The sequence below is a fragment of the Lytechinus variegatus genome, chromosome 6 (assembly GCF_018143015.1).
Source record: "Lytechinus variegatus isolate NC3 chromosome 6, Lvar_3.0, whole genome shotgun sequence".
Lineage (NCBI taxonomy): Eukaryota > Metazoa > Echinodermata > Echinoidea > Temnopleuroida > Toxopneustidae > Lytechinus > Lytechinus variegatus.
Genome location: NC_054745.1, coordinates 25,218,057 through 25,275,361, shown reverse-complemented (window position 1 = coordinate 25,275,361; position 57,305 = coordinate 25,218,057). Strand labels below are relative to the sequence as shown.

At 35.9% G+C, this 57,305-nt stretch overlaps 2 protein-coding genes and 1 long non-coding RNA gene across 3 annotated transcripts; all 3 read left to right on the top strand.

The window, feature by feature from the left end:
- The first annotated feature begins 12,608 nt into the window (after window positions 1-12,608).
- On the top strand, window positions 12,609-31,229 carry LOC121417257. Its single transcript, XM_041610894.1, has 4 exons — window positions 12,609-12,929; window positions 16,784-16,858; window positions 29,284-29,420; window positions 29,860-31,229. The coding sequence occupies exons 2-4, from the start codon at window positions 16,792-16,794 to the stop codon at window positions 30,064-30,066; spliced, it is 411 nt and encodes a 136-aa protein (XP_041466828.1). The 5' UTR covers window positions 12,609-12,929; window positions 16,784-16,791; the 3' UTR covers window positions 30,067-31,229.
- Window positions 31,230-38,053: 6,824 nt separating this feature from the next.
- LOC121417256 lies at window positions 38,054-47,877 on the top strand. The gene is made up of 4 exons (XR_005970334.1): window positions 38,054-38,336; window positions 42,661-42,727; window positions 43,268-43,383; window positions 45,806-47,877. It is a non-coding gene; the product is annotated as an uncharacterized LOC121417256 (long non-coding RNA).
- Window positions 47,878-50,212: 2,335 nt separating this feature from the next.
- On the top strand, window positions 50,213-56,998 carry LOC121416575. Its single transcript, XM_041610067.1, has 4 exons — window positions 50,213-50,334; window positions 51,321-51,407; window positions 53,507-53,637; window positions 56,542-56,998. The coding sequence occupies exons 2-4, from the start codon at window positions 51,365-51,367 to the stop codon at window positions 56,746-56,748; spliced, it is 381 nt and encodes a 126-aa protein (XP_041466001.1). The 5' UTR covers window positions 50,213-50,334; window positions 51,321-51,364; the 3' UTR covers window positions 56,749-56,998.
- Window positions 56,999-57,305: the final 307 nt, after the last annotated feature.

Sequence of the window (57,305 nt, the reverse complement as noted above, 5' to 3'; positions counted from 1 at the left end):
GTTTACATTTCCCTCGGAGATATCTTTAAGCGAGTGACAGTAGAGAAAGCCCGCACGATCGTTGAAATCAACTGTTGCTTCTGCTCCGCGTGGGTTGTGCGACAAGTCTGCCCTGCGGCCAAAATCAATGGGCTTTACACTTGGAATGTATAGTTATGGATTGGCACGCCCTGTTATAGGGCTCGGCGGAACGGGGGCCTTTGTGGATGTTGGATATTTATTGATTGTGAGATGTTGTTTTTAAACTGAAGTTAGTTAGCCTCACATTCTTGGTCACACTGAAATTTGCCGCGACGTACAACGGATCCAATCTGTAATGTTTCTCACGCGTGACAGATAAAACTGAACAGTTTAGAAATCACACACATTTCTACAATTCTGTGATATTATCCCTGCAAGACAACATTTTTGGGAAAGAAAATCACTGTCCAAACATTTTCAATACCACTACACAGTTTCTGGTGATTTGGGGCAAATACAATTCAAATTATCCCATATCAAATGAAACAGTCAAGGGCGGCTCAAGGCAACTCTCCAGTTGCTGCTGTGGGGAAAAGTGTGTCACGCAGATTCAAATTTTTTATCTCATACACATACATACTAGTTCTAGTAGGATCCATGATATGATTGAGACTTTGTATTAAAGGGGAAATTCACCCTGAAGAATTGTAAAAATAGCAGAAAAAATAATTCAAAAAACATCGGTGAAGGTTGCAGGAAAATCCATCCATTCGAGATTAAGAAAGTTAAAATTTCAAGGTTTGGATTTGTGACATCACAAGCAGCTGCTCCATCTGGAGTCATATTAAATGCATGAATTTTGATTTTGTTAAAGGTTCGTGATGACTTGAATGTACTTTTTTTCTTTTAAAGAACAGATGTGAAATGATTTGTCTATTGTTGTACTGAAGATTTGCACAATAAAAACCAATACTCAATTTTCTGAGAAAATTACATTTCATTGATTTTTTTAACATACAATACATTGTATGTAACAAAGCTGCTCGAATATGATGTCACAAATCAAATCATTAAAATTCTAATAACTTGTTTATTCTTTGATGGATTTTCTCAAACATTCACCAATATTTTTTGTCTGCTTTTTCTACAATAAACATTTTGTCAGGGTGAACTTAGCCTTTAAGAATTTAGGAGAGGATGATCTTGCTTGACAGCAATAGTATTTTCAGTCATTAGAGTAAGGTGTTTGGCTATTTTATGTAGCCATACTGTATGTAAAAATCTGCTACAGAAAACATTCTTTATAATTATACATTGCAATTTTTTTTATTTTTGAGGATATTGCGATGTGATGTTCTGTACATTCTGGGCAGGTCTACATATGTAGCAATGAAGTGTTCATGTACAGTGTATTCGCAACAAAAAAAAAGACTACGGATTTACAATTCATAATAGACCATAAATATATATGTGTATCTGACCATGACCAGAAACACAATCGCTCTCAACTATTAAAACTGTGAGCAACAAAATTACAAAAACCACACAATGCAGAACTGAAACTAGATTCAGAAAAAAATTACTGAATGCAATAATATGATTTACCTGTATATGCGGTTGGAATAAGGCTTCATTTTCATCAATCAAATATCATATAATTTTTTCCTTGTAAAACTAAATCCTTTCAAGGTATCTCTGGTTTCTCTTTTGAAAAAAAAAAACACTTTTAGGATTTCAATCCATCAGTATTGCATTGTATGTATCTATTTTTAGGGTTTGGAGAGAAAAAGAAGATCAGAAAAGTGGCTTTCTGAGGAGAGCATGCCGAATTGTCTTGATCCGTAAAGTACACAGATTTGGGGCCAGTTATTTCTACATGGGCAGTTATGTAAAGATACTTTGTGATTTAAAGCAATGTGCTAGATCTACATGTACCTAGAAGTAGAACTAAACTTTCAACACTGCAAAGAATGCAAAACATTTCAGCATCCACTTCACCGATTTTTGCAAGCTTCATGAAAAAAAAAATCATCAACAAAATGATGATTTACCGGTTAATTTAACTGAATACAGAAAAAAACATAAAAATTTGAGAATTGGTTGGGGTTTTTTCTGGAGCTCCTTTTCATTACCTACAGCATTAAATCTGCAATATTGTATAGAAGTGAAGGGGGATTTTTTTTCTATCTTCTTTTTTGTGGGGGCGGTTCTTTCTAATTTTCCATGGCTTTTGAAGAAATTTCCAGGTGAAAACATCGTAGCCCCATGCACATGTGTAATGCTTTCCCTGAGCATTACATGTAAAGCACGTTCTTATCATGCGCGTATCATTTCAGTTTAAACTACATGTAATACCCTTTTCATAAACCTATCCTCCAATTAGCCGCCTAAGAGTAATGCGGATAATTCAATAAAAATTGCGTTCATAAACTCCGAAAATAAGCCTTTTTTTTTTTACGAGCGCCCGTCCTGAAAAAGGCGGATAATCGCCATGACAACAGGACACGCCCCCTCCGATGCGGCTGTGTTGGAAAAGGGTGACCTTGTGACCGCACCATGGCAATTATCCGCATTATTTGGAAATGCATTCATAAACTCAAAATCTTATCCCGATGCCGCTATTATGCGGATAATAGCAGCATCAGAGTAATGCGGATAACTCTTGTCCTCCTCCAATTTTACGACCAAATTATGCTGCTATTAGCCGCCTAATTCATAGTAATTGGGTTTATGAAAGGGGTATAAGTCTACGTACATGTACAGGCAAAACTTCATCAAAATCGGATGGAAAATTCAGATGAGAACGCTAGCAAAGCAATTTTCGAAACTGGTTTCTTGAGCCGGTTTTCACAAAACTAGTTTTAGAAAGTATGCTGAGAACAGGCTAATGGTTCATGTGCAAATGAGAGGGCCAATTAAGGCCTGTAATTCACATTGCTGTGTTAGTTTAATAGTTTTTGTATCCAGATGTCCTTGAAGAATTGAAGAAGAAAATATATGCAATGAGGAACTTGGCTTTTAAACGATGGGCCTGTATATTTTTTTCAGTATACTATAAGCTGCAAAAGAAAGAAGGAACAAATGCAAAAAATTCTAAATAAAGTCTGATTCCCAAGACTATATACCTGAGCAAATCTACATAAGATCTCAAAGTCCTCTTGAAATTTAGAGCTTTTTATTCACAATCCTAGACCCTCTATTTACATGTATCTCCTTTTTGGTTCAGATCATTTCCTCTGAAGAATAAAGGGGCCCTCAATGGGAAACAGGCCTACGTTTATGCCGTGGCTTGTAGTTGTATCCTGAAATTTGGGACAACTTAAGTGTTCATCATCACAATAATTGTAATATTTAAAGGACAAGTCCACCCCCCAAAAAAAGTTGATTTGAAAAAGGAAAAAATCCAACACGCAAAGCACTGAAAATTTCATCAAAATCGGATGTAAAATAACAGAGTTATGAAATTTTAAAATCTCACTTAATTTCACAAGACAGTTATATGCACATCCTGGCTGATATGCAAATGAGGAGACTAAGATGTCATCCACTCACTATTTATTACATGTATATGAAATACAATATAAATTTAATATAATTTTTTATATAAATTTTCAGCCCTGTCCATGCATTGGAATATTATAAATCTAACAGAAAGAGCCTGCAGATATTTTATTTTGATTGGCCACTCGATCAAAATAAATTTTCAAGTAAAATCGCAAAATTTACCCTGTAAAACACACTTAAAAAAAGGCCTACCACATTTGTTTTAGGGCATACACATTCATAATGTAGGCCTGTATTCTGAAGTCAGGTTTAACTTAGACTGGTCTAACTCTGTACTAAAATTATGGGAAGCCAAAAGTGTCAAAATTACCATTAAGTTGTATTTTTCTTATGTTTACTGTGCTTTTTTCTGATTCATCAATAGTGAAGACAATCATCTTTTTATACTTCCTAGACTAATGGTTTAAGATCAAAATGAGCTGAAATATAATATCTCTACTGTTAGTGATTATGTAACAATTGGCTGTCCATACTTAAACCACAACTTTAAACCTGAGTTTAAGTTAAACCCGACTTCAGAATACGGGCTATATGGTTTATTTCCGATTGGTCTAATGTCAATATGTCAGATTCCCAACTCATCTACTATCATTTGGTCTACCATCAGTTTGTCCACTATCCACATGGTCTTATTGCCTTTCGGTCCAACACACCTTTTTGTCTAATTACCAGCTGGCCAATTGCCATTTATTTAATATACCATTTGGTCTATTTTGGATTTAAGGCAATAATTGGGCGAAATGAATAAAAAGAAAATGGGCCTTTTAGATCAACTGGTTCTGGAACGAAACGGCCATAGACGAACTAGGGATAAGACAAAGTGAATATTGGACCAAATGGTTGTTGGAGGAAATGTTGATGAACAGAATGGCATTAGACTTACAATGAGGTAGACCTTTAATATTGATTGGACGAGTTGGCAATAGAGGAATCAGCAGTTATTATACCAGTAATGGATTTAAAAGTGATACTGATAGCCACAGTTTGGGATATTACCCAAACTAAAAACAGGTCTTTAATAACCCTTTTGAACCCGATAGGCCGGAATACTGGCCTACCAGTAAACACACAGTATACCCGTTCGGCCTACAGCCATGTGACTTCAAAAACATGGATTCTAAATGTCAGGTGATCTTTTGAAATGACGTCATCTTTCTAGTACGTGTAAGAATATTTAGTTGATAATTTCAGTCAAGATTTGCAATGATTTCTGAAGGATTTAGCATAAAAAAATGGCCAAAATATGCCACTTTTCTGCGGTTGTTCGTGTTGTATGTGCGGTAATACACGGTGTAATATGCGGCGAGTCACATGCTTTGGTGAAAACAGTGATTTTGAGCCCAAAACAGACACTAAAGTTGATATTTCTGTTTCTACAAGAAGGTAAACAACTTCAGCTGGCTCGGTCCGGGTACTAGCGGGGGAAGATGCCCTATAGGCTTGGGTCTTGAATTATGGGATTTTGTCAATGTGGTCGATACGTTCAACTTATTCAGGGTTTGGATCACCGCCGCCTCTAATAATTCACGATTCAAAGGGTTAATATCAGCTCATAAATATCAAGCAATTTTATAGCGAGCATGTTGCATGTACCTACACTGCAGTACTGTTTGCTAGCATCAGGGATACTGCTCATTTTAAGAGCTACATTGTAGTTGCTAGTTACAGAGTAGTTACTTGCTTGCACCACTTTCTGCGTTGGTTCAAGGAGCTTCCAGCTCCTTGGTTGGTTTCATTGTCCAGAGTGACCTTATGTCTTGACCATTGCAGCGATGTATCACATTCGTATTGCAATTTCAATAGAGATGAGCTTCAATATATGGTACTGGTATGATCAATTTACCCAGGTCTCTTGGTCTCTTTAAATTCTCTCTTTTCCCCTCAAATACACCATTTTTTCAATCTTCATCAACTTAACAAAAGGATGAGAGGATTAATGGACAGCATGCCCTTGTTCATCCCATTGGTCAAAAGAGGGGATTCAAAGGGGATTTTCAGGGGTGCAGTAGAGGGGTACTGAAGGGGATTTGATGGGGTTGTAAAGGGAATAATCATGAAACTTAAAAAGCACCAGTCTTTATACTGAATAGCCATGCAGCAGCCTCTCTCTCTCTCTTTGCTGCATGCCAGTAGTCTTCAAGCTCAGACTCTTATTTGACACTTTTCCCAATTACAATATTTCTAGAGTAAAGACTAAATGCCAAACTCACTGTCTGTGTCAAATACAATAATGGTTGGGCTAGCCACAGTTCATAGCGAATCTAGTCTCGCTACTTCAGACTCTGCATTATGCATTGTGCGAATAGCGAAAACCACAAGGGTCTGTGCCTGCAGACTAGGATGCCAGTGATCACAGTTTAACAGACAGATCTGAATAGGAGTGATCAGATTGGATTGAGGATAATGGTGAGGTATTTTGTCTTTTTATCATTGCTTTTTTTACAGGGGGTGTGGAGAAAGGGAAGTGGGCTGCAGTCAACACATTGATTTGCTAGCACTCTGGAGAAAAGAAAAGACAACTTTAATTGTGTGCGGAGACCGACTTTGAGCTTATACATGGTGGTTTATTGTGTGAAAAAAGATAATAAGCTTGTGTCTAAAGCCTAGACATATGTCAGTCCATGGTCAGAAGGACCCAAGTAATCTATTACATACATGTATCATCTGAAAATCATATTTCCTGAATACCATTATGACTACCTATCTGTAGATTTTGGAGTAAAATATAATCATCTATTTAAAAAAAATAGGATCTGTGGGTAGCCTACATGTATTTGAATAGGATCATCATTTCAAATGCAGAATTTTGAACTGTTTGATTTCATTTGATATGATTTGATATGATCATTTGATTTGTACTTGAATCAGCAAAATCTGAGCCAGTTTGGGTATTTCTGTCCAGATGCAGGAATCCATTCAATCTTTTACAAAATACAGCTTCAGAGCAGAACATATACTGTACAATTACATAGCGCGATATATGACATTGCCCAGATAAATGGGCTTTCTTTATAGAACTAGTAGTGAGAAGTAGGGTTTTTAGAGCTATCTCCTATTATTTGTTTTTATTGTTAATGTACAGCTAATTGCAGACTAATGACTGCCGAGGCATGGGAAAGCAATGCAAAATTCAAATCAGCCCATTCATGTGATGGGTGAATCATTTATATGTGTGTATTCATTACATACCAGTTTGATTTATCACAGCATAAAAAGTATTTTTCATCATCACCGGCCAGCATCACCAGGTGCGGCACCAGAATATTTTGAGAGTGGGGTAGGGGCTAAAAAAAAATTTCATAAAATAAAAGTGAGATAGTAAACATACATACATCTCTTCTTATAATCTAGGCCTACTTCCCCCTTTTATTACTCATTTTCTTCATTTTCTCCTCTTCTTCTCCTCTTTTTTTCACAAACTGAAAATTCATGGGAGTTTGCCTCATCTCCACCCCTCCCCCTTTCTTCCTTATCCTGTGGTACTGCCCCTGATTATCACCAACTTCATAGTCACCGTAACTAGCCACAACACTGTAAAAACTGTGGTGTTAAAACTGACACCAATTGGTGTTAATAAATAGAGGACCACACCCTGAGGTGTTAAAATTACACCCTGAAGATTGAACATAACACCAAAGAGTGTAAATGTAACAACCAAAGGTGTTGTAATAACACCTATAGGTGTAAAACTAACACGACAAGTTTAACACTCACTGTTGTGGTCCTCTATGTATACACCAGTTATAGTATATAGTTTTTGCTGTGCACCACAAACACCACACACAAAAAATCATTTCATCGTAATTATCATAAGCACCATCATCAGCAACACTGCACAACAGCATCATCAGGTTCGTTGTCATCATCATTGTCATCATCAACATCAACACCATCATCATCACAATGGCAATCACCACCACCATCATCAACTGTCATTAACATCATCATCATCGATCACCACCACCACATCATGATCACAATTGCAATCACCATCATCATCACCATTACCACCATCATAATCACCATTAACATCACTCCCATCATCATGATCACGACTGCAATCATCAACATCATCATCGCCAAATAACCATCATCATCATCATCGCCATCACAACCCCCATCATTACCTCTTCTAATCTTGTTATTGAGGATTTTATCAACATCATGATCATACATATAAAAAATAAAAAAAAATGTATCTATAGCTATAGCTATCAACATTTCATTTCAATTTATGTTGCATTAAAAAAAAAGGGTGGCTGATTTGAATTATGTTTCCTCATCCCAGTTTTCGGTATTTCATTTTGGCAAGGTAAACAGAGATATATTCTGACTTGACACTCATTTCACGGATATATTCCGTTAGACAAGGGCCAGGCGGTCGCTCCTAAGCTTCTCCCGCAGCAGTACCCGCGCAACAGCACGTACACATGCCGTTCGCCACAACAGAGCACAAGTTACAGCGCAGTCATAGACAATAACAAATTGTAGCGAGAATAAACGTAAATTTTATCATTTTATAAAGATGGTCAACTTACCAGTATACAAGTAATAGAAATCCCTAATATCTTCGATTCACACCTTCCGTTTGTTTGCTCAAGACAATCCACAGAATCTTCAAAATTCCTCAAAACATCAACTATATCATCACAGACTTCGCACGGAAATATTGGCGTCGTTCTATTGACTACGATGCATGGGGCGTGTATGTAGAAGTCAATTGTTGACAATTGGTCCGCTGTTGAATGCAGTAAACTTACTCCCCATCAAAATGCTTTCGAATAATTGTGAACACCGTCACCAAAATATTAACTAAAACATTTTAAATACCTCATATAAATACCTTAATCATTCTGGATTGAAATACATGTGTGACAGTCCTATTCATTTTAAATATACTCCACTTCAAGTGAGTTAACATTACTTTTATGTGGAATTCAATATTGTGTAGAAGCCATATTCCCAGGGGGTGGTCGTTAGAAAAAATAACTTTATGTTCTTTTACAGGTGTGTAAAAATATTGGTTTTATTTGTCATAAAAATCTACCATTTTAAATTCTTGCGGAGTGCAGAAAAACTGGTGATTTTGAAAAATAAAGCAAGAATTAAATCGAATCCGATCAACATCACTTTCATCATCGCCAGTATTTTGGACTTCAACCTAAAGAGTTTTTAACCACCCAATTTGGAATTTGGATTAAAGGAATGATAATTATATGATTACACTCTGAACTTATTGAAGTTATTGCACCAATTTTAAGACCAAGGGTGTATAAACAGAGTATGATATGAATGATATAACTTCTTAAAAGATGGAGAAATTATATTAAAACATATTTCATTCAATGTAAGTCTTAGCCCCCCCCCCCCCCCCCCCGACCCCTCTTTATGTAATAGGATCGATAGTCAAGGGCTTTGTTTGAAACAAACAAACGTTAAAGGTCGGAATTGTTTGAAACTGGGGGTGGGAGGGGGGGGGGGCTTACCATGCACAAAATGACAATCAGATGCTTTTGTACACGGGTTTGGAAAAAGTGGAGAGTTAACCACCCCCCCCCCCCATGCGCAGCCCTTGATACTAAGAGAAAGACATGCACACTACTAGAAAAAAAATATATAGGCCTATATATTTTGATGATTCAAAATGCAACTGGGCGTTGTGGCGTGCGCCTGTAATCCAAGCTGTGGGGAAGTTACAAATTGATGCAGAGGCTCGAGGTTCGAGTCCTGGTCACGTCTTTCGGATGGTGACGTTAAAGGTCGGTCCCAGACGTAAATAATCATATCTGATTGATACACGTCTGACAAAACTCAAATACACACACGCAAATGAAAAAAACACCGTGAACACTCTTTCTTCTTTGCCATGGAAACCTTCCGAAATAACCCCCCCAAAAAAAATCCTAAAAAAAAACAGAAAAATTAATTCAAATTGTTATTTATTCCGTTGACCTTATATTGTAACACCCTTCATAAATTTCCCCTTTGTCTCTTGTGGGGAGGGGCCCGCTAGTCATTAAATAAAAAGAGAAAAAGCTAACAATCATACGACTAAAAATTTCTAACAATCGGATATAAAATAAGCAAGTTATTTTCAGGTTAAGCTTACTTTCAAAAAACAATTATATGCACATCCTGGTCGGTATGTAAATGAGGTGACTAATGACGTCACCCACTCATTTTTTTCTGTTATATTTTATTTCGTGATATAGGCCCTATGAAATCTTCTGATTTGCTCCTCCTTGTCAAGTGAAACAAAGTTTTATCGTCACTGAACATGTGGAATGACCATATGTCTCAACATTATACTGCTCAGTCAAGTTGGTCCAAATTGTCAAAACTTTAAAAAAATGAAATATTGTATAATTCAAACAATAAAAAGCAAAAAAAATAATGAGTGAGGGACATCATCAACTCTCTCACATGCATATCAGTGAGTTGTGCATATATAATTGTTTTTGTTTGTTTTTTGTTTGTTTTTTTTTTTAAATAGGCGAAACTTATAAATGTTATGACTTCCTTATTTTACATCCGATTTCAGAATAATGCTTGCTTGTTTTTCTCTATTTATTCAAATCAACATTTTCTGTGATGGACTTTATCTTTAAAAATCGGGGAAAAACTACTTAAAAATATTGATGATTTGATGATTTGAGACATGTATTTAGGTTTGATTAACCATTTTTTCATATCAATTTGCTAGTAAGCAAAATGAGCAATTACCAATACTTTTTATCAAATGAGATATTCATATAGACTCCAACAATCATGCCTTACACTCTAAAAAAATATTGCGTAATTTTTTTACCAACACGAGGGTAATTATGTGTCTAACCAATTTGGGGCAGTATTTTACCCAATGCGGTTAGCATATTGTCCAGTAAGGTTAAAGAATAAGCAGGAATTACTCTAGAATGTGCAAATTTTCATCACACTGGACAAAATCATCAAAATGCCCAATGTTGGTTGGAGACATAATTACCCTCATGGAGCACTTTTACCCATTTGTTTGTTTCTTATTGTAATGAGGTAAGTTTAGAAGACACTAAAAATATCTTCAATTTTTCCATTGCGAGGCGGCGTGGCGAGCGAGCCATTAAAAGTTGATTTCACTTGTTAGAAAAAGGTGAGAGGAAAATAACGGTTATTTATCAATACCAAAAAATACAATTGAAAATGAGGAGAATAATGGTCATTTATCAATATTAAATGACAATCTCCGTAACCTTCTTCGGTCGTTATGTTATATAGGAAATACAACTTTTTCCTTATTTCTCTTCTGATTTGCAGATTTTGTATGTACTCTTTGTATTGTATCTTTTTTGTGGGTTAATTTCTACACTAAGTTGCACAAATAAAACAAACTCTATGAATGAATGAAAGAATGATGAATGAATGAATAAATGAATGAATGATGTACCATTAATCTATATGCAGTATTATGCTTTTCTTTGGGGCCCTTCAGATTTATTCCTGGCCCCATAACACAAAAGCTAGCGATTAATCGCTAATTTGAAAGAGCGATTCCAATTGGTTCCTAGTCAGTATATACAGCATGGCTAAAGACATGTACAATATCATTTGATGATAATAATATTAATGATAGACTAATTTTTTTATCCTAAAAAAAAATTAAGCGGCGTTTTTACATGCCTCCCCTCAGAGAAAGGAAAATATATACCCCCCGCCCCTCGATATTTTCGCCAGCAATTATTAAAGTGATCCTTTGGTAGTGCCTTGCCAATTTGAGACCCCATTGATGTACAGTATATGTATGTCTCGGTTTACTGCGAACGAAAGAGGGCGACATTGCGTATTCGACAAAATGCGAAGTTGCGATTCCTTGCGACAAAAGCTGTTGAGTTTTTCGGCACATTATATACGGCATTGTGGACTTTGATGTCAAATGTTTGATTCCATTGATCCAATGAGAATGAGGGAGATAGGAGGGCGGTGGCAGTTGTTTAAAATAAGGTTGTTTATGCAGAAAAGATTTTAGGAAACCTTTAACCCCCTCTAGCAATTATAGGGTACCTTTAAGAAATGACACTGATAACGAAAATTTTCTGGATGTTATATGAAATACACTGCAATAGGGCCTATTGATAGTTTTATGGGGTTTTTTCTTCATGATACTGGGTCCCGTTGCATAAGAATATCTATTATGGTAACTTTGCTATCCAATGCTATCTTGCATAGAATCCTTGATTTTGATTGGCTGCTGACCAGCGTTACCATCGCAGTTACAATTGGATGGCAAAAATACCATTACTAGTAACTTTTCTGCAGCGGGGCCCAGGTCTGACTGGCACTTGTGGCATTTTTCTGGTCCCATTTATTAATACATAGTTTCATATGTAAATCCTTCCTGCGTTTTGACTACGTAAAACCTTCAAACATTTTGTACAACTTATTGGTAATGATTGAATGAAATTCCAAACTACTCACTTCCAATAAACCTTTGAAAGATAAGTCATTTAAATTTACCAATAACCCATGCATTAATATTGTGAGTAAAAGGTGCGTGAGAGAGAGGGGAGAGGAAGAGAGAGAGGGGGGGTGTGCGTGTGTGTGTATGTGTGTGTGTGAGAGAGAGAGAGAGCCCCCGACGGGTCTACTGAGCTTTTTTCAAAAGAAAGGGTTTCGCCAATAAATTTGACTAGCCCCTCTCCAAAAAAAAGAGAGGATCACTATAAATTAAGGTAATTTGGGGTTAGGCCAACAATGAAGGTCATTCCTTTTTTTCTTTATTGGCAGCGCAGGGGAGGGGGGGGGGCGCTTTTTATACCCCCTTACACCCCCATAGATCCGTCACGAGGGGCGAGGGCTGTTGGCCTACATTCTTCCCGCGCCACACCCCAACATCATATTTACTTTCCAAACCGTTCCCTCTCCAACTCTCTCTCTCTATCTCTCTCTCGAGCAAATTACTTTTATTTCTCGCGAAGGCGCCTTGGGCCTATACCAATACACACCACTCCTCAGAAGGTGTAACTTTACACTCCTTCTTTGTGATCAGATCTCTCTTAAAATAACTCCAAGCGAATGGCAAAATATTCAATGAAAAGCTCAAATAGTTACACTTGCACAGTCAAGGTTTAGTACACCCCGTTATTGTACAGCGTAGAAAGAGAAATCAACCATTTTGTTACTCCATTCTTTCTCCAAAACGATCTCCAAATGATGATTACATTCAGAATTCCGCAGCTTTGACTTGTCATTTAGATTGAGCATTCAAGCGTGCGTTATGCATACATAAATTGCACCCGACCATATTTTCACGAGCTGGAGTTTATGCATCTACTTCACGCTGAGCGCGGTAGAGTGATCATTCATGGGCTACATTTGAACTTTGTAAGATAGCTACTTCAACAGGCCGAAACATATTTATATATACACAAACGGTAAGTAGATCAAAATATTTCAATATTGAACTACACTTATTTCTTCTGCTTAAAATTACATCTTATTTATTGAGTATTGAAAGTTACACACACATGGTTTGTGCAATTTATGAGATTATTTGTTTGATTGTAAGTATCCAACATTTCCGTTTCATGAGCAAGTTCAAAGTTTAACGCACCGTATTATACATGAATGTACAAATGAAATGCATTGTACCTTTTCATTAATGATTTATTCGTTTTGTGAGTGGTTATGGCCGCACCCGTATTCAAATAAAATTGATAAGCATACAATTGTCTATTATCAGGATTGCTTAACAGGTTGAATGTAAATATATTTCCAGCAAACAGTTATTTCATGAGAAAGTCTTTAAATCGAGGTTTAAATGCCACCATAATTATCATGCATAGTTATGCTACATCAAAATAAACTTATCTTTGTGAAATCATGAAATTTTCAGCTGAAAACCGATAATTCTGGTGATTAATAACACAAAAAGGCATAAGTAATATGCAGAACACTGGGTTTATTAATATAGTTTGGAAAAATATCCGAAATTTAATGGCTTATTTCGCTCATTTCTCACCAATTACACATTTTTCTGTGTCAATTGGCACATATTTTATTTTTTACATACAAACACCTGGGTGGTCAATATTGGCTTCTGGTTGATCTTATTTTGAGATCGTTACCACAACTGGGGCCCGTTGCAGAAAGAGTTGCAATCGATCGCAACTCTAAAAATCATGCGCAACTTGATTTTCAACCAATCAACAGCGCGCATTTGGGACTTGCGTTTGATTTTTTGACTTGCGTTTAAACGCAACTCTTTCTGCAACAGGCCCCTGGTGTTTTTCTTTTAAGGCTGTTGTACAAAATTGAAAGGAACCTGGTCGCCTTTGAAAGTGAAACTGCACGTACTCCAATAAAAAGAAAAGGAAAATCGATACTAAATCAAATACAATTGTCACTTATATTGCAATTTATTTAACTGGTGAGGCATCTTAATTAGATACGTCACTTTACTGTTATATTATCATGATTTATGTTTTCTATCAAGGAGTTCGGAAGTATATTGCTATTGCATGCTAGAAAGTATGCTCAACTTTAAAACTGCATTGCAAAAACTCCGGTGTTGATTTAACACCAGCCCGGAATTTGTATATGTCCACACCAGAGAAGTATTGAAACAACACCAGGTTGGAATCAAACCGATGTTGTTTTAATACTAATTGGTGTTGTATAAACACCTATCTGGTGTTAGACCAAAACGAAACTGGTGTTGTTTAACACTTCTCTGGTGTGGACATATATAGATTCCGGATTGGTGTTAAATCAACACCAGAGTTTTTGCAGTGTGAGAGATAGTACGTTATAATTTTCAGCAGTGTACATGTCCTGTTCACATTGACTCCGTTGTCATTACCTTCCCAAAACTGGTTTAGGGGAAGCTAGTTTGAGGTTTAACGAGAACGGTCGAAGCGGTCTTGGAAGCGATCGATCTTTCCAACCAATTATGTGTGTACAAAAATGTAAGAGAAAAGAATGTATATCAGATATTTTCATAACAACTTGAATTGATTTAGAACTTATTTATGACATTGTTTAACTTCATTTTTGTTAAGAATTGTCAAATGTAATCACAACATTTGTATGTTCAAATCAGGGGCGGAAATCTCTCCCAAAAGTTAGGGGGGGACAAGGATCTGGAAAATTTGACAAGCAAAAAAAAAGGGCTATTACCTAAAATTTAAGGTCATTTCGACAAAAATATATTTGACAAGCAAAAAAAAAATAGTAGGGGGGACATTTGATATTGTGTCCCCCTACTATTTTGAGTAGAGGGGACACGTCCCCCTGCCCACCCCCTGGGATTTCTGCCCATGGTTCAAATCAAACTTTGTAATTATGGTTAATTTGATTTGATATCGCTTCTGATTTATTATCATGAATGTTATATTTTCCTATGTTCAATTTTGTTTTATGAGAGAAGAGAATAAAAGATTACTAATATATATATATATACATATATATATATATATCAGGCACGGAGGAAAACAAATCGGGAAACAATCTCGCTATGTAGTTTATGTTTGCTCTTAAAGGTCTAGTCTACCCCAGGAAAATGCTGACTTGAATTAAAGGAGAAAAATCAAACTAGCATAGTGCTGAAAATTTCATCAAATTCGGGTGTAAAATAAGAAAGTTATGAGATTTTAAAGTTTCGCTTGTTTAAAAAAAAACAGTGATATGCACAACTTGGTGAGTCAGTCGATGGTGTCAATCACTCACTATTTCTGTTGTTTTCTATTGTTTGAATTATGTATACAATATTTCAATTTTACAGATTTGACAATAAGGACCAACTTGACTGAAACATAATATTGAACAATGCTATTCCATATTTTACAGGGAGGAATCAATCGTTTTTTTCACTTGACAATGAGGATAAAATTAGAATATTTCATATAGTAAAAAAAAAAAAATAGTGAGTGGATACGTCATAGTCTCTTCATTGCATGCCAGCCAGGATGTGCATATAACTGTTTTGTGAAATCAAGCGAAAATTTAAAATGTCATAACTTTCTTATTTTACATCCGATTTTGATCAATTTTTCAGTGTAATGCTTGTTGGATTTTTCTCTTTTTATCCAAATCAACTTTTTGTTGGGGTTGACTTGTCCTTTAAAAGAATGGTCCAGGATGGAGATATTCATATCTCAATTAATAGAGTATAATTTGCAGAGCAAAATGCGGAAAATTTGATAGCAATCGGATAACAATTAGCGAAGGTATTAAATTTTAACAAATTGCATTATGGGGAATCAATTATAGGCATGTTTTCATGAATTTTCATTGGGTGGGCTAATGATGCCATATCCCATTTGTTCTTTTGTATTTTATTATATGAAATTAGATTTATTCACATTTTATACCAAGAACTAAAACAATGGGATTGACAACTGATTGAGTGCATTAGTTATTTATTGCCACAACTTATTTAATCATAATGGAGACACATCATTTACACATGTATGTAAAAATGAATCAATTATGATTTCATGTAATAACATAAGAAAAAGTGGGATATGACATCATCATTTTGGTGAAAATTTCAGCATTTTGCTCTGTGAATTTTACTCTGTTTATTTCGATATAATATTTTCAGCCCGGATCGTCCCTTTAAGTGAAGACACAATAGTTATTCGGGATGCGATCTTAGAACGCCTGTGCTGTGGTTTTCCTTTCGCGCAAAACTGAGAGCGCACCCTTGATGCCCAAAGCAACAGGAACACTTTCCGCGAAGCGGCCGTTAACTGGTTTTGAAAACCACTTTCGGGTTATCAACGCTAGCAAAGCGATCATCCGAACTGTTTTTGTTTTTGTTTATTTTTGTTCTCATTACAAACCTAAAAACTAGTTTACTGACCTAAACATTTGTTGAACATCATAACATATCCGGAAATTAATATTCTTTTTAATGATTTTTGGCCCATTACGCCTGTGAGTGTAGTATAATTTATGCCTCTCATATGAGGAATAGGGTGGAATGAGTTTGTAATTTGATGAAGGAAATATAAAAGTCCACCCGCCAACAGAAACGGATGTCCGGGGGTTTTATGAAATTTTGGGGATGATGTTTCAGAAATGTAATCTGAATAGCTTGGCGGGGTCATTTTTTATTCGTGGTATATATCCGGCTAACCAAAATAATAATAAACATTCGCACTAGCTGTCCTTTACACAAGTTTGGAAAAAAACCCAATATGAGCCAAGCTTCTAATCTTGACTTCTCACCTCTCCCGAAATCTCTTCAAGACTTTTCTTCAACAATTTCTTCATATTCATACAGACTTCAACATGGAATGTTCCTGGTTGAAATGGATACTGATCTTTGAGCTCATGCTGGCATTCACATCGAAATCAGGTAGGTGATTTAGTCCAAACAGTATATACCCACACCCTCTAATACCCTTTTTACACAGGATTTTCTTACCCCCGGACTATCGCTAACCCCGTACTATCCTTAACCCCGTACTATTTTTTGCCTTTTCACACATGCCAAATTGTTATTGCTACCCCCGGATAAGAAATGCTTGCTTTTCACACACGAAACTCGCTAACCCTGGACTAGTGGTAGCTCATGCTTTAAATACATTTGTCGATCATTCGTAGTACACTCGTACACTTTTTTACACACGCTAAAATTTCCTTAACCCCGTACTATAGGTGGGGCTAAATTGCAATTTAGCCCCACCTATACGGGGTTAAGGTTAGCCCACTTCCGTTTTACAATAGCGATCTTAACCCCGTACTATCGCTCTTAGCACCGCAATTGCTGGGATAACCCTGCTTTTTTTGCAGGGCCAAATAATCCCGTACTAAAGGTGGGGTTAGCCCACTTTGCAAAAATGCTGTGTACAAAGAAAGTGGGCTAAGCTTAACCCGACACTGTGGGAATTGTTTCACAAAGAACTAGTTATTGTCACATAAGAACTAATTAATATCACAAGAGAATTGATTAATGCCATGAAGGAGATAATTGATATCGTAAAAGAAGTAATTGATATCATAAAAGAAGTAATTAATATCATAAAAGCACTAATATGCATGTTCCATGGTAACAGGCATGTGCGGATCTAAATGGGGGGGGGGGGGCACATTTTCCAGATGACAATTTGACAACCAAAAAAAAATAAAGAAAGAATGAAAGAAAGAAAGACAGAAAGAAAGAAAGACAAAAAGAAAGAAAGTAAGAAAGAAAGAAAGAAAAGGTCCTCGTTTTCAATTTCAAAAGGGGCACACTTGAGTAAAAATGGTATATTTACATTACAGAGTTGGATTATGGCTCTGAAGGGGGGGGGGGGACACGAGCCGGCTGTGCCCCGCCCCCCTATCCGCCACTGGTAACAGGGATTAGCAGCTAAATGAGTCATGGATTCCATATCACGTCAAGTTCTATTATCATTATCATACATTACATCTTACACCTATCCAATGAATCCAGTCATTGACTTCTTTATTTTTATTTTTTATTTTTTTTTGTATTTATGATTTTATTGAAAATCAATTCAAATTACAATATTTACAGTTATTCATTGAGATTGAAGAACTCACAAATAATCATATTTACAAGGTATAAAAAAGAGAAAGGACAGAAAATAAGTTTACAACAAATAATCTGTTATAAGAAGTACCTATGTAGTTTGGAATATTCGACAAAATATGGTTAATTATAATTATCTTTCACTGTCAACCTTTCAAAAAAAATCTATTTAGAAAGTATTTTGGTGAATCCTGTTTCTTTTGAACAAATTATTATGAAACCTTGTGAATATCATATACTCTTTTAACAGAGCTCAGTAAACATAATACCATGGTAGTTACTTTTTTTTCTTAGAGTTATACAAATCGGTAAGTGTCTGTTTGCAATATTCGCTGTAATCCCATCAAGTTAATGCGACATAACCATGAATATAGCACATTTTATTGCGGTAACTACATAATAGAACCCACTTCTCAAAGTCCATATTCATCTTATCTACAGGTATGATACTGAGTAAATGACTGATATTTAAACGGGGGAAATCCCCCCTCCCCCAAAAAAGAGAAAAAATGTCATTATAATGTTGTAATCTTTATAATAGTCCCGTCTTTAACTTAGCATGCAATCCCATGGAATTTTTTACGATATAGAGGATACATGTTAGTAGTTAGGTTAGTAGCACTAAGATCGTGGTAGAAGAAGTGGTAGCAGTTAGTAGTAGTATTAGTAGTAGTCCTATAGTAGTAGTATTAGTGGTAAAATTAGTAGTAGTAGTAGTCCTAGTAGTAGTATTAGTGGTAAAATCAGTAGTAGTAGTAGTAGGAGTAGAGGGGGGGGGGGGGGGGGCGGGGGGGGGGGCCTAGTAGAAAATAGTAGTAGTAGTAGCAGTAGTAGTGATAGTAGTAGTAATAGAAGTATAGCAGCAGCAGCAGTAGTAGTAGTAGTATAGTAGTAGTATTAATAGTAGTGGTGATAGAAGTAGTGTAGTGGTTACTAGTAGTAGTAGTGGTTAGTAGTAGTTAGTACTAGTATAGGTAGTAGTAGTAGATGTAGTAGTAGTAGTAGTAGTAATAGTAGTAGTAGTAGTAGTAGTGGTGGTAGTAGGTAGTTGTTGTAGTAGTAGATGTAGTAGTAGTAGTAGTAGCAGCAGCAGCAGTATAGCAGCAGTATAGTAGGGGTATAGTAGTAGCTGCGTAAAAGTGACGTCACATTTTTATTCAATTGGAACTTAGGGGTAAACGTCTCCTTTTTATTTTCTTCTTCGTCCTGCCCCCCCCCCACATTTGTATTATCATTGTCCCTTCTTCATTTGATCACTACTCGGAAGTTATAGCGGCGGCAGCCTCACCTTCTCTCCCACTTGTGGCAAGTACGCCCCTGCCCTCAGACTATATAGGTGAGCGGCCAGAAGCCAAAAAGTGCCTTATTTCTTGACTTTAATCCCCCGGCTGGATCAAAGCAAAATCATACATTAAATTAAAGGAAATTTCCTGAATTTTCCGGAATTGGGCATTAAAAATGCCGTAATGTGTAGCATCACTATGGAAACCAGCCTTGAACAAGCCACGCCCTTTTTAGATACTTATTGAAGATTTATCACGAATATTGAATTTTTACTTATTAATTTAAATTATCAGATATTTTTTTCTTATTTTCAAAGGATAGATCTACTATATATTGTAAGAAGAATTACTGAAAAACAACTTAGCATGAATTTTATGAACATTTTCTCAGAAATTGTTGCCTAGCAACATAACTTTTCTTAGCAACCATTTAGCTCCTTAAGTTAACCACTTATTTTTCCATTTCAAACCAAACTTTTAACTTTTTAACTAGGTTGAATTAAACCAAGTAAGTTACACCAATGAAATTACATAAATTATTATTCAAAAATAATATAAAGAACTGAAAACCCCCATTTAAGCTATTGAGAACCTCAAATTAATTTGCTATGCTCAACCGGACACACCCCTTCACATCGTACAAATCGCCATTTTATTGTTCATTTTGACTACATTGTTACATATACATGTACGTACAAGTCACATACTTTATACTATTTTGTGGTGAAAAAGTTGATTGAGTGAATAATTCCTGATCAATTATCTTGTCTTCAATAGCACAGCAACAAAATGACCATTTCACATTATCCATGGATACCAATTTGTTGCCTAGCAACGACTATTTTCCATAGCAACGACTATATTAACACTCTTTTCCCTGGACAAATCTGTGGAAAATAGTCCATTATGAGCAATAATACTGAAACAATTATCAATTTAGATGTCTACAAACTCGTTTTCAGTAATCATTCAACAAACTGTCTATTTTATAGCTTCCATGGAGTCAAATGTGTTGCCCAGAAACAATATTCCCTAGCAACGGCTATGTTACCACTCTTCATCTCGGCTAAATGTGTTGATGAAGTTGTGCCTTAGAGTAAAAATATTGAGAGAATTAACATGTCATAGTTTGTTATCGATAGGCAAACAATATTCCGGATTTTACCATTATGTACTGACACAATTTCATTGCTTAGCAACACTATTTACCTTAGCAACGATATGTTTCCCCCTAACGAATTTGGGGGAAAATAATCCACTTTTAAGTGTACAGTACCATTTGTACAATAATATACCTACATGCATACTGGCAATGGTAAATTGAAGGACACCCCTTCATTTCTTTATCGTTTAAAAAAGAGCAGCTTCAAAGAGAAATTTAAATGTTTTTGCAGATAAAAATAGAATAATATGGTTTGGATGATTCATAAACTGAAACTGAAATAGCTGCTGGGTACATAGCATTTTTCTTTCTTTTTTAGTTTGCTACAGTAGGTATAGCATTGATGATATGATAAAATGGACAACACTACTATAATTTAGGCACAGTCCCTGATTAAAACTTTGATCATACAGTGGGCCTTCACCTAAGGCTTGTACAGATATTTTTTTTTCAATTTCAGGGCCCTCCTATACTAGTACTCAATTAGGTCATTGGCAATGGCTTTTGGCTGCATATTTACATGTAGATTACTTTCTTCGAGTGAATATGGAATGGTTAACAAATGGATCTCTCTTGTCAAATAGTACCTAATCACCCATGCATATCCATCTTCCAAAGTTGTGTCTGTGTTGAGGTTGTAGCCCAAAGATGCCAAAGCTGTGAGTTCGACAAGTTTCAGATGAAACTTTATTACTATTAATAGGTGTCAGAAGTTTAATCACAGGGAATTTATAATGTCACTTTCAATCTGATAACTGTCAAGAAATCAGAAGGATGAAAGTATGAAAACTTGGGATCTTAAGCCTTAATATGGTGTTTTTTACCCGATTGCTAAGAAAGCATGAATGCTTTTAAGCAAACAACCAGAGGACCGACGGCTTAATGTCCTCTCCAAGACCTGGTAATGAGGGTGTAATGAGGATGTGCCTTAAAAAAGAGCACTAATACACCAAGTGAGAATCAAATCATGGTCACCGGAATCCGAAACCCCCACTCTATCATGTCTATTGACTGAGCTATCCTTCCGATCAGGCCAAGAAAAGGACAATAAAACCATTAAGGATAGAAAGGCTTACTAAAGTGGGAGATGTTTTCTATGTCTAAGTGTCATGTAATATGTCATGAGGTTTGCACACATCTGCTGAATAGAGACAACCAGGGTGGGGCATGCAACGAAAGTCCCAGAATATAGAGAGGAGGCATATCAGCTTATGTAATCTTTGATGTTGTCTTTCGGGTATTTTCTGCTACAGCGATAGTGTCAGTGACTGCGATGGTCAAAAACTGATGCCTTGAATAAAAAAAAGATGTCTGAAAGAATAGACAAGGATTCCTCTCAACATGCATACATATGTAAAGGACGTTGACATGGGTAAAGCTTCACAAAACAGGTGCAGATGCATCTATTGTCATGATTGTTGGGCTTAAACTAACGCTACTGTTCGTTCCATGGAGATTTAGATCAATGTAAATCTCAAACACATCCATGGTATAAGAAATATTTCTGAGAAAATATCTGAAACTGAAAATTGGGATGATACCCCTACAGTATTGGTAAAACATGCTGATACTAATAATACAAATACAAATGCATCTGCATTTGTAATGATGATTTGTTCAAATGATAAGGCTGGAACATTTAAATTACAGCCATAATTTTGTATCACTACTTGAATGGAGTAGAAATACATTGAATTGAACAATAATCTCTAAAGTAATAATCACTCCTCAGTGTGCCAAAACGGACTCAGTGATGATCTGGCAAGTTTAACTCCTTACTGTGCTATAAATCATCTCTGTTCCGATCCAGAAAGACTCAAACTTAGTGTATTCCACCTTAAGAACAGAGAGCAGATCAAAAACTGAGGGTCAGGTGGTAACAAGCCAACCTACCTTGGCGTCATTGTAGACCGTTCTTTTTTCATACAAAGAACATGCTGCCAAAACAAATGCAAAATTTGGAGCAAAGGAATATCATTCTGAAGAAGCTGGGAAACATATGGGGAATTGATAGATGCCAAATCTCTCTGTACCACAGCTCTGACTTTATGCTTCTGCACTGCTGAGTACGCAGCCCTTGGTGGTAAATATTGACCCCAAATCTTGAATGGAGCTTGCAGAGCCATCACTGACTGCCTGTGACTAAAAGAAGTGGGTAATCTTTACCTACTATGTATTATTGCCCCCACCGTACGTCAGATGAGAAGTCATCAGCACAGATGAAAGAAAAAAACAATCAAGAACATAGTTTTCCACTCGTCATTCATGAGCCTGCAACGAGACTCAAATCTAGACACAGTTTTCTCTGCTCAATAGAATCCCTTGATGACTCTGCTCGCATAAAAGCGTCACCCACTGGTCTAACAATCTCCAGTCTGTGATGCACAATCTCACTTATGGACTTAGTACGTTACTCTCCAGGTCCAAGTGAAGAATGGCCTACCTGATCTTGTTGAACCGCCTATGGGGCTACAATAGGATTGAAGAAACTTCCTGCAACTGTAAGGATGATCACAGGATACAACACTTTTTTGGCATACCCCTCCTACCAGAGCTTTGAACTGCCACTGCCTTTGCCACTGCACTCGATTCTTTCCACAGAAAAACTACATGTAGATCTTGTACCATTATCAGGACATGACATCTTTAATGAGCTAAGAAGTATGTCATTAATTATCTGATTGGTAAAATACACCTATTTATGGTAATCTGACATTTGGGGAAAAAATATTATTTGGTCATGGGTTGTTGGATGGGGGAGGGGACAGGGACTTAATTGGTTCCTGATGGGGTTGTCGGTTAGGCCATGGACCTAGGTCCATGGTGAGGCTAAAACTTTGCTGAAAACGGTGCCTATATTCTGAATGTTAGTGTTTTAAGGGGAAATTTACAATTTGTCAGTGAAAGAGCAAAGATATTCGATGCTAACAATCTTACCCAATATCTACATACCCCTTAAAAAGCAACCTATTGGAGAGACAAACTCCTGCACACCTTTGCTTTCATTTGGTCATAGTGTACTGAATGATTTTAAAGGGCAATATTTGCGCTGTGCCCATCTTCTCGGGTAACGACACAAGTCCTTTGTAGTAGAGGGTTCAAGCAAGATCTGGCTTTTGGGTTGAGTGACTCCAGATCTTTGGCAGCGCACGGCTCTGGTAGGAGGGGGGGGGGGGCAGACCAAAAGGTGATGCACTGTCTGATCCTCTCCTCAGTCGTAGATAGTGTCTGCATCCCTGCTGTAGCCCCGAACTGCATATTAAGGACTTTGCACCTTTTTGTTCCAGACCATATGTAAGACATAGCCATGTAAGGCATAGCCAGGATGGCCAATTGTCATTTGAACCTGGGGCGTGATTCGTAGGTCACATGGAAAGCTTTTGCGTCACAGACTGGAGGTGGTTTGTCCCTAGGGCGATCCTTTGACTGTGTGCATAGCTATCAAGGGATTCAGTCAAGTGAAGGAAATTGTCTTGATTCCAGTCTCTTTGTGTCAGGTTCATAGTTAGAGTGGAAGAAGGACATCTTTTTTGCTCTTTTTTCCACCCGTGCTGATACCTCTATATCTGGGGGACTGTGCCACACAATAGGTAAAGATCATCTACTCTTTATGGTAGCATACAGACGGATTACTTGGTCGTCTGTGTAGATGTTAAAGAGGAGTTGGGCAAGGACACTTCTTTGTGGGAGACCTTTTTTCTGCCTCCACCATTTGCTGCTGGAACCACTGAGATTCACAACCGGTTTCATCATTTTTTGAATTAGCCTTGTCAACTTGACTTCCTTTGTCACCACAATGACTTTCCTCGTAAGAAGGCCTATCCCACGATTAACTGTTTCATAAGCTGCAGTTAAGTTAACAAAGGCAGCTCTAGTTTTCAGACCTTCCTCAAACCATCTGATGTACCGAGTCAGATTCAGTACTTGATAAGTGAAGGACTTTACTGGCCTGAATCTACTGGAATGAAGAACTCAGTCACAAAGGGAACAATGCGGTTAAGCAGGAGCTTTTCAAAGGGCTTGTATGTGTGACAGAGTAGAGAGATTTTTCTGTAACTCTGATTGGGTCTTTGCCTGGCTCGACTTTGGCAACTACCCTAAATTTCCTTATTTTTCTTCATGCAAATAGTGGTTTAACATGTCAGCAGCCATTGGTCCAAGAAGGGTGATCTGCTCACAGAGGACATCATCTAATCCAGGTACCTTGTTGCTCTTAATTATTCCCTTTGATAGCCTAGCACAAACAGACAAGACGTTCAGGCTGAATGGTCTTGTGAATTTAAATGACTCTTAGTTGGGAGACTGTCACTGCACTTTTATTTAAGGGAGGTTGGCCCTTCGTGGGCAATAAATAGGGTTACCTTGACTGTACACAAGAAGGTAGTGGGCCACTTGAACGGTGGTCACTATGGGTATATATTGAATCGTTTTTCAAGGATCCGAATCGTTTTCCCCGGCTTTTCTGCTGTTGTGAGTCATGTCCATTGATTTATTAAATTACTGTCACTTTCTATTTTATTATCCATAATGGCAGTTGTCAATTTCCACCACATTCAAGTGTATCGGCACCAAAGGGGCCATTCTCAAAGCTCCTGAAATATTTACTGTACAGCAGCTTCATCATTCGTCAAGCCCGGAGAATAGTTTGTACAGCATCCTCGTGGGATATTCTTCTCTGATGATTTCTTCAATAGCTTTCCAAATGTGTCGTAATGAGTAGGGAGTGCTGGAAGATCCTGTGGATAGTTATCCGGATCTATGACAAACTGCTCCCAGATTGCTTTCTTCAGGGTGAAACATCTGTGAAAGGGAAGTGTGCGTAGAGTGATGGCTTCATTCACCTTCAGCCCAATAGGTTGATGTTGAGTGTGCGGGAGAGGGTCAAGCACAACTTTGTCACATTTTGTTGGGTGATGCAATCTGATTTGCATCTGACCAGTTCTCAACAAGTTCTCCATCTCGTTGGTTCCTCCATACCCCCAGATAATGCTGTGACTGTTGAAATCCCCAATAATTACATTTTCTCGATCGGAGGTGGCTTCTCGAGAAATGGAGAGAGATTGGTTTGGAGTTATAGAAATAACTTAAATGGGAATACTCATAAGTTCTATGGTTAGGACTTTGGCATTAATCTTGATAAGACAATAACAGGGCTTACACCTAATTAATTCTACTTAAACAGATATGTGACCTGCTAATGGACTGCTGGAATCAGTAATGAAATGCCCACTATAATGTACAGAGACTAATCGGTTCTAGTGAGCAACAGGCACAGATTAGAGTAATTTTTGTTGTCTAGTTGGTACATTCGACATACTGAGGATCTCTTGATCTGTGTTTAAATCATGGCAGGTGATCATTGAAAAGGTTTTTTTCATAAAGTTGTGCAGATAAACCAGCAATCATGTTTGAAGGTCTGCAAGTATACTACTGTGTTAAACTGCCCTATTGCCCATCCATTGGTATGATAACAAAAACAACTTCCAACAACACAGGAAAATTGCCAGAATTGCAGATAGAAACTTTGATAGTTCATTGTGATTTACATATTTTAGTAGGAACCTCATAAAGTAATTAGTTTTTTAGTTCACAATGTACAGAGTTGCCAGAATTGCAGATAGAAACTTTGATAGTTCATTGTGATTTACATATTTTAATAGGAACCTCATTAAGTAATTAGTTTTTTTAGGTCACAATGTACAGAGTTGCCAGAATTGCAGATAGAAACTTTGATAGTTCATTGTGATTTACATATTTTAGTAGGAACCTCATTAAGTAATTAGTTTTTTAGTTCACAATGTACAGAGTTGCCAGAATTGCAGATAGAAACTTTGATAGATCATTGTGATTTACATATTTTAGTAGAAACCTCATAAAGTACAAGTTTAGCTTTCGAGTTCACAATCACTATATTTCCACAAGATAAATAATTCCGTTTTCCCATGGCAGGCACTCTAAGACTTATTGGCTGGTCTTGGATACACTTTAAGACTTATTGGTTGGTCTTGGATATATATATATTACTTTTCCTAAAATGTATAATAAAATGTTCCAAATAACAAACTAAATGATACTGTTAATAATACTCATTTCCTCTACCATGGCCGTACGCAGCGAAAAGATGCATTTTTAAACTGAAAATTTTCACAAAATTCACCAAAAGTGTGCATTATATCCTTCCATTTACCATGTTTACTATGAATAAGCGTCCATTGCCAAACTCGGTCGCTGTGCTTCCTCGCTTTGTTAATCAGAGACTTTTAGTCGGCTTGCCACTCCAAAGAAAAGTTTTCTGTATACACCCATGCCCTCTCTTAATATACCGACTGCCTGGCTAGATGGCTGAAATTAATTGTCATCACCACAATCAATGCTAAGAATAGTATAAGATGCATTTTGAGGACCAAGAAAGGGAATTTGGGGAGGTTGCAGGCTTGAAATATCGCCAAAAAGTGATGGTTGCTAGGTAAGATGCTGTTGCAAGGCAACGTAATGGTTTCCATAGGTAACAGAAAATTTATATGAATACTGAATTATTTAGATTATAAAAGATAACTTGACACAGGGCATCTAACTGAAAATTTTCACAAAATTCACCAAAAGTGTGCATGATATTCTTCAATTTACTATGAAAAAGCATCCCTTGCCAAACTCAGTCGCTTTGCTTCCTCGCTTTGTTTCTTGGAGACTTTCTTGTCACCCCAAAGGAAAAGTTTTCTGTATACAGCCATGCCCTCTCTCAATATGCTGACTGCCTGGCCAGATGACTGAAATTAATTGTCATCACCACAATAAATGCTTAGAATAGTACAAGATGCATTTTGAGGACCAAAAACAGGAATTTTGTGGAGGTTACAGGCTTGAAATATCGCGAAAAAGTGATGGTTGCTAGTTAAAATGCTGTTGCTAGACAACGTAATGGTTTCCATAGGTAACAGAAAATTCTATGAATACTGAATTATTTAGATTGTACAAATAACTTGACACAGGGTATCTAACTGAAAATTTTCACAAATTTCACTAGGTGTGCATGATATCCTTCCATTTACTATGAAAAAGCATCCCTTGCCAAACTCAGTCGCTTTGCTTCCTCGCTTTGTTTCTTGGAGACTTTCTTGCCACCCCCAAGGAAAAGTTTTCTGTATACAGCCATGCCCTCTCTCAATATGCTGACTTCCTGGCCAGATGGCTGAAATTAATTGTCATCACCACAATAAATGCTTAGAATAGTATAAGATGCATTTTGAGGCCCAAAACCAGGAATTTTGTGGAGGTTACAGGCTTGAAATATCGCCAAAAAGTGATGGTTGCTAGGGAAAATACTGTTGCTAGGCAACATAAAATGGTTTCCATAGGTAACAGAAAAATCTGTGAATACTCAAATATTTAGATTAGAACAGATAACATGACACACTAGGGTATCTATTTGATTTATAACAATATTACAATATCCATTAAATGATTCATATAGTCGTAAATACACACAAACATATCTATTTAGTGATATCCGTCACATGCAGGGGTTAATCAAACACGGCAATAAGGTAACTTTTCATGATCATATATGCATTATACATCCTAGTCTTCCTCTTTTATCACTTTTTCATCAAAATTTACCTTTTTCATTAGTTTTTACAAATCAAAAACTTTAAAAAATTATAAAATGAATTAATCTGGTAAAAAAATTAAAGAATATTGAAAAGTGAATATGGTTGCTAGGGAAAATAATGTTGCTAGGCAACGATTTTGAAATCAAATATGTATGAAATATATATTTGGTTGCTAGGCATTATCATATTATTCAATCTGTAGTGATTTTATCCTTGAAAATTCTATACTTATATATAAATTAGTATAATTAATTAACAAATCTAAATAATAAGTTGCTGCTTTGCATTTATCGCAAAAATGGGCGTGGCCTATTCAAGGCTGGTTTCCATGGTGAAGCTACACTCTGCGACACTTTTAACTCTCAGTTCTGAAAAATTCAGAAAATTTCCTTCAAAATGATGTATGTTTTTGCTTTGATCCAGTCGGGGGGATTAAAGTCCCAAATTTTGGCCTCTCGCCGCTCGCCTAATAGGCCTTATGTTTGAATGATGTCATTAACTAATATCGCCCCCTTCTCTCTCAAGAAATAAATACGCATAATTATGGGTCGTGTACGCGGTCCAGTGCTAAGGACATTGGGCTCGCGATTCTAAGCCGGTGAGTTCGAATCCCCTCTCGACCCGGGAGTAATTTCCGTCGTCTATAGGGTCAGATACTATGACAGATCAATAATTAGATGTAAATTATTTCCTATGTAATTGGTTGTAAACCAGCTTGGCGTTGATGCTACTAGGAAAGCTGTTTTGTCGAGTTCCTACGGGAATAACAGAAACGGAGTCGCGCAGAGAGGCGCCAGCTGCAAATCACAGACGGATGCATGCAAGGCATGGCGGTGCACTGATTACAAGAGTACGGAAGTTTGTCGTCAGTTGCCATGGAGACATGGCGGGCTGGTTCTAAACAGAGTCGCAGCTGACGATCGTCTGTACATAGTTGTATGACTTTAGCTTGTCTGAAAAAAATAGGTTGCAAGCAAATAAAATTCCGATAGCAGCCATTTTCTCCTCCGAGAAACACATGCTTTCATTCGACGGGTGCACTCGTTTAGAACCATGTCGCCATGACAACATGTAACTGACGCCATTATGCAACTTCAACTCTATAGATAAGATCTATAATCCATATACATGTATCTATGAATTTTAAACATACTTTAACGTCAGTGATTTTTTTTCCTTTTCTTTATTCAGCGATAGCAGCTGAAGATTCCTATTCTGGTGTTTTCGAATGTTACGCATGCTCTTCGATGGATACGGTTGAGTGCGGCGCTGAGTTCAACGGCAACGCAGAGGGCGTTTTTAAAATAGAATGCAGAGGACTTTGCTACGTAAGTAATGACAGAGGGGGACGTAATGAATGAATTAATGAATTAAACATTTCAAATTTTATACACATTTATCTAAAGTTATAAAGCAATATATCTCGTTTGTTATCATTGCTTTGGTCTTTGAAACTGGGAATCGTGTATTTGAAAATATTATTTTTTTCAAAAAGTAGGAGTTAACACTAATGAAGTAAATTTGATACATGTAATAGAGAAACACAAGCATGAAGAAAAAGAGAGAGAGAAAAAAAACCTTGGCCCCTAAATAACTAGGGAACTGAGTAAATTCTCAGCGCAAATTGAAAAATTGCCCTCAAAGCGAAGCCCCTATCTAATTGGGCCTACTTATCAAAATAATTGAATACTAAACTGACGAAACTATGCATCAATGATATAACTTCAACAAAATCTGATTTCGATTTTCTTTTCCACCTCTATATAGAAAACAACCTACGGCTACTTGGGCGAGAGAGTTATAGACCGCGGATGTGAGCCCTCTACCGACTGTCCTTCGTCATGCTTCAATAAAGACTGTCGATTCTGTTGCCAGGATTCACTCTGCAACAAAGCTAGAATTGTGACGTCATTTCCGATTCTCACGGTCGTATTGGTCGGCTTAGCAACGCTAACGAATATTTTGAGAGACTGATATTGGAAGAGGACGCTCACTTGCGGCCTACTTTGAACTCCCTCACACCTCAACCATTGAAATCCAGAACACATACATTTTCAAGCGAAACGTACTTCAAATCCACACAAGGCAAAGCAAAGACTAAACAAGCATCTTTTCTCCCCGCGCCATCAATCTGCCCTGCGCACTTCCTGCCCGGTGGGCTCCCTCTGGCTGTGGGGCGCTGGGCAGTATATATACACGTACACCCAAAGAAGATAGTCCTCCCCTCTCTGGACTGGGCATGCGCACCGAGGAGATGTGATATGAGACTTTCCAGCGTACTTTGTATACGGCCCTCTATCAGTCTAGTCACTTTTGAAGGCTAAAGGCAACCGCACACCTTACGACTGTTCGCGATCCGATTTTGGAACAAATCTAGTCTAGAAAAGTTTAGAAAAGAAAAGATATTTTACTAATCAGTTACAACTTTACAAGCGTGATATGCAAAATACATGGAAAATTTTAAAACAAGCAATGAATATATCAAATAATAAATCCAATATTACAAAAATTAGATCTGGCGATGTCATTTTTGAAGATTCTCGCCAAATTTGTAATATCCTGAATAATCACTTTTCTTCAATTGGGGAAAATCTTGCAAGTAATATTCCTCCCGCAGCAAAACACTTTTCTGATTTTTTAGGCCCTCCAAATTCTAGTTCAATGTTTCTCGCTCCAACTTATAATCAGGAGATAATTAATATTGTTTCTGATTTCAGTTCTAAAAAAAGTACAGGACATGATGACATCAATAATTTTCTTCTTCAGGGGGTAATATCGTCAATTGCGGATCCCCTAACTCATATATTCAATCTGTCACTTCTTAACGGCATTGTTCCCGAGAGCATGAAAATAGCAAAAGTCATTCCTTTGTTTAAAAAGGGTGACAAATTAGATGTTAATAATTACCGCCCAATTTCTTTGTTATCTACATTGTCGAAAATACTAGAAAAGATTATTTATAAAAGAACTATTAATTTTCTCAAATCAAATAATATACTTTCAAATTCCCAATTTGGATTTAGGGAAAAGCATAGCACTACACATGCATTATTGAGTTTCATTGAAAAAGCGGCACATTCAATCGATAAATCTTCTCATTTAATTGGTTTGTTCCTGGACTTCTCCAAGGCCTTCGACACCATTAATCATGATATTTTACTAAACAAATTACATCATTATGGAGTGCGTGGGAAGGCCTTGGAGTGGTTCAGGAGCTACCTCTTGAATAGGAAGCAATATGTCTTTTTAAACGGATGCAATTCTCAAATGGAAAAAAATAATTGTGGAGTTCCACAGGGTAGTCTTTTAGGCCCGATTTTGTTTATAGTTTATATTAATGATTTTTGTAGATCATCAGATGTTCTTTCTTTCATTCTCTTTGCGGACGACTCTAACTTATTTTTTTCACATAAAAATCCTCTTCACCTTGCTAATACAATAAACTCTGAACTAAAATTGTCACCCAATGGATAAGAGCAAATAAATTGTCAATAAATTAAAAAAAAACAAAATATATGTTGTTTAGCAACTCTATTAATACACTTCCTGTTGATATTATTTTGGATGGAACTCCCTTGGAAAAAGTATCCCATATTAAGTTTCTTGGAATAACAGTCGATAATAAGCTCTCATGGAAATTCCACATAGATAACATATGTAAAACTATTTCACGCAACATTGGTATAATTAACAAGCTTAAATTTTGTTTACCATTATCGTCCCTGCTTACATTATATTCATCCCTTATATTACCGTATTTAAATTATGGAATTTTAGCGTGGGGCAACACACATCAAACACTCTTAGACAAATTACTCCTATTACAAAAGAAGTCTCTTCGTGTCATATGTCACAAAGCATATTTGTCTCATACTGACCCATTATTTTTGGAACATAAAATATTGAAAATTAAAGACTTGTATTTGTTCAATCTCGGTCAGTTTATGTACAATTATAACAATAACAACCTCCCAAATGTATTTCATTCAATGTTTCCAAAAAATCAATCCATTCATAACTATCCAACAAGGCGATTGGGTGAATTCCATTTACCACTTCTAAGAACTTTGCTGGCTCAGAACACATTTATATATGAGGGACCGAAGTTATGGAACTCACTTCATAATGATATAAGAACTGCAAAATCTTTGAACTCTTTTAAGACTAAATTCAAATTATCTCTATTAAAATCTTATAATGTATCCTCAAATTAAATCTTATTCATCATCTCTGTCAAGAGGTTAGTCATCATTTTTACTATAAAGACTATAAAACATAATTCATCCCTTTTTTTTAATTGAAAAAAAAAAAATCTGACACAAGTCCTTCCCAATTGTGCTCGGTTTTTAACCTCATATATTACTTGTATCTATCCTCTCATCTTTTTTCTCTTTCCTGTCCGCTTATCCGCCTTCCTACCGCTTATTTATTTACGGCATCAATCACATTTTTCGCGCATTTTATTCTTTCCAGGTCATTTTATATATTTTTTTCTCCTTTTATACACATTGAATCCAGTCTGCTTGAGTCCACGATGGCATGTGTTCTACCTACGTTTAGCAGCACCCATCCATCTTCTCAGGGCATTCTCCCCTTTCTCTTTTTTTTTCTTTTTTTTTTTGGGGGGGGGTGGGAAGGGTGAATATATTTTTGGATATATTTTAGGACGGTTTGTTTTGTCCTATACAAACTATATTTTTTGATATCTTCGTATTTTATATTTTGTGAGTATTTCTCTCTCATTTTTTTTCTCATTTGATTACATATGTCTGTATTTGTACTCTGTTAATGGTTTTGTTATCTATTTTTGAGGGGCCCACATTGTACAAGCATTGCTTTTTAGTGGGTCCCTCCATTTCCATCCTAATTTAATTTCTATTGAGAATTAGTATACTTATTTAAAACCTCCAATGTGTTGCCCAAATCGTGTAAGTTTTTTTTTTCACAACATATGTATTATTAACTTTGTTTCTTTGCAATAGATACAAATACTTATACGGTATACAATTTGTTTTTGTTTGATGGAAGTGAAATAAATAAAATTGAATTGAATTGAATTGAAATCGCATTTTGCTCATTTTGTGAAAATGTGAATGGAACATATCATTTTATTTGAGGGTAAAATTAATTGAAAGAATACTTATATAACCAATTTGAAAGATTGCAAGCCTTTATTTTGGAGTAAAGACCAAATTAGTTTCAAATCGTAGCCAATCGTACGACTGCTATGTCGTCATTACGACTAGATATTAATTTTGTTTTTATTCGAAGAAGGATGATAGCATAGTCACAGATTAGAACATAGGTATTCGTACGATGATTTCGAACATTACACAGTAAGATGTTTTAAGTCTCAATCTTTGCATCAAATTTTACTACGTTTTATAAAAAAAAAAGAAGCTTAATGAAGCTTTTCATTGAGAGAAAAACAAAAATCAATCAACGAAATTCAAGGAATGGAATCTGAAATTAGGACATGGCCTCTAACGAACGTAACAAATCTTAATGGATCAGGGGGTATATGTTGTAGAAAGAGTTGCGCTTAAACGCAAGTAAAAAAAAATCAATCGCAAGTCCCAAATATGCGCTGTTGATTGGTTGAAAATCGAGTTACGCATGATTTTTAGAGTTGCGATTGATTACAACTTTTTCTGCAACGGGTCCCAGTACTCTTGTTCCATAGGTTATATTTAATAAGGGTCTTTGTAGATTGAATCAACGTTTCATTAAATTTAGTCCTATAATGGTAATACATGAAGTTCCATTGTTCCATAGGTGGAAATGAAAGGCGTTTTTTAATATATTAAATGAATTAAACCATGTTTAGCCATAAATTTGCATGAGACTCGAAATGCCTAATTAAAATCGCTGGTTATTATTTATACACACACATACAACGCTGCTCACAATATAAAAACTTTATAGTACTTGATTATTACGAAAAAAAAGTGTGCATAAACAAAACTGACTTAAGCTTTTGATATATTCAAATTCAAACCGCTGTTTACGTTTTTTGACACTTGTTTAAAATGTTAATCAAACACTGCAAAGCTCAGTCAGCAAACAGTGTTATATGAAATCTTTAAACAGCGGGTTTTGGGGTTGTTTGTTTTTACTATAATATATTTTTCATCATTTTGTGTCACAAACACCATAAAAATTGAACATTTAACCTGTTTAGTTATATTCTGATTATCAACTGACGTTTCTTTCCTTGTGCTAAAGTGAAGTACGACAGTAATTTCTCGTGCAGATTCTTGAAAAATATTCCTATACGTCCTCCAAATTACGCAATCACCTCCAAACTGCTGCAAGCCGATAATTCAGTGCAAACAATTTACCAGAAGAAAAAGTCACCAATAGTTGGTAAAGTCGTTCGTAACTTAAAGGTCAAGTCCATCCCAGAAAAATGTTGATTTGAATGAATAGGAAATATAAAACGAGCACAACGCTAAACAAAATAAATAGTGAGTGGGTGATGTCATCAGTCTCCTCATTTGCATACCGACCCGGATGTGCATATATTTCGTGAAATTAAGCGGCACTTTAAAATGTCATAACTTTCTTATTTTACATCCAATTTTAATAAAAATTTTCAGTGTTATGCTTGTTGAATTCTTCTCTTTTATTAAAATTATTATTTTTTGTTTAGGTGGACTTGTCCTTGAGAGGAACTTTATGAAGCACCGACTTGTCAACTTGTCAGAAGACTATACGGTCTTCTACTTGCTGGTGTAATAGCGCCATCTACGGCAGTTTGTAGCAGTTGAGGAGAGAAAAAAATCGGCCAGAATCTGGAATAATCACTTTTCCCCTTTCTTGCCAAATAATGAAATGCCAATAAGATTTGAGGTTATAGTTTTATACTGTAAATGAATAAAGTGATTTAGACATATCATGTGAGCTTTACTATTGTGCTGATTCTTTGCTTTAGAACCCCTGTCACACGTTAGCTTGTGTGAAAACAGAACCCCAACCCCAAAATAATAATAATAATAATTGTAAACTTATATTGCGCAATTTCTATTTTGATATACTCAACTGCGCATTACAATACATAACAGATAAGCAGAAAAACAATTATTAACAGGATAAGCAAAAATTTTAAAAGTAAAATTAAGTTCGCTAAATTAATCGAAGAAAAATGAGTAAAGATTAATTATTTCTACAAAATACATAACCAAAAACATGAAAAAGTGACTTCTTTTTATTAAAAACTCTCTTGAAAGAGGTGGGATTTCAAATAATAATGATGATGATGACGATGATGATAATGATAATAATATTAACGAAAAAAGCCTAACTGAATGAATCAAGGAAATAAATAAAAAAATAAAAGAAACAGGTCAAGGAAAGTTTTATAAAAATTGATAATAATAGTCAGTTCTTATAAAGCGCATAGCACATTATGAATAACGTCTCTATGCGCTTCAAAAGGACGTGGTTGTTACTATGCCGGCTGTAGCCCAACCAGCCTTCAAGCTCTCAGTGCATTTCAAGGAATAAATATAAAGTCAAATCGAGCTTTAGATCACATTCAATCCTTTTAGGTTTTAAAGTCTGAAGATTTGGACTCCGTTACCGTAATCAGTTTTAGGTTTCAAATCTGAATCAAAATTTCGACATCGGTGTCCTAATCTAAGCCGGTCTGGATAGTTATTTGAAATACGTATACTTCATATTATTTTTAAAGACAATTATATATAGTTAACGAACAATGCAATGAAAGTTTGACCGAAGATGTATCAAGGTAATGAAATAAATCGACTTTTCAAATGCCGAACCCATCCCAACAACATGATGATATGAATTAAGAAAGAACATTCAAACAGGGCTAATATAGCATTCAAAATTATTTACGAAGTGCTCTCTTACAAAAGGGGTTAGGTCCATTTTCATCAAATTAGATTTTTTTTTGTCTCAATCTGTAGATTTTTAGTAGTTCTTTTAGATGATATCAAAGAAAAGTTGAAATTCACATTAAAAAATGATCTAAATTGGCAAAAAAAATCACTTTTTTTCCAAACGAGGTAAGGTCCATTTAAGTTTAGTTGCAAAAGGGGCTAGGTTCACACAAATTTTTTTTTTGAAAAAAATATTTAAAAAATAAGAAGACAGGTAGATTTCTTTTATACCTAGTTTTATATTCTCATGGTAGGGTATCATGAAAATTTAGTTTCGCATAAGAATATTGCAATGTAGGAGAATTTAAATTTTTTTTTGTGGACCCAACCCCTTTTGCAAACAAACTCTTCTATAGAGCTCATTTTGTCAAAAGGGCTTAGGTCCATTTTTCAGAAATTTTATTGTTCTCTGTCTCAAAAGCTCAAAATTTTTAGTCGCTCTGATGAAAACAAAGTACATTTGAAATTCACATGAAAAAACGTGAATGAAAGTGGCAAAGAAAAATCATGTTTTTTCTATCAAAATAGACTGGATTCATTTCAGTTTATTTGCAAAAGGGGTTAGGTCCAGACAGGTAGATTTTTTTATACCAAAATTTATGTTCACATGATAGGGTAGTACTTCATGACAATTTAGTTTTTCATAAGAGTATTGCAGTAGTGAAAAAAACATGGTTATCCACGGAATGGTCCAAAGTGGACATAAACCCTTTTGCAACTAAACTCTACGTTGAAAGTTATCTAGCTTTTTAAACTTTCTCAGCATTGATATGCATAAGTTTGGACTGATTTTTTAACTTGTAATTTACTTGCATTCCAATCAAAAAAGTAAAAATGGCAATGCAGGGGCGGATGCAGGATTTTCCCAAGGGGGGGGGGCATTTTTCCGAGGATAAAATTGTCACGCAAAAAAGGTTTTAACCAGAAATTAAGGATATTTCCTCCCCGCAAACATTTGACAAGCAAAAAAAAAGGTCTCCACTTTCCAAAGTTTTAATGGTATTTTACGTTCCAAATTATAATTTTGCTTCTCAAAGTGTGTGTGTGTGTGTGTGTGTGGGGGGGGGGTCACAGGCCGGCTGTGCCCCGCCCTGCATCCGCCAGTGTGACACTGGCCCTCTAAAGTTGAATGAATATAAATCGATCAGGAATATGTTTGATCTAGACGCACAGTTATAGACTGAATCATTGTTGACTTTTGTCGCTGATCCGCTATTTGCACCGCCTATTTACTGTGGTATTCATATCGGGGAAAGAAATAGGTTTGGAACCAGCAAAATCGAGACTTTGAACCATCTGAATGCAGATATGGTCAGTGGTAAAAACGACCAAAATGGCGGGTGAGGTAGGCCTATAACAAATATCGCGCTGCACTTTTCTTTCTAGTCAAGAAGGTACATCGAAGGATTCAGAACTCGGTGTTGGCACAAGTGTACCTGACGCGTCACAACCCATGCAAGGGACCTATCCCTAACCCCCCCCCCCTGACGATAACTTGAAGACATTTTTTTTGTTATGGCACGAACTCCTTTATTTGTGGTTGACCTTTTTTGGGGCAATTTTTTTGCGGACGATTTTGCTCCCCCTGGAAAATCCTAAGTACGATACTGGGTGTTGGTATATCACACTTTGAGTTGCATTCTAGACATCGCGCCCCAATAAAAAATAGATGAATAAAACTTATGATGATTGCAAATTTGAAATGAATATATAGAATAGATATTATAAATAAGATATAAAGTCAATCAATTAATCATTGACCAACAAAAGATAGAAAGAAAAAAAAAAGAATTATTAACCAGGCTAAAAAAAACTCGAAACTCCATTTGATTATCATGTTATGTTTTGTTGTGGGGGAGGAATTCAAGAGGAGTTTTTACCATAAATCTTTAAAGTCTGAAATTATTTCAAGGTTTTCCCAAGGGACGAGATCGATTTAAATATTATTTTGTTTTCCGTTGGCCCTAGACCCAAATCTTCAGTCTCTGTTCGTCGGTTGGTCCACTTGACTACCATGACTACTTCTTAAAATATTTAAAAACTCCTCGGTCCAAACAGACGACGGCCAGCTATCTGTACGTTGGCCCCACCAGTTTACTTATTAACCTGACCTACGACTGCAAGCCAAAGCAGCACGTAGAGAAGTGCTGCTTCCAATGCGAATATACAATCTTTTCTGGTTTCCAACGTTGTGTGAGCGCGGTTACGTTCAATAGCCGATTTCAAGAACGTTTCTTCTATTTTTGTGTGTGTTTGAGATTGGACTCTCAAATAGCCCTCCTTTTTTGAGGAATTTTTCGCAACAGTTACGGATTGTTCATCAACATATGCCTAAATGTGGTAAGTTTTGCATACCGTGTAATTAATTGCGATGGTTTTTTGTTTAATATGAAGGAAATGTGTATTATTTCAAACGGTAACAGAAAAAAAAAATGATTCGAGATTCACATCCCGTTCTTACTGTTTACAGTACGGATATATTGAGTTCTGATACTGGTGTGATTCAGGAATATCATTAATATGATTTATCATTATGACTTTTACACCAAATCATAGATTTCAACAGTCACATCTACACTATTTTGGTCCCACAACAAAATTCACCCAATTTCCAACACAGAATTTAAACAAAACCTCTATACATAATATATATGGATAATCATATTGAAGGCAAATTATTAAACTTTGATGAATGGAGCTATATTCATGATTACTTGATGACATTTTCACATATTATTGTTAAAGTTATCAATGGTAATGTATTTTTATTGTCATTATTACACCTAGAATGATAATCTTAGACATCATAATCATCGTTGTCGTAATTATTATTATCATTATTTCATATAAATACATGCATATACAGTATATATATATATATATATATATACATATATATATATATATATACTTATATAAGATGAAGAAAATAAGAAAGAAACGAAGATACAGAAGAGAGGGGAAAAATGAAAGAGGAAAAGGAAAAAAAAGTTAAGGAAAAGGGGAAAAGAAGTAAGAGAAAATAAAAAAAAGTCAAAGAGGGAAAGAAAAAAAAGAAAATAAAGAGCAGAAAGAAAGAAAAAATATAAAAAGAAGAAGAGAATTAGAAATAAAGTAACAAAATCGAGCACTATTATGACTAGAAACGTTACAATAAGCATGATAAGACAATAATAATTGAGCAATAAGATAGAACGAAGACCACACTGGCTTGAAAATAATTCCACATTCCACGAAAAATAGCAATTTCCAAATGATAAAGAAAATTGATACCTATCATTGTTGCACTGGTCAAAGTATGTTGAAAGGACCCCATGGAAGAACAGTGGTATTTTATTAATACCGCTGAAATCCATATGATCTGTATGATATGTTAAATTGAGCATGTATATATTTTGTCTTTTCACATGGAAATGAATACAAACAAACAAGGGCGCAGTTAGCGATATTAAGCACACTAATAGGGTGCAAAGATTTACCATGTTTTGTTTCATTTCCACCAACGCAATTACACTCATAACAATAGTGAATTGAAGTACATTCAAAATAATCATCATTTAATATTCAAAATCAATATCTGATGAGAAAAAAATAATCTCTAAAATATTGGGTAAAAGTGCTCCTTGAGGGTAGTTATTTCTTTTGGGCATTTTTATTTATCCAGTTTAATGAAAAACCATGCTAAAATAATCGCTGCTGATTTTTTAACCTTACTGGACAATATGCTTCCCGTATTAGGCAAAATACTGAAATTGATTTGACGCTTAATTACCCTCGTGGTGGTAAGAATTTTACCCATTTAATTTTTTTTTTTTTTTAAGTGATGCACTTATAAAACCTGTAACACGTAATTACAGGTCATCACTCTATCTAATATATGGTGTTATCGAAAGTACCATAGCATCACTTAATTAAAAACAATCAAAGTAAAACATAAAATTTGGTACATATTTATTGCTTATATCAGGATTTTATTCATTTTATTTTCTCAATTTTTTATATTTCATTTTCCCCTTTGTTTGTGTATGTCTTTTTTCTTTCTCTCAGATATTGATTTTGAATATTATATGATGATCATTTTGAATGTACTTCAATTCACTATTGTTATGAGTGTAATTGCGTTTGTGGAAATGAAACGAAACATTTGTAGGTTTCAAAATTCAAAAGAATGATATAGAACGGAATTGAATGCTAAATGAATGGAAATGAACTATGTGTGCAGAGGTTGGACGAAATATTTCGAATTGAAACGTCCTTTCATTAATTTAAATGCAACTCTGATGAAATTGGACTGGACAACCTATGTTAACTAATATCATTAACCTGTTTTCACTTAAGAGCCAACATTCATTACTATGATCATCATCATCATCACCATCATAATCATCACCACCACTATCGACACAAATACATGATTGTGTTCCGGGTTAGTAATGAGCCAGTGTTATTTTAATTTCCCTTAAATAACTTCATAAAGAGCAACTCGTTTGGACTAAAACTTGGGTTGAAATAAGCATTCATAAAAAAGGAACTAAAATAGACCTAAAACTAAAATAATGTCTCTATTGCATGTTAAGATATACACACCATTTGCATATTAAATAACATTAAATAATCATGAGAGTGCTGTCTCAAACAAATATATTATTTACAATATTCTGAGAGAAATAAACCCTACATATTATTTTTCTTGAATGCCAAAATATTGGTACAAATCCGTATATACAAATATTTTCCTTTAGATAAGGGGTAAAATATTACATAAATGTTTTTGTTTAAATTAATATTCTTCATGAAAGAGGTAAGTATTCAATGCTACTGTATTCTAATACCATTAAAATCATTATTTTGCATTATGTCAATCGATTCATTTAATGCAGATTGTAAAATGTGACCTGGATTTGTGTGTAATTTAGTAGTATGTACAGTATGAATGCCTCGAGTATCAAATTCGTGTGTTATCATTTGGACATGGGCCTATAATACTCGCTGCTATACTGCTCAGAATATTGTATTATCATAATTACGGGTATAGGGAATCAACCCAGGTTGAGGATTGGAGATATAATTGATTCATATATAGGTATCTATTCGGAGTTCATTTTCTATCCATGGGCGGAAATCCCAGGGGGGCAGGGGGACGCGCCCCCTACCAAAAATAGTTCGGAGGAAACAATATCAAATGCCCTCCCCCCTCCAGGCTTGGCCCCCCTATTTTTTCCGTGTTTTATGATGGAGAAAATGCATCATTCGCAATCGATATAATACATGTACATGTATTTAGGACTAAATGACCTTACATTTTGGTTGAAAAAACTTTATAATACATGTATTTATGACTAAATGACCTTAGATTATGGTTGAAAACATTTGTTTTGGTCAATATTTTGGGGGTTAAAATGACTATATTTTGGAGTGATGACCTTTTTTTTCCTTATCAAACTTTCCAGCCCCTGGTCCCCCTACCTTTGGGGGCAGATTTCTACCCATGTTTCTATCTCATATTAATCATTGCATGAACATTCTGATCCATAAAGATATGGAGTGCTAGTGTGAGATAACCAAAGTCTATAACGTGTATCGGAGGTTGTCGCACGATGAGTCAATATGTACACACACAGCGTCTAGCTGGTTAAATATTAACCAGTTCATAAACATCTTTGGTTGGTATTTCCACTCCGTACCAGTGAATAACATGACTGGATCTCGTCACCCCATGGGTACATTGTTGTCATTCCACCAAGTTTTTGTGCTAAGTTTTTTACTTGTATTTTTTTACATGACAATTGCCAATTGAAAGAAAAATTGAAAACAAAAAAAGGTTAGAATTCCATCAGATAATATCTCAGTGACTTTATCGGACAATACTACGAAATTACTCCCGAAAATTATAGGCTACGCTAATGAAGTCAATTTGAACTATGAAAAGAAACTTCTATCTGGTATCAAACTAGCAATGCATGTATATATGAAAACAATTACATAGGCCTATAAGAAAAAATAACGTTAATCGCAAGTGACAACTCTACATAGGGGAATGTCTATCCATTCAAGTACTGTTGATTTCACCCGTACGTGGAAGAGCATGTTTATGATTAGCTGAGCATGGGATTGCAGGGATTTGATATAAATCCAAATTGATTGTAGTTAGTTAGGGAGGAATTCAATTTTAATCCTACATGTTTTTTTTTACTCTCAAAGGATTCAAAATCAAATCCCTTTAGGTTTGAATATTAATTGGTAGGTTTGAAATTAAATCCCAAAGTTTATTAGTCCCTAACTAATGTTCACCTGGATTTATTTTCAAATCCTTGCAATTTAGAGTGAAGATGAACCATTCTTCTTTTGGAGTATTATTAATTTAACTCTTTGCACGCTGAATTAATTTTGGGGGATAATAATGACAGTAGTTTCCATGTTATTTTCGTCAATTCAAGATTTCCATATTGCACAACTGATACTTATTCTTACTATATACATTAGGTGTTATACAAGAACAATTGCCTTTTTTTAGGTTATCAAATTTAAAGGTATGGGGGAAAACTAATTATAAGGATTGCTGAATTTATTAATTGTACGAATGAGCAAGATTGCAACATCGGCGCGCAAAGGGTTAATTGAAAGTAATTTGTATATTAATCATGATGTTTCAATTTTATTTCAGAGCGCCATCTTTGCAGAGAACATAATGAAGTATTTAATAATTGCAGCTGTGTTATGCATCACCATTGGTAATTATATAAAAAAATTTAGGCCTATTTAATTCTACATCTTGTTGCCTGGGTGAATTAATATTTCATATAATATGAATACTTAAATCCCACATTTTCATTATTATTATTATTATTCATTTATTCATTTTATTTTTTCGGGGGGGGGGGTATAAAAATAAATGATGGTCAATGCTTTGGGTTATTGTGAAATAACATGAAAACTAACATGTTCAGAATATCTTTTTTAATTCAATTAAAGAATAACTGCGGCAATGTTTAAATGTATTTGTTAAAAATATCCCCACCCCAACAAAATCTATATGTATGATTATAAGGGGAAGAGCCTCCACCATCGTCTTGGCAGCTTGATGCCAAGAACTGAAGAATGGATAGTGAGAATGTTTCCAATGGAATAGCAATCTTAATAAATTTAAAAAATAGGACTTTAGAATTAAGTAAAAACGCATTAAACTTCACCATATTTACCAACAGCGTGATGTATTTGAAACTATATTCAATCGGCGTGATTTATTGTTTCCGCTTTTCCTTTCTTTTAAGGTGTATCTGATGCCCTCTGGTGTTACAAGTGTTCCGGTGCAAATTGTGCAACCCCAGACACCTTGGAGGACGGTGTTTACATCACAGAATGTGACGATTACACATCTCTTTGTTTTGTAAGTGTGACGTCATGACTTGTACAAGAAAGAGAGAAAGAGAGCCAGTATTGATCACATTAACACGTGGCTCTGTTTGGTGCTTTAAATCCAGAATTGATTCTAACAATCCAGCAAATCTAGCAGTTGAGGTATAACCTATACTCTTGGAAAAAAAAGTGAATTGGAACCATATAGAAAAGGGGTTCCCCAAAAGTTTTTTACTTGCTAAACAACCCCAAAAGGTTTTATAAATAAGGCTATTAAAAGTTCCAAATTGGTTGTTCAAAAGACAACTCTACCCCAGAAAATAATGATTTGACTCAAAAAAAGGAAAATTACACAAGCATAAGATGCATTTTTGAAAAGGTAGATTTTAAAGTAATTAACATCAACGTAAACAATATTTGAGTTTTAGCTTGCTATTTATTTCGCTTCATATTTTTTATTTTTAAAAAGATGAATGAGATTTATTAAAATATAAATACTATAAAGATATATATTAATTGAATTCTTCATTTTTTTCTCCCTTTTCTCCAAATTCATTTAATGTCTTCTTGCTTACTTGCATTCTTCAATTCGAAAAAAATCCAAATGATCTGTCATTTGCTTCATATTTGCCCATTAAAATGACCTGAAAACTATTATATTATTTGAATTTGATTTTGGCTTAATTTCCCCTTTTCCACCCAAATGGGATTGCTTTGCATTTTATCAAAATTTTGTGGTTATTATTTTGTTATACATTATTCAATTATTTCCCGTACTTGTCTTTTCTCATTGATTTTGTGTCACTGATTTAAAAAAATGGAATTATTATCTTTTTTTTATAATCAATAATATCAATCGATGTTTTACCGACTACCTAATAATCATTTTCCCTTTTTCGTGTTTGGATAATTGAATTCGGAAAAAAAATACGATACGCTGTCTAATTGTGCTTCGGTCGACATGTCTCAAAACGACGACTTGTTTCCACATTTCTTTATATTCCAACCACCCAAATCAACCCATGTTAATATAATTGTTTTAAAAAATCTTCTACTTTCCAACTCGGCACTTGCTTGTTTCGGCCCATTTGGTAACAAAACTCGGCCGGGTGCAGAAACAAGTCATGGACATTGAGGAGAAAACGATAATAGCCCGTGGCTGTACGAAGAGAAAGACCGAATGCCAGAATTTATGCTATAACGGGGATAATTACAGAATTTGTGAATCCTGCTGTTTTGCCAACCTTTGTAACAGTGCAAGACATTTGACCCCAAATAACGTCATTTATGTATTTTCTCTCGCCGTGGCTTTATTCACTGTAGTCTTTGTTTTATAGAACACACACTTGCCTTTTTGTGCCTTTTCAGTTCGAATCATTCCTCTAACATCGGTTCTGCTTCTTTAAAACTTTTGAAGTTGGTTCTTGGAACTTCTTTAGAAATATGCAAATAATAGATTGATGTAATTCATCGAAATGATGAGGTGATTAGTTAAATATAAAGATTAACTTTGGGCTGTGATTGCATTATGGTTTATTTATTTTTTTATTTCCTTTTTGATTTCCCCTACTAATCCATTGGCACTTATTTGAACAACATGTAATAATGCAAATCATTGTGGTGTACATTCCCCCATCTCACCCCTAAATTCCTTATATTTTTCATCTCTCTGAACACACGCATTCCTATGGCATTCTGCATGTATGTGGTTGTACTGCATTTCATAAATCTATTTTTTTAACAACTTGATGATCCCGCTGTTGTCAACGCCACCAAATTATTATCCATTCCCTAAACCTTTCAACCAAAACGCTCTCTTCCACAAACTGAAACCGAATGTTCTTTCTCTTTCGCCACACATGTCGATCATCTGGGCAACCGCCATTTTCCAATATAATGGTATTTACAACATTATTAAAAACGCAAAATCTCGTTCCCAATCACCCCACCACCGCTGATACTACCATTGCTATAAAAACACAACCTTAACTACCGTCACCATCACTATCAATAATACTTCCGCAACCGTTGCACAACCTTTACCGACAATATTGTTCACAACGTCACCAACATCACCTAACCCGAGACTAACCTTTCATCGTTAATTCCGCTATCTATAACGGCAACACCAACACCATCTTCACCGCCATCACCATTACCACCGCCTCGTACATGGCAACTTTTCCTTTACTACAATAACTGCTCTGCTAAACACCACGTACTTTGTGACAACAATGCTCCTATCGCTCCTCTCCAAACTCTGCAACCCCTGCCATTTCCATCGCCATGCACCGCGACTACTAACAACCAACTACTGTCATTGCAACGACCATTGCCTCTAAACCTCTTCCCAATCTGCCAACACCACATACTCTGCTCTTGCAACCTCCACCACCACTGGCGTCACAACGGTACCACCATCCCTGGCAACATACCTCATTGGAACCTGACAGAGTCAGAAGGTCAGCCACTACGGCAACGTCCACTACTCCCGAGGCTGCACCACAAGAAAGACCGAGTGCCAACCAACATGTCACGGAGAACCGGACCATCAGCTCTGCGAGTCCTGCTGCTTCGCCAATCTCTGCAATGGATCAGCTCCAGTTCGGATCAACCTCGTTCTCCTTATAACAACATTCCTAATAGGGGTCTTGCTACTGCGGTGTTGATAGCTAGATCACTCTCATTATAACAACTTTCCTAATAGGGTCCCTATTAACACGATTTCGATATATCGCTCTCGTTGTAACATCATTCCTAAACAGTGGCCCCTTACCACGGTGTTTATACCTTGTTCTCGCTATAACAAGATTTCTGATATGAGAACTGTTAGTATGATGTTGATACACACAACTAAGAACTTTTCACTTTAAAACAAGAAATTTATAGTGTCGGAAACCTTGACTATAATCGGAGAGCAATAAAGACATTACCAAACACAATTACCTACCTACTGTGCTCAAAAGAACAACTGATCACTATATTCAAAGCAAATTGCATAGATATATTCAGATCTTTTAATTCTGTTCTTATCGTGTTGAATAAATAGGCCTGTAATAGTAAGAATATAAGCATCATGATTTCCAGTGTATGTCTTCTATGGTCGATAGCACATCGCAATTAGAAATGGTCTAGATAGCCTTATTGAATTAAGAATCTGATTCAAAGATGTCATCTTTTACCTCAAGGTAACAGTTTACATGTGTTTATTTATAATTTATTCAAGGAAAAAATGAATGTAATGTGTATTAGATATGGCAAACCACAATGGGAAAATTAATACTTAGAGTTGCAAGTTTCCTTAACAATCCTCAAAAGCAATTCGTGCAAAATGTTTTAAACATGAAAATTTAGTAAATGAAGCTTGGCATCTCGATAAATCATAAATCATTTACCATTTCTTTTTTTCATTTTTAAAAATGTTATTATGCTAACATGGTATTTACTTTCTGAAACTTTGTCATGTTCAAAAGGATTTACAATGCCATTTATTCATATTGTCATAGAATGTCAAGAAATATAGAAAATAATTTTCGCTCTCACTCCTTTCTTTTTATCATTTATGTTGACTTTCTGAGAAAAATATTACTCAGGAGTCATCTGTGAAATATGTAAAAAAAAAAAAAAAATTGGTAGGCTGTTGCATGTGATGTACTATAATCTATGAAACTTTTTATAGCAATAATATAGTCATGATGGTAGCAAATATGAGACTAAATCATGTAGCATGTATAGCATTTTGAATCAGACGAACTGTCTATACAAATCATTGCAAATAGTCACAATATACCATACGAAATGGGGAAGAAATGATGTTAATTATGTATAGTCCAATTTACGATATTTGTTCATTCACAGGGGTGGTATAATAGATGTTTTATTTTGGTTTGTTGGAAATAACATTTGAGTTAGAAATATATATATATATATATATATATATATATATATATATATATATATATATATATATATATATATATATATATATATATATTTCCATTCAATTATTACTAACATGTCTAAGTAATATGACGAATGCATGGGCCAGATTATTTCCATAAGGAAGTCCGAAATGTAGGAATAGATGATATCACTCTGAAATTTTGCTGTACATATATTACGCTTTTTTCACGTAACTGAAACACAAAAATGATAGATATCAAAATAATTTTTATAAGATTAGTGTTGTTCAAAAAGATATTCTGAAGTGTAACCATCATTCATGGTTTTCTAGTTATTTCTGCAGTGCAAATAAGACAATAATAAAATTGTTTAGACAACCAATGTAGCTTTTGTTTGCGTTAAGTTATCGATGTTACTTATTGCATAACATAATTATCATGATAATTTTGTGTCTATGTAGGACCGTAGAACCATGTATAAAGTGTTAACTAAATATAAGTATTTAGGAAAGATCTGTAATACTTACATATTTGAAATTTCTTTTTGTATTCTAATGTAAACCAAAGAATAAGCATGAGAAATTACATTTTTTAAGGAATAAAATTTGTACATAAACTAAAATATCTCCTGCATTTATGATTTGGAGATTCAAAGTTATTGTGAAAAGTTTGTCTATTGATTAGTAGTTATAAACATTTTTTTTACGACAGTGTTCGTTGAAGTAGATTCGCGGCAAGCCGTGTGCGTGTGCCTATATAACGTGGGTGACACGACATTTTCTCCTGCGACGATTGCACCAGGCTTAATTTCGTCTAATATGTAGGTTTAGGATCAGGGCGATTCCAAGATAGAATAATCAGCCATTTTCACTACATTTATTAACCTGCTGTCTAAACGAACGTAGACCTTCAAGAAGAACTTTGCTTTGTGGTAATATTAAAGTACTACTGGGTAGACATGCAGAAAAAACTGACAACCAACAAAATAAGTTGTCCGTAGGTAAATTAGAGCTTAAAATGTTGCGCGTCCCGGACGACACACAACATTTTCACCTATGATTTACCTATAATAAATTTTGTGTTGGTTATTAGTATTGCCCAAACATTCGGCTAGGAAACTAGAAATTGTTGTCAAAATGTCCCGTACGACACGTATGGAATCGCCCATTAGGGTTGCAATACAGATTTATTGTGAAGGTTGTGAGAGTGCGTGTGTGAGTCGGCGTGTGGGTGTATGTGTGGTGTGAGAGTGTGAAAATATGATTGCGAGGGGAACTCCACTGACTGAAACGCGTGAGACGCAATAATGTACCACTCGTTAAAGCATTTTGCGCAGATAGTCTAGATTCTGTATGTGTTGTGACCGGGAGTGTGTGTTCCAGTGGTGTGATGTGATGATGGGTGTTGGGTTGATAGGATGTGTATGTTGTGGATAAATTTTGGTCACCTAACATTAAAAGACAATTTCCCCCCAACAAAAACTTGATTAAAGAAAAAGAGAAAAACCCTACAAGCATAACGCCGAAAATTTCATCAAAATCGGATATTAAATAAGAAAGTTATGACATTTTAAATTTTAGCTTCATTTTACAAAACAGTTATATGCACATCTCGGTCGGTATGCAAATGAGGAAACTGATGACATCACTCACTATTTCTTTTGCATTTTATTATATGAAATATGAAATATTTTCATTTTCTCGTCATTGTCATGTGAAATGAGGTTTCATTCCTCCCTGAAAACCCGGAATTCCATTATTTTAACATTTTGTGGTTTAGGCAAGGAGGTCTTCATTGTCAAATTCGTAAAAATTGAAATATTGTATAATTTAAACAATAAAAACTAAAGAAATAGTGAGTGAGTGACATCATCTACTCTCGCATTTGGATGTAGCTGACCCATTCATATAACTATTTTGTGAAAAATAAGCAAAACTTTGAAATGTCATAACTTTCTTATTCTTCATCCGATTTTGATGAAATTTTCAGCATTGTGCTTGTCTGATTTTCTCTATTGATTCAATTCAACATTTTTCTGAGGTGGACTTGGCCTTTAAGGAAATTACTTGTCACTTGTATCAGCTGGTGGAGAGGATGTACAGTGTACGTGCGTCGAAGTATAAGGATATTGTGTGGGTTTTTTAGGGCGTAAGGGTGTGTGTGTGTGAAGGTGCCGTGGAGGTACCGTGGCCGAGTGGTCTAGGGCGCCTGGCTATACATGGAAAGCTCGGGGTTCGATTCCCGGCCGCGGCACCTATGCCCGTGGGCAAGGCATTTAATCTACAATGCTCTTTTATCCTGCTTTCAAGTAAATCAGTGTAAATGGAAATGCTATATTATATGCATTATTGATAACAAAGTGTGTAAGAAAATGGTAAGATATTTTTGGTGGGTGTCATGTTTTTGTGCGTGTGACTAGAGACCTACATTAGGCCCTATGTCTTGTATGTGACAGTTTTAGCAAAACAATGTTAAAACAAGAGGCAAAATATATCCTGTATACGATGAAATTAGTCGTGGGACCTTTAGACTTATATCCATATCACAAGGGGGAAATGGCGAATGAAATGTAACTGTGAACGTTAAGTCATTATTATGACTCAGTCATAATGAATGGTACAAGATTCACAAGTTTTGAGGCACGCACGCATTCCAATTCATTCTCTTAGTTAATGTGTAACTAGTATTTACATAATTTATGAGGACCCTAAACACCCATCAGAATCCTAGGCGCGTTTACACGTAGCCAACAATGTCACATCGTGAGAGACCTTCCTATTTCAAGTGTACAGATGAATCGGTGATCGAAGTTCACCGCCATGTCTAAGGCAACAGGCATGAACGCGCTACGTCAACGCCAAGTACACAGAAACACAAAATGGCGCCCGAATATTCGTTAATGATTAACGAGAAAGACACAGTAGGCAGATAAACATTTCATTTTTTTATTGTTTGTATAAGGTATGATATCATCATACACCGCACATATTCGTATTAAGACATCTTAATGCGATAAATTAGCATGTAGCTACGCGTCAAGATATTCCGAAGATTGTCGAATATTACGTAGATTTCAACAGGTAAGACTGAATTATTTTGGATGTGTAGTTATTTGAAATAATTGTAATAGTCCCACCTGTCGATAAAGTGGAAAGTGAAAATGGAAAGTCATTGATATTTTGTCGCAAGACAGCACACGGTTGGACTCAGAGTTTACCCAATAATGGGAACAGGCATGTTTGTTGGGTAAAAACATACCAAATATTTTATAATTTTTTACGCAATGTTGCGTTGAAATTTACCCTTAAAACATGCATTTTGCCCAATAAGGGGGGAAAAATACCCACTCAAACAGCCAAGTACCCTTTCTATCCAGGATTGGGTAAATTTTCACTCAGTGTGTTTAGAGTGTGTAACGTATCTTGTCTTTAGCTCCTCTGAGAATTTCGTTGATATAAATATGTGCCAATTATCCTTAAACTCCGAGGCTAAGCTCGAACATGAGAAAAGGTGTAGTTGTAAGTTTGGCAGTATTTTGAAAGTAAAAGAAAAAAACCCCGAAAAATGGCCCATGATTTCTGGGCAATTAAGGTAGGGGCAATTAAGCGTTAGATGCATAACCAGGCACATAGCGTCAATATCATCCCTACTGTAAATTGAAATTGTTCCACAGTGTGGAACAGAGTGTGTAATCATCTTTTCACAGTTGAAATGCTCAAGTTTGACATTATGAATCTTGTGAACACACACACACGAGAGGTGCCCGGAGTATGAAGGTCCACTCACACTGTTTCACGTTTGTTTTTTGTTGCCCCTTTCAATATGTAATATGATTTCCATAAATTCCCATATTTTATGGATCATGCTTTTGAATTCTGTTTTCCTCGTGGAAGCCGATGTTCAATAATGCTTGGATGATATATTAACTGTGTCCTTAAAATCATCCTCAATGTTTTAAGTAAATGACATTTCATGGGGTTCATCTTACATTGTAGATGTCACTATCTTACATAGAAAAAAACTCGTATTAATCCTTTTTATTTTTTCTAATTTTCTTCATCTCAAGGTGGTATTGCTCCTTAATGCACGATATTACAGATATATACCAATATGAAATATATGGTACCAGCCCTCCTTATTATCTCTTTTCTTGGTAAGTTATTCTCTTAAATGATATGATAATCATGATGATATTAATAATTTGTTGTGTTTAGATGTTCGTTTACCTAAACTTTAACAAATAATTAATTACTACTTCAGAACAATATAGCTTTCGGTAATAATTATACAAATTTTATTTATGGGAACTAACAAAAAGTTCATTAAAGGTTTGATAAAATTTCGTAAAAATATCTGAATTATGATTTCTAAAGGTTTTTTATTCTTAAACTTAAAAAGAATATCTTGTTCTTACGTCGTGCGATATGAAATTCCCCAAAGAATGTTTTTTTTCCCAAAAAAATGAAGGTGATTTTATTTATGCGGAGCATTAATAATTAGACACAACATTTCATCAACATTCTAGAGGAAAATTAATCATATTCATTATGTTTGACAATTATGTATAATACAAGGCATGGAGCAGCTGCACGCATATGACGTCACGAATAAAAAGAAGTTTCTATCTTTTAAATTGATTTTGATCACACATTCACCAAGACATTTTTCTATTTTTTTCTCAAATTTTACAAGAACCAACCCAGTGCCATAGTCAATTTCTCATTTAAAGCAGACACGAACCAATAGCTCCACCTCGAGTCCTCAACTACTCACACCTGGCCAGTTTCCTGACCCATAATTTTAATGTAGTCTAGTAAAATAGACCCACTTAAATGATAACATACTAATTAACTAATCAATACATTTATACCGTAATAATTGTGTTACCAAGAAGCGAAACGATTAGTTTTCCTCTCAAAATATTTTAGTTTCTCTATACAAATACAATCTTATGTCAATCTATTCTCTGAATTATTAGTAGATATCTGAAACGTATTTTTAAGACTATATATTTAAACAAGTGTAATGCCTCTGGCCGTCTCACCTGCATCACGCGGTTCAATATAGCAGCAGTGCTGACTTTGAATACTACTCTAACTCGCACAAGATGTTCAGTGATACATGGTTACTCTTATGTCCACTTTTTATGAACGAGACCAATAAACTTACAGAGATATGATGGTTATTCAACAAAAAACCCCAACATGGCCAAAATTCATTGACCATACATGACCTTTGACCTTGATCATGTGACCTGAAACTCGCACAGGATGTTCAGTGATACTTGATTACTCTTATGTACAAGTTTCATGAATAAAATCCATTAACTTTCATAGTTTTGATGGTAATTCAACAGATAAACCCAATTCGGCCAAAGTTCATTGACCTTTGACCTTGGTCATGTGACCTGAAACGCGCACAGGATGTTCAGTGATATTTGATTACTCATATGTCCAAGTTTAATGAACTAGACTAATAAACTTTCAAAGTCATGATGGTAATTGAACAGATACCCCCGATTCGGCCAAAGTTCATTGACCCTAAATGACCTTTGACCTTAATCATGAGACCTGAAACTTGCACAAAATATTCAGTGATGCTTGATTACTATTATGTCCAAGTTTCATGAATCATATCCATAAACTTTTAAAGTTATGATGGGAATTCAACAGATATCCCCAATTCGGCCAAAGTTCATTGACCCTAAATGACCTTTGACCTTGGTCATGTGACGTGAAACTCATGCAGGATATTCAATGATACTTGATTAACCTTATGTCCAAGTTTCATGAACTAGGTCCATATATTTTCCAAGTTATGATGACATTTCAAAAACTTAACCTCAGGTTAAGATTTCGATGTTGATTCCTCCAACATGGTCTAAGTTCATTGACCCTAAATGACCTTTGACCTTGGTCATGTGACATGAAACTTTAAGAGGATGTTCAGTAATACTTGATTAACCTTATGGCCAAGTTTCATGAACTAGGTCCATATACTTTCTAAGTTATGATGTCATTTCAAAAACTTAACCTCAGGTTAAGATTTGATGTTGACGCCGCCGCCGCCGCCGCCGCCGTCGCCGCCGCCGTCGGAAAAGCGGCGCCTATAGTCTCACTCTGCTTCGCAGGTGAGACAAAAAATCACACACAGTTCAATCCCCCTTTAAGCGTTTCTCTATATCGTACAATGTATGGAGCAGCTGCTTGCGATTGACGTCACACATTTTTTTTTCTTTACGTCACATTCCAGGCGTTACGTCAGCCTATCACTGTTGGGTATGTGACAGTGAAAATGACTACTTTGACGGAGCTACGTGCGCAGACCCCTTCTTCAAGGGCGACCAGAGTCTGGCAAAACAACAATGCTCAGGAGACTGTTTCGTAAGTTGACAAACCATTACACAACAAACAAGAACTGCAGGGGCTGCGGAACAGGGGGGCTGGGGGGGGGGGGGCCCCCACTTTTTTCAAAACCGTGTACAAAAACGTATTTTTGTTAGCAGCTGTTCAGCCCCCCCACTTTGAAAACTGTTCCGCGGCCCCTAAACTGTGGCATTTACATGTGTCAAGAGGCGTAAGTTCTTGCGTCACACCCATGGGCGGAAAGCAGGGGGACAGGGGGGACGTGTCCCCTACTCAAAATAGGGACACAATATCAAATGTCCCCCTACTATTTTTGGCCTTTTATGATGGTAAGAAATACGTAATTCAAAATCGAAATAAAACATGTATTTTGGAACGAAATGACCTTACTTTTGGGATGATAGCGTTTTTTCTTTTCTTTTTTTTTGCTTGTCAAATTTACTTTTGTCGAAATTGGGGGGGGGGGATAACCCCCTTTCCTTTGCTTTTCAAACTTTCCAGTCCTTCGTCCCCCCTACCTTTTGGGAGAAATTTCCGCCCTGGTCACACCTATTGTTCAGGAGGGATGATCTATTGCTTCATCCATCCTGAACCATAGGTGTGGCGCAAGGAATTACGCTAGTGGTCTGAGGATACTTAGCGCTGGTTTTGAGCCAAAAAATTTGTAGGGAGCAAGTATCGGCTAAGTATAGCCATATGTGTCACCCTTCTCGTTTTCCTTTTCTCTCCACTTCCTTTTTTTTTTGCTCGTTCTTATTATCATTTATTATTATAGTTATCATTATTATTATTATTATTATTATTATTTTTTATTTATTTTTTTTTTTTTGGGGGGGGCGCCCCAACCCCCGTCCTCCACTGCAACCCAGTTCTATGAGTGGTACATGGACGGCAAAAGGAGGAGAGGGCGATTATTCTGATGTTTGTTTTTAATCATATGCAACCCCTATAGTGGTATTAATCGGTGTACTGAGAAAAAACACCATTCATATTAGGTGTTATATTTATAGTGCTAGTTCAGCACCCATATGTAATGTTATATCCCCTGTGGTTATTATTGTAACACTCTTTGCCGTTATGTTCAACATTTATATTTTGAACATCTCAAGGTGTGGTCCTTTTGGGACACCTGGGATCTGTTTTTATAAAACTTGTTACAATAACAATTCACAAAAAAAACATAGCTACTGAAATTGTTTAATCTGATTGGCCGATAGTAAATTAGTTATAGAAATTGCGCATTCGTTATGATAACGGGTCTTTATGAAACCGACCCCCTGCTGTCGGTATCAACACCACAGTTTTACAATGTAAGCGATGAAAAGGCGATTTCAGGATGTATATCGGGAGAGATGTGCATCTGACTGCTAGTTAGGTACCCATTTTGAGCCTTGTTATCGTTAATTCCTGCTGGAAAGTCCTAAGTGTCACACTTTATTTGTGTCTCAAGCACTTTAACATAGAGATTCACATTGTCACTCAGTCCACTATGCGAACACACTGCGAATAGTCATAATGGGTGATTTCAAGTTCAGTTTTGACCTTTTGGTGTCGGTCAATTTTTACACGAGTCTACCAACAGACATGACAAACATATGGTCTTAAAAGGTCACTCACTAGTCGTTGACATGTCAATATTGAGATCTGGATCAGTTTTACAAATTCAGAACATGTTTTGGAGCTAGGGGAAGCAATCCAAATCGTGCTTCCAACACAAACTCCAGCATCGGACTTGAAATCACCCAATGTGTCTACAGTTTGGAGTCTCTTCACACTGTGACTATGTGAGCCTTTAAACAGCGTGAATCGCATCTTCTCATCGTCCACTTTAATGGAATTGTTCAGCGTTGAAAAGAACAGTGTCATACAGTGTGATCACCCAGTGTTCACATAGTGGACTATGAGAAAATATTATTCAAACTGTCCATAAAATGCTCAGTCAACAGGGCGAAGACATTTTCACACTGTGGACAACTGTGACTGTTCACAGTGTGTTCACACTGGGCGGTTGGCTGAATATGTGATTCACACTGTCGAAAGGATCGAAATAACAGTGTGAAGGGGATTTCGCATTGTGTTCCACACTGTGGACATACTGTGGACACTGTGTTCTTTCTAGTAAGGTTAAAACTCTATGTGACACCGTTCTGTTACCGCAGAGGTAAGAAGGCACGACGTATTAATCCGACCCAACCTAATCCACAATCCCAACCGATTACATGGAAGAATTGGGGCTATATCACCGTTTCAGGTGATGATTGTCATCTAGTTATTGCTTTAGTGATACGATCAACAAGCCCATTGATGGTCAGATATGTCCTTAATATTTCATATGATTTAATTGCTATATTAACACGCGTGTCTACAGGGAAATAATTATAGGTGTGAAACCTGACAGCTCTTTAAGTGCCAGTAATGGGCGGACGGCAGGGATAAGAGGTGGTGATTTTTACCCGATCGGTGAAAAAGCATGAGTATTTGCAAGCAAGCAACCAGGGGACAGACGGCTTCAGGTCCTTTCTGAGGGACCTGGTTATGAAAATTACGATACCCCAGAGGAGCGTTTCATCAATATTTTTCATTGACTCTGATTGGCAGAGAGGCATTGTTACTACGGTAACTGTCGGGTGAAAAAAATGATTTGTGGGATTCCGGTGACCCGGGTTCGAATCCCAAGTGGTGTGCTAGCGCCCTTTGGTAAGGCATTCCTCATTACCAGGTACCTCGGAGAGGACCTTGAGCCGTTGGTCCCCTGGTTGCTTGCTCACAGGCATTCGTGCTTTCTTAGCAGTCAGGTAAAAAACCTCGGTATGGAACGCTCCCCTGCTCAACCGAGTGAGCTATCGCGCTTCCTCCTGCTAAATTGATATTGCTTTTATTTTTCAAAATTCATATATTTATTAATTTATTTACTTTTTACAGAAAGAGGTTTCGACCGATGCAAATGGCAATAAAAAGTATCGTAGGGGATGCGATGCCTGCACTGAGGGATGTACAACTGTAGGCTCTGTAACGACCTGCCGATACTGCTGCTACGGAATGGTCTGCAATGGCGCCACCAACGTTCGTGTCAACCTGATAGCCGCTATTGTGACGTCAAGTTTGGCGACCCTCTATTACTTTTGTTAACACTGTAGAGTACTACGTTTTTATGTTCGAATGCAATAAGACGCAGTCCAATAAAAAAAAAGAGTCAAGACATACATTGTACAAAGAAGGCGAGATCGGCATTTCCCCACATGTTTCATTTTAATGTTGTAGCCCTGTAAAATCGACTATCAACCGAACGATACGACACTCTCTGAATTCAGTACATTGAAAGTCACTCTAAAAGCTTGTGGTGAGGGACCAATCCAAAATGGATAGAAAAGTTGGGGTGGGAAGGAGGGGACGGGGGCTACACATGCATGAAATCACAATTTATCGGTTGGTTTCATTAGTTTATTACTGTATGTACAAAGTTTCATTTGCCATCTCTCCATATTTTCCAATGCAAAGTTCAACATTTGTTTATTTTAATTTCAAAATATTTTTTGATTAATTGAGGATTTCAAATAATCATTTAAATTTCATTTATTATTGCTAATACATATACATGTATTTTTTTATTGATTGATATAATGTAATACAAACTGTTGACCCTAAATATGAATCTTCTTGAAGTGTAAAAACGACACCAGTTTGGT

Excerpts from the sequence above, each read along its gene's own strand:
- LOC121417257 (XM_041610894.1), top strand. The coding sequence starts at position 16,792 with ATGGAATGTTCCTGGTTGAAATGGATACTGATCTTTGAGCTCATGCTG. Across the intron at positions 16,859-29,283 it reads GGCATTCACATCGAAATCAG|CGATAGCAGCTGAAGATTCC; the intron begins GTAGGTGATTTA and ends TTCTTTATTCAG. Across the intron at positions 29,421-29,859 it reads AATGCAGAGGACTTTGCTAC|AAAACAACCTACGGCTACTT; the intron begins GTAAGTAATGAC and ends ACCTCTATATAG.
- LOC121416575 (XM_041610067.1), top strand. The coding sequence starts at position 51,365 with ATGAAATATATGGTACCAGCCCTCCTTATTATCTCTTTTCTTG. Across the intron at positions 51,408-53,506 it reads CCTTATTATCTCTTTTCTTG|GCGTTACGTCAGCCTATCAC; the intron begins GTAAGTTATTCT and ends GTCACATTCCAG. Across the intron at positions 53,638-56,541 it reads AATGCTCAGGAGACTGTTTC|AAAGAGGTTTCGACCGATGC; the intron begins GTAAGTTGACAA and ends TACTTTTTACAG.